Here is a 72,089-nt window from a genome sequence, read left to right as displayed (position 1 = left end):
CTGCACACAGCATATACTCAGCGATTGATGGTCCTTATACTGAGACAGAAACTTTACCCCACTACTTTTGCCGGCAGGTTGCCAGCTTGAACAGGGCAATGACGATCCGCTTTCGGGTCAGAACATGCGCAAACCTGCGATATGCACAACTTCAGGACCAATTTTACAGTCCCATCAGAAGGGCAACTGCTCCTCTTCTGATTGCTTTTATTTGTGACATTAAAATGACTAAGCTGACTAATTTCAATGAATTGTCTCAATAATTTCCCCATTAAATTAATTAAACACACATTTCTGAATGGAAACAAGGGCAGATTTATTTTGCGCTAAACCAAAACCTATGCAACAAACCAAAACCTATGCGACAAAGTGTTTTTTTAGGCATGACTTCATCACGCACACCATTTTTATCAATAAAAGGCCATTTGAATGGAAACGGGCAAAAGGCGGCAAATGCTGCAATTTCTTTTTTCACGTTTTCACTTTGTCGATAACAAAAGTGCGCGAAAGGTGGATGGAAACTAGGCTAATGACAGCATCTGTCAAATTTGGGATGACATTTTTGACAGTAGTTTGGTTGATTATGCAATTGACAGTTAATAAAACACTTTAATAATATATGTAATAAATATAATAATAAATATCATTAATATATTAATCATATATGCCTTTGTTAAAGCCATCGGTCCACTTTATTTCAACCTCATTGTTTAAAAAGCGGGTTTAATAGCGGAATTAGTGTGAACAACTACACTACCCATGGTCCCGCAGAGAGATCCACCAATCAGACAACCACGGCCAACAAAGCCAGACAAACAAGTCCAGCAGTGACCGCCCACATCCGAGACGCAATTGAGTCGGCCTTTCTACACCCTCAAACTGCATATATATTTATCCTAATACTTTGCAATAAACGTAAAATATATTGTTTCTATACATTACAATCAACAACCATAAATCCAAAGCGTTAAACATTTCTATTGTTTTTTTTTGTTGTTTTTATTAAATTACGTCATTTGCAATAAAACAATTTTAAATTCACTACATACAGTTGAAGTCAGAAGTTTATATACACTTAGGTTTAAGTCATTAAAACTCATTTTTTAACCATTCCACAGACTTCATATTAGCAAACTATAGTTTTGGCAAGTCGTTTAGGCCATCTACTTTGTGCATGACATGAGTAATCTTTCATACAATTGTTACAAACAGATTGTTTCACTTTTTATTGACTATATCACAATTCCAGTGGGACAGAAATGTACATACACTACATTTACTGCGCCTTTAAGAAAATTCAAGAAAATTATGTCAAGCCTTTAGGCAATTAGCTTCTGATAGGCTAATTGGAGTCAATTGGAGGTTTACCTATGGATGTATTTTAAGGCCTACCTTCAAACTCAGTGCAGCATGGGGGTGGCAGATCTTGTTGTGGGGTTGCTTTGCTGCAGGAGGGACTGATGCACTTCACAAAATAGATGGCATCATGAGGAAGGAACATTATGTGGATATATTGAAGCAACATCTCAAGACATCAGCCCAGAAGTTAAAGCTTGGCCTTCCAAATGGACAATGACCCCAAGCATACCTCCAAAGTTGTGGCAAAATGGCCTAAGGACAACAAAGTCAAGGTATTGGAGTGGCCATCACAAATCCCTGACCTCAATTCAACAGAAAATGTGTGGCCAGAACTGAAAAAGCGTGTGCGAGCAAGGAGGCCTTCAAACCTGACACAGTTACACCAGTTATGTCAGGAGGAATGGGCCAAAATTCCAGCAACTTATTATGAGAAGCTTGTGGAAGGCTCCCCAAAATGTTTGACCCAAGTTAAACCATTTAAAGACAATGCTACTGAATATTAACAAAGTGTATGTAAACTTCTGACCCACCAGGAATGTGATGAAAGAAATAAAAGCTGAAATAAATAATTCTCTCTACTATTATTCTGACATTTCCCAAAATAAAGTAGTGATCCTAACTGACCTAAGGCAGGGAATGTTTTCTATGATTAAATGTCAGGAATTGTGAAAAACTGAGTTTTCAATGAATTTTGCAAAGGTGTATATAGTTTTCTGACAAACTGTATATGAACAATAAGTTTATCAATGTTTAATAAACTGATAAATCAGTTAACTCAATGTTTTACTACAACCCAATTCCAAAAAAGTTTGGACAGTATGAAAAATGCTAATAAAAACAAAAAGGAGTGATTTGTAAATTATATTCACCCTTCGCTATATTGAAAGCACTAAAGCAGCTAAACATTATAAGATGTTTTTTTCTTGAAAATTATTTTATTTTATTTTTTTATGTACAGTAATTTGAAATCTGATGATTGCAACACACTCCAAAAAAGTTGGGACAGTCGAGTGTTTACCACTGTGAAACATCACCATTTTTTCTAATAACACTTATTAAGCATTTAGGCACTGAAGACAAGTTTGTTAAGTTGGTGGAATTTTCCCCCATTCATCCATTATCCAGGTCTTTAGCTGCACAATTGTACATGGTCTTTGTTGGCATATTGTGTGCTTCATAATACACCACACATTCTCAATTGGAGATGGTCAGGACTGCAGACAGGCCAATCTAGCACCCGCACTCTGCTTATTCGGGCAGTATGTGGTTTGACATTGGCCAGCTGAAAATGCAGGGACGTCCTTGGAAAAGACGGTGCTGGATGGCAGTATATGCTGCTCCAAAATTTGTACATATCTGTCTGCATTAATGGTGCCCTCTCAGATGTGCGAGTTACCCACGGCATGGGCACTGACACACCCCTGGCCCATACAGACACTGGCTTTTGGACCCGACGCTGATAACAGCTTGGATGGTCTTTTTCCTCTACGTACCAGAGAACACGACAGCTGTGTTTTTCAAAAACGATTTGAAATGTGGACTCATAAAACACAGTTCCACTGTTCTGCTTTCCATCTAAGATGAGACTGAGCACAGAGACGACGGCAGCACTTCTGGACAGTGTTGATGTAGGGCTTCTGCTTTGCATAGTAAAGTCTTAACTTGCATCTGTTGATGCAGTGGCGAATGGTGTTGACTAACAAATGTTTACTAAAGTTATCCCAAGCCCATGTTCATGAAATCCATATCAGATGAATGATGTTTTTTAAGACAGTGATGTCTGAGGGATCAGAGATCATGCACATTCAGAAGTGGTTTTCGAGATTTGACCAGATTCTTTTATCTATATTGTGCACTGTAGAGGATGAAATGCCCCAAATCCTTCCAATTTGTCTTTGGGGAACATTGTTCTGAAAGTGCTGGATTATTTGCTGCAGCATCTTTTGGCAAATTGACAAGTCTTGAATGATCCTTGCTCTTGAAGTACAAGGCTGTTTATATACTTTGACACAATTGCCTCACCTGTTTTACATCTTCTGTTTCACATCACCTTGTTATTTTAACTCAACAAATTGTTATTAGTCTTAAATTGCCCCTGTCTCAACTTTGAGCACGTTGCAATCATCTGATTTTCGAAATGACTGTGCATAAAAACATTTTAAATTCACAGAGTAAAACATCATATAATGTTTAGTTGTAGTGCTTTCAATATAGCAAAGGGTGAATATAGCATATTTCATACTGTACCAACTTTTTCGGAATTGGGGTTGTATTTATTGTAAAATTCCCATTTTTCCAGCATTGAATATAAATTGTTTTTTTTTTTTTTGGCTTTGATTTCCATTTCTGGTTATCAACTGTATATCCAAGCATTACAATGACTTTCTGGTCAATGCATTTCCATGACTTTTTTAGACATTCGTGATTACTGTATTAAATCATATTAGCGGAATTGCATTCAAAAAGAGCAATTTCTATACAATTAAATATTTAGGAGCTGAAAAGAATAATATTATAAACGTTACTGTATTCACAATAGAAATATCCTTACTTTTCAAATGTTATTACTTTCCCTGATATTTCCAGGCTGTCCATGACCATGGACACACATGACCTGCTACAATTTACCTTTATACACCAACTTATACATTTCTCAATTACTGGTAATTCATGTATTGATTATTAATTCATCAACTAATCCAGGTAAAGTCTAGTGAGAGTGGCATGCAACATTCATCCACTGTTTTTATTGTGTTAATTTGGAGTCCAAGAGAAACCCTATACCTACAGTGCCCTTTTAGGAATAGTTCACCCAAAAATGAAATTTCTCTTAACATTTATTCACCTTGATGCCAACCCAGATGTGTGAGTTTGTTTCTTTTGCAGAACACAAACGGAGATTACAAGAAGAATATTTCAGCTCTGTAAGTCCTTACAATGCAAGTGAATGGTGACCAAAACTTTGAAGCTCTGAAAAGCACATAAAGGCAGCATAAAAAGAACCCTTATGTTTCCAGTGGTTTAATCAATGTCTTCTGTAGCGATCCAATCGGTTTTGGGTGAGAAAAGACCAAAATATAACCTGTTTTTACTGCACATCTCGTCATTCCAGTTTCAGGGCATGATCATGTTTTCAAGCTTGATTACACTTGACTTGATTACACTACACTTTGACGCATGCGCAGAGCGCTAGGAAGTTTAATCAAGCTTAAAATCATGATCACCAAGGAGACTGCCAATGACAAGATTTCTAATGAAAAATGCGTTACATTTTGTTCTGTTCTCACCCAAAATTAATCAGATCACTTTAGAAGACATGGATTAAACCACTAGAGTCATATGGATTACTTTTATGCTGCCTTTATGTGCTTTTTGGAGCTTCAATGTTTTAGTCACCATTCACTTGCATTGTAAGGACCTACACAGCTGAGATATTCATCTAAAAATCTTTGTGTTCTGCAAAAGAAAGAAAATCATTCACATCGATGCCACGAGGGTGAGTAAATAATGATAGAACTACATTTTTGGGTTAACTATTCCATTCAGTAGCACCAAAAGCAACTCTAACAAGACTTCACCAAATCGATGGTTCCTTTTTAAGCAGCGACCCAAACGAAACACCTAACTATAAGTTAATAAAAGGAATACCCTCCGATGATATATCTGCACAGCCTCTTAGAAATATAGTCTTCAGATGCCGACAGTTAATCTGTTGAAGCGCGGAGTCTGACACTGTACAGTTCTGCAGGTCCAATTTGTGAGTTCCGGAGTGCACGAGCTAAAATACCCAAAGCAAAAGACACACAGACCTAGTGTGAGGCATAGTATTGATTTATTGCGTAAACAATAATATCCCCACAAATAATATAGTCAGAGAACACCTTACCTGGCTGATGTTGGAATCGGTGACTGTGCCATAAAACGACATTATTCGTAATAATCTGTCTTTAACGCCAACAGGCAAGATCCTGATGTCGTCATCATACTTCTCAGCGCGCCGAGCAACGCTTTCAGCACACCTAAGCATATATGAAAAGAGAATATGAACGCAAGCTTTAAAAGAAACCAAATCAATGCTGCCAATAATGTCACTACTTTACATACTAATCTGGTAGCTGTATACTGTACATTACTTACAGGCTCACTAGCGAATCTACAGTTGCCATTATTTGGTCGCATTCAGCAGTTCTTGTACACCTTTTTATATCTAACAACTGGAAATCACATTAGATAAACATGGTGCTAGTTAGTTTGATTTCTAATTTGATCAACGTCTCTGTAGTCACGTTGTTTTGTTTTGGTTTTCTTAGTGTGTCGCATTTAAGCGATTACGTAATTCACAAGCGACAAACATGAGCAGAACCCAGAAGGGAGAGACTCAAGAGAAATACATAGCAAAAGTATTATGTTTGTCTTAGTATTTGTTGTTTACTTTATTCATTTTTATGTATTAAATGATACCCCCCCCCCCTTCATTTTTTTTTCCTCCTTTATTTCTCCAATACAGCGATATCTGTTCTTTATGTACCGGTATTATGAAAATAAAACAAAGTTGAGGAGCTAGAGCTCTAGAGGAACTGTTACTATAGTAACAGTGACTTTAAAAAGAGTGTTCCACATTCTGTGCAGAGTATAAACAATGCGTTTAACCCTCAGAGACTATGGGATATTTTCAATATTAATATTAATTTGTTAATTAATAATAGAAATAAAAGTATTAATAAGTATTATATAAGTTAGAGACTGATGCAGTGAGATCCAGCAGATGGAAATGGCTTCAATAAATTAGATGATTTGTAGAAGGAATAACAATATTTAATTTGTAAACATTAATAGATGAATAAAATATGAAATAATAAGAATTAATTTAATAATACTGAAGAAATTAACTAAGTAAATTGAAAAAAAGTTTAAAGTACGGATAGTTAAGATGAGGCCTCAAAGTTGGAGATCAGATGCGGAGAGCTAGAGAGCTGAGATGTCAGTCTGACAATCAAAGATCTGTTAAGGTCTTTTATACCCAGCCAACACACAATGTACCAGAAAAACTTCCTTTTCTGGTACAACGAGTACTGTACAAGTCGAAGTTGTAACTCAAAGTGTCAGGTCATATTGTTATTGTGTTCACAAAGTTAATTTTCTCAATTTAAATGCGAGCACAGATGTCTAAGAGACATCCTGTGTTCACAGATCTGCATCTGTAAACTGATTAAAACATAACTATAAATGTAGCTCTCTCTGCATCCAGCTTTGATCCCTCATCAGGTTCAAATTACAACAAGCTCATATATTAAAAGTAAAACGTATATACTTGGTCTCACGCAATGTTCCAGTTTCTCACGGGAACATTTGAACACACAAGGCATAAACCATATACAAAGGCAGAGAATGAAAGCACGAGTTGAATACATAAATGTGGATACATGAATATGCTTGTATAATATCAATAAGCAAGAGTAAGCATAAGTATAAAAATATAGGAAGGACTCTAGCCTCTTGCATCAAAGACTTGTACATGTGACATGTTATGAGAAAAGCACATGTGTGGAACATGCTCAGCCAACATACAGAGCAAAAATAGACACTTATGATGAACAGTAGTCATTAGGCAAGATGATTAATATGGTTAATGACAAAAAGACTCATTATTTTATTATTACATTATTTTGTTTGTTTAGAATGTACACTTTACAGAATATACTTTTTAAAAATGATATAGGATAGCTATAATTCCACAATTAGAAAGAAGTCAGATGACCTAAGAAATAATTGTGGCAAGCATAAATTATGTAAAATGCAAGGTTGAAGATAACCAGGTTGAGCGAGTTATAGACTGAAGGGTGAGGGTCAAAATCCCTTGGCTCTTCAGATATATCAATATATATATATATATATATATATATATATATATATATATATATATATATATATATATATATATATATATATATATATATATATATATATATATATCCTTTTATATCAATATCTATCTGTATTCTGTTGCTCAACTTCTTTAATAAAGTGATGAATTATCTATATACATGATCACATAATCAATTCTATTTTCTTATGCATAATTGAAATATACTTTGAATCATATGTGTGTTGAATGTTAGTGAGTCTCTTTTAGGAACATTCCAGAGTCTCTCTGTCCTGCACGTCGGCTGAAGGTCTTTTGGGGGATAAGCTTATTTGTGACGCTCTCCAGCCTCTCAGGGGAGGGGTCAGGGGGAATGCGTTAAACATGTGTTCCAGATGTATTCTGTGTTTGATTGTTACCTTTCCATGACTAATTATATGGTTTAAAGTCCTATGTAATAACACCTGAATAGTAGAAGTGTGATTTTCTCTTATTATTTCTTTAGGGAAGAAATGTATGTTATTTCAACCCTCTCCTCTGCCCGAGGAGTGAATATTTTATCTCTCTGTTTTGGTTCAAATGGCCTGATAATATGTGCTCTGGCTCTCTTGTGCCCAGAGAAGAACTGTCGTTCGATCAGTGTTTTGTGTGTGCGTTTGACCTTCTACCCAGTTTTTGGACCCAGGGATGCACACCAGGCCGACTCGAAGACGCCCCGCGACCATCTGCGAGGTCACTTCAGATGTAAATCTCGGGCTCGGACGACAAGTGCGCTGATTAATGTTGATAGGCCGCATAGCTGTCTATATGTTGTGACTGTATGTTCTTTTAGCCAATCAGGAGTAAAATAATGGAATGTACGTCCTTGCAAATGGTATAATTGATGTAAGATTTTGTGTAAGGTACGAGTTGGCTTTCAATCTCCTCGTGAGACTTTGCCGCTGGCTCTACCAATTTCACTGCAGACTATACTTCAGTAAATTTTTGATTCTTTAATTGAATTTCTCGACTCCTGGTTTTCTTTCTCCATATCTGGTCCGGGTCAAAACTGTTATACCCCTAACAGTTTGGTGGAGGATTCGGCGGGCAATCACTCCGTGGTGACATCTCTGGCAAATCAGCTAACAAGGTAGGAAGCTTTTATTAATTGTTAGGGCTGTCTGACTGGAAGAGATTTTGAAGGGGAGCGGGAGAGCTTCACTCCGACGAGGCGTGTGAAGAGTAATTTAATTATACTATTGAGAGTATAAGAAGTCAGCTGAGAGAGCTGTTAAGGGTTAAAACAGCAAACAGCGCAAGTGAAGCGTGCTCTGTGGGGTGCCCAGGTGGGCATTGGTGTAGCACCACCCCGGCAGAGTGCGTCCCTGGACAGGAGGTCCAGTGGCACCATAAACCTGCTCAATCTCTTCCACCTCAGATAGGGGTACCCCGAGCTTAGTGAATCAGGCAGTTAGGGATTCAGATATTAGGTATAAAATAAAATAAAATACAATAGGGATTGTTTTGCCAGGGATGCATCAGGAGCGGTCCCAAGTAAATAAATAAATTGTGACCCGAATTGGTATGGATCAGTATATGTGACCAGGATGTTTGTGAAGAATACTTTGTGGTGTATTGTGTAGAAATCCAGTATTGTTGCTGCTATAGTTAATTTATCCACGTAAAATATTTGCTGCTAAAATCTTTTCGGTAGTGATTTTCAACTGTGACCAAGAAAAATGTCTGATAAAGGGAATTTTCTGAGTAGTTCTGACCAAAACGAGGAGGGCACACGCTGTAAACAGCTCTGCTCTGACGAGCTCAAATCAAAGAAATGTGCACAGCTCATTAAGAAAATGGTCAGTCAGGGGTTTGATTCTGATTGGAAAGTCATGCAGCAGATTGACTGGCTGCAGAACAAAAAAGACGCTGATAGGGCCAAATATCTATCCGTGTTTGCCTATTCATGGATTTGTAAACTGGGTGGTATACCGTTAAACCATGAAAAGGCAATTCCAAATATGATGGACGGATGGTCTAGTTTGATTGCCCAGCGTGACAGAGTGGCAAAAATTATTGGGCAGGAAGTCGGCTGTGATCTGTGTAGTTTGAGTAAGGGTTTCGAGGCTGTTTTGTGGAAAAAAAAAAAAATGCTGTGAAAAATGAGACTGTGAAATTTGATAAGATTTTCTGGGAAAAAGTGTGTGTGTATGCTCTCAGCTTGCCTGACAGAAAAACAAATGCAGTTCTATTTTGATAGCAGGGAACACTGAGACACTTTATCAGTGATCAAGGCCAAAGAGCATTCAGTCTCAGTCACCATTCACTTTCATTGAAAAAAAAAACACAATGAAGATGAATGTGGTCTGAGGTGATCAGTTTCTAGCAATCTTCTTAACATTTCATTTTGTATTCCAGCTAGCCGATGATGAGTGTGAAGGATGCCTTATTTTGATTGACACGGGTGCGACTGTATCAATTACAGATCTCAATCTTGAGATCACTTCTGAAACTTTGTATATAGAAGGTCTAAATGGCACAAATGTATATCATAAATCTGTTCCTGTCCCTCTAACCATTTCTAACTCTGAAAAAGTATATTGGACTGAATTTTGGGTAGGGAAAAATACTGTAGGGACTCTAATCGGTGTTGACATTCTGAAAGAACTCGAAGCTGATGTTTTGCTTTCTCAAGATAAGCTAGTGCTTGGCTGCAATGAAACAATTCGCTTATCTCAGAGTGGCCCCCACCATGAGCAGAGATGTGCAGTGGCTGAACCTGCTAGTCTAACTGAAACTCGCCCTGAGTGGAAGTTTATAATTTCCAAATTTCCTGATGTATGGGCAAAAGATAAATATGATTGTGGTTTAGCACAGATTCAGCCACTGAGCATCCCAGGTCCTTTGCATGAAGCCAGAAGACAATATCCTTTGAAAAATTAGGCTCGAGATGGAGCTGACACTGTTGTAGATGAACTATGCAAACGGGGGATTGTGATTCCCTGTTCCTCTCCCACTAACTCTCCCATGTGGCCTGTCAAAAAGCCAGATGGGAGCTGGCGTTTGACCATTGATTACACTTCTCTGAATTCAGTGTCTGAGAAAATGCACCCTCTGGTGGCCAACCCCGCAACTATCCTACACGAGATAGGATCTGAACATTGTCTTTTTACTGCTTTAGACATTTCTAACGGTTTTTGGACATGTCCCCTAGCCAAGGAGGACCAAGGCAGATTTTCTTTCACCAGCAGGGGTCGCCAATGGACATGGAGTCATTTGCCACAAGGTTTCTGCAACTCACCCACACTGTTTCATCAGGTACTAGCATCCTTCATCAATCCGGTAATAAAACAAATTGAATATGACGGATCTGTTGTCCTGCAATATGTGGATGACATTTTAATTGCTTGTCCAACCAAGTTCAAACATTTGACTGCTATACAGACTGTTTTGAATGCCCTCCAAAACAGGGGATTCAAAGTGAACTTGAAGAAAGCACAGCTAGCAATGCCTGAAGTGACTTATTTGGGGCAAATTGTGGGTGTGCACGGCAGACGCATCACTCCTGAACGAGTTAAAGCTATCATTGAACTTCCAAAACCAAACACGGTCACTGGTCTAAGGCAAGTAATGGGTCTTTTGAATTATTGCCGCCAGTATGTTTCTGAATACACTGAACTTTCTAAACCACTCACAGAGGCGCTGAAAGGAGGAAAACCTGGATCGGAGCTGATCGACTGAACTGAGGAGATGAAGGAGGCGTTTGTGAGTATCAAAGAAACTCTTGCTTCCTCCCCAGCATTACGTCATGCCGATGCCAGCAGGCCGTTCCATCTATGGACATGGGTGGGAACTCGATCCTATTCAGCGGCCCTGGGTCAAAGGGTTCCAGGAATAAACTCCTATGGGATGGTAGGATATTATTCTGCTCCTATTCCTGTTTCAATGGCAGGACAGCATCCGTGCCTGTTGATATGCGACTGTGCAGAGTGGGCTGTAAAGATTACCGAGGACATTGTGACTCATCAGAAGGTGATACTGCACACTAGACACCAGATTCTGAAATTGTTAACAAACACTCGTTTAGGCTCTATCTCTAATCAAAGACGAGCTAAATGGGAGGCCACTCTCTTGAGTAAAAATGTGGATATAAATATTGACATTGAAACTGCTATCAACCCTGCCTCCTTACTTCCAGAAGAAGGAACTGCACACAACTGTGCCCGACTGATCGAGACGGACAGCCAGAGCCCTCTTCAATCTGAACCACTTTCTGATGCCATGAAGTTGTTCGTGGATGGTTCCAGCTTTCATGAACAGGGAAAACGCTTCACTGGCTGGGCTGTTGTAAATGAACATGGTGAAACTGTTGACTGTGGTTCTCTTTCAGGAGGAGGGGCTCAAGTGGCCGAGCTGGTCGCATTGACACGAGCATTGCAGTATGGCCAGGAGAAACGAGTCAATGTTTACACTGACAGCCGTTATGCATATGGTGCTGTTCATGACTTCGGCCCTCTGTGGAGACGCAGAGGATTTCTAACCACTGCCGGTCTGCCGATCTCTCATCAACAGCAGGTAAAAGAACTTATAAATGCCTGTGATCTTCCTGCAACAGGAGCAGTTATCAAAGTCACTGGACATGCAACGGACAATTCTCCTGAGGCCACAGGAAACCGAGCTGCTGACACAGCTGCCAGAGAGGCTGCAACACGGACTGAGTCTTGCGTGAGTGTTATGGCTCTTGCGCCTCAGGAGAGTGAGACCCCCAGAGACCTTTTTAAACTCTATGATGAGGATGACCCTGAAGAGATAGAACAATGGACAAAATTAGGAGCTCAGAAAAATGCAGAAGGACTGTGGAAATTTAATGAGCGTTTTGTTTGTCCTGTTTCTGCTAGAACTGAACTAATGTCTTTGTATCATGGTTTGGCACATGCAGGTCCTGAAAAACTACATGCAATGATTTCCAAAACCTGGTGGTGGCCCCGACTGGGGGCTTCTTGCAATGATTTTTGTAAGAGATGTCTAGTATGCCTTAAGGTTAATTCTTCTTCTAAGCTGAAAATTCCCTTAGGACATGCCCCTCGACCTCAAGGGCCGTGGACCCACCTCCAAATTGATTTCATAGGTCCACTGCCCCCTAGTGGAGGTTTTACATACATTCTAATGATTGTTGATCTGTTTTCCAGATGGGTTGAGGCATTTCCACTGAGAAACTGCACCGCAGATGCATCCGCCAAGATTATGTTGAATGAAGTTTTCCCAAGATGGGGTTTGCCCTTACAAATTGATTCAGATCAGGGTACACATTTTACTGGGAAGGTGATGAAAAATGTCATGAAATTGATGGGGGTGAGGCAACACTTTCACATTCCATTTAGGCCCCAATCTAGCGGATCTATTGAACACACTAATCGTGCGCTTAAAACTTCATTGAGAAAGAGATTGTTGGAGTGGGGGAAAGGGTGGCATGCGGCTGTCCCAGCGATTTTGTTAAGCATGAGAGCCAGCCCTAACAAGACTACACAGCTCAGCCCTTTTGAGGTAATGACAGGTCGCTACATGCGGCTGCCCTGGGATGCCCCTTGCAACATGAGGGACCATCCGGGCCTTTGAAAGACGCTTTACAAAATTATCTGAAAGCTTTGGATGACAGTCTGCGAGACACACGGGTTAGTGTTAGCACACGACAAGCAGATCGAGATAATGTTGAGCAAAAAGACATGCCTGCTTTGCCTGAAATAGGTGACAATGTAATGTTACAGCGGGAGATAGTTTCCCCCTTAGGTCCGAAATTTGATGGGCCTTATCAGGTGGTATCGACCACTAACACCTCTGTTCTACTGGACAGGGGGGTTTTGGGTACCATATGGAGACATTGGTCACAGGTGAAACCACTTGAAAAGTGTAACAACTTACTACCTCGGGATCATTAAATGTCTGTCGTGTATGTTAAAATTCTAAAATTCTAGAACAAATGTTTTATCATTACAGATGGCTGAATCCGACGACATACTGAAGCTGCTAATTCTTCAAGAAGAAGTGCGTAGTGAGAGACGACTGAAAGTGAAACGAGCTTTCATCCGATTGGTACTTCCGCTCTCGTTGGTATTTTTAATTCTGATCGCTTTATCATTTTTGATGTGGATTCAAATTTCAATTTGGACAGGGAGATTCCATGCGTTTTCAACTCATTGGGATTGCGAGGAGATCGATAACCGTCCATCATGGGTACAATACCCATGTCTAAATTCAACTGAGGGTCTAAATTTAATTCCGACCATGTACCAAAAGGTAAATGATCGTTGTTATCGTCTGGACGGAAATGAGACAGTGACCTATTGGCTTGGTCACTCCCCAAATTATCCCGATACTACCCTCATTATGCAAAAAGGTCGGTGGATGAGGAGTGGAGGCGTTGACCTGTTTGAAGGAGATTTCAGTTCAATGAGCTGGATCCCTGACCACATAGCTCGTGAAAACATGAGTGCATGCTCTATATGAATGGATATGGTTAATCGATATTTGTTAAAATCTAGAAAAGGTGAGAGTAGAGCAGAACGAAGGAGGCGTCTGGTAGCAGATGTGAATGACTCCCACATGAGCTGTTAAATATGTGTTATATGCTTTTGGAGCTCTTTTGGGAGTGGGTGTCCTCTGTGTGTGTGGATGTGTGTTCGTTTCTGTTTTTCTTATGTATGCAGGTCTGCTTGCAGTAACTTGAAACCTTCTGAGGAGGAGAACCGACTGAGAAAACTGACGACACGCTTGGAAGAGAAACTTAAGAAGGATAACATCCATGCCCTGTTGTGAGTGGAAGGTGGGAGAGCCTTCGTGTGGGGACTGGGAATTTTTAGTATCCAGCATGTCCGCAATGAGGCGAAGAGACAAGTGTGACCCGTCAGGGAAGCATGCGTTACCACTCCACCTTCCGTAGTGACCTCACTTGGTAGACCAGACGTGGCGGTATTGGACCCCACATTGGTCTAAAACGGAGGACTGAAGGGTGAGGGTCAAAATCCCTTGGCTCTTCAGATATATCAATACATACATATATATATATATATATATATATATATATATATATATATATATATATATATATATATATATATATATATATATCCTTTTATATCAATATCTATCTGTATTCTGTTGCTTAACTTCTTTAATAAAGTGATGAATTAACTATATGCATGATCACATAATCAATTCTATTTTCTTATGAATCATATGTGTGTTGAATGTTAATTAGTCTATTTTAGGAACATTCCAGAGTCTCTCTGTCCTGCACGTTGGCTGAAGGTCTTTTGGGGGATAAGCTTATTTGTGACGCTCTCCAGCCTCTCAGGGGAGGGGGTCAGGGGGAATGCGTTAAACGTGTTCCAGATGTATTCTGTGTTTGATTGTTACCTTTCCATGACTAATTATATGGTTTAAAGTCCTATGTAATAACACCTGAATAGTAGAAGTGTAATTTTCTCTTATTATTTCTTTAGGGAAGAAATGTATGTTATTTCAACCCTCTCCTCTGCCCGAGGAGTGAATATTTTATCTCTCTGTTTTGGTTCAAATGGCCTGATAATGTGTGCTCTGGCTCTCTTGTGCCCAGAGAAGAACTGTCGTTCGTCAGTGTTTTGTGTGTGCGTTTGACCTTCTACCCAGTTTTTGGACCCAGGGATGCACACCAGGCCGACTCGAAGACGCCCCGCGACCATCTGCGAGGTCACTTCAGATGTAAATCTCGGGCTCGGACAACAAGTGCGCTGATTAATGTTGATAGGCCGCATAGCTGTCTATATGTTGTGACTGTATGTTCTTTTAGCCAATCAGGAGTAAAATAATGGAATGTACGTCCTTGCAAATGGTATAATTGATGTAAGATTTTGTGTAAGGTACGAGTTGGCTTTCGATCTCCTCGTGAGACTTTGCCGCTGGCTCTACCAATTTCACTGCAGACTATACTTCAGTAAATTTTTGATTCTTTAATTGAATTTCTCGACTCCTGGTTTTCTTTCTCCATATCTGGTCCGGGTCAAAACTGTTATACCCCTAACAAGACTAAGAAGAGATAACACAAATGTATAAAGCTGGGAGTTTGAATTTGTGAAGGCAGAACAGACAGTTGGCCTTTTCAGGTTTATTGGTTGCTCGATAAACTTTTACAAAAACTAGTTAGTTCTATGAAAAGTTTCATCCAGCTCTCTTGATGTGGTACCAACTGCTCTGTTCAATATGAGAATAGGCCCCAAAACTATAGGCCTATTTCTAAGTTACCCTTTATGGCTAAGGTTTTGGAAAAAGTAGTTGCTGTTTTGGATGCCTATAATGTATTTGACAAATTTCAGTCTGGCTTCCGTCGGTTGCACTCTACTGAAACTTAGAGTTTCAAATGATTTGTTAATGCAAGGTGATGCAGCTAAATGCTCTGTACTGATTCTTTTAGATCTTACAGCTGCTTTTGACACTGTCGATCACTGTATATTAGTGGAAAGGCTTAGAAAAGGTGTTGGTATCTCTGGAACAGCCTTGAGGTGGTTCTCGTCTGTTTGATAATTTTGTCATTCAATGTATTTCATTTATTTTCTTGATCTGCAATCCCCGTCTCGATGCGGCTCAGCTGAGGGAAGAAAGAAATGACACAGAGACCCAATGCTATCAAATCCCTCTTCAAAATGTATTGTTCAGCACTTCGTTATATGGTCCAGAAAAACCACATTCCATTGGTTCCCCACCAATGAAATAGTTCTTTACCTTATATGGGGGTGACATACATGACTGAGCTACATGTGAAATGTGAGAGTATAGACAGGAAACACATTCCTATAGAAACATCCTTTGAACAAGGAGCAGCTGCAGCTACACCAACAAAAGAAGTTTAAAAGAGGCCTTCATTATTCCACATCGTCAGATTTATCAGATAGGTCTTTTTCAGTCAGAGTTCAAAATGATGTCTCATCAACAGCATCTTTGTCCTGTGGTGTTCCCCAGGGCTCTGTTTTGGCCCCATTGCATTTTTGCTGTTTTTGCATTATATTTGTTGCCTTTAGGACAATTTACAAGTACATTTCAGGGTGTATGTTATCACTATTATGCAGATGATATTCAACTATATATTTATTTTAAGCCTTATGAAATTCATAAATTGTCTATTCTTTTAAATTGCATAAACTCTATAAAAGATTGGATGGCAGAAAACTATTGCAGTTAAATGCAGAAGAAAACAGTTTTTATTTCTGCTCCTTCTGGTGTTCTCCCAAAGGTGATGGAAACTCTTGGTCCTTTATCTCATTTTGTTAAGCCTACCCTTCGAAATTTGGGTGTTTATATGGGGCAGACCTTGAGCCTTAATCAGTATGTAAATTGTCTTGCGCGTACTTAATTTTATCAGTTGAGAAATATTGATAAACTAAGGCCAATTGTGTCCACAGTAGAAATGGACATGATTATACATGCGTTCATTTCCTCTCGTCTTGATTATTGCAATACTCTTTTTACTTGTCTTAATGCTGCATCCTTGGACCGATTACAAGTGGTTCAAAATGCTGCTGCCAAACTTTTAACTAAGTCATCAAAAAGATCACATGTAACACCAATTTTAATTTCTTTACATTGGCTCCCAGTAAAATTAAGAATTCAATTTAAAATTCTTGTGATGGTGTTTAGAGCATTGCATGGTCAAGCTCCTGCTTATATAAAAGAGATGTTGCAACCTTATAACTCCAGCAGGAATCTGAGATCTTCGGAACTGGTCTTGTTAGCTGTTCCTCGCTCTAGGCTAAAGGTGACTGCGCCATTGAGGTTGTTGCTTCCAAATTGTGGAATACTCTCCCTTTGGATTTAAGATCTGTGGACTATGTTGTAATTTTTAAACAGGAGCTAAAAACTCATTTGTTTAAAATTGCTTTTATCTAATTTGTTGTTGTTGTTTTTAAGATTCTTTGGTTTTATATTATGGACGTTAAGCACTTTGTGACGTCTGGTCTAGAAAGGTGCTATAAAAATTACTGACTTTTGCCATCTGGAACCCCTGACTGACAGATTTCTTGCAAAGAGGGAAAGAATCTTCAACATTTTCAAGACCCAAGCATAGAAATTGATGTGTTTTTAGGAAGTTACTGATTATAAAAATCTTGATTTTGAAGCATATTTTGTTTTGGGGTGAATTTTGTGTGGCTTGAATTTTTGAGCATATATTGTGTGTGTGAGCTTTGACATGCAATATATAATTTCCCCCCACCAAATTATTATTTGTTTAATTTTTGATCATAAAAAAAAACAGGTATGGTTTAATTGCTTTAAACTGATTCACCATGATATCTGCGGGTTACAATTAAGAAGTTGTGCATATTTAAACTTAACGCACATTTCCTGATTTTAAAATAATATGGCCTACTTTTTTCAATAGTCAAGCCTTTTCTGCATATCTCCATTATTACAACAATACTTTGAGCTTTCAGCTTCAGGACATTTAATGTTTATCTGAAAACTCATATAATGAATTGTGGCATATTGATGAAATACATTTAATGCATTATTTTACTTGGAGATGAGGTAAAAAAAAAAAAAAAATATATATATATATATATATATATATATATATATATATATATATATATATATATATATATATATATTAGAGTAGCAGTTTTCCTTTACAGTTTACTGGCATTAGTAAAATCTTTCTAATATGCATTTCTGCATGTATGCATTGTTTGAACTAATTTCCTGTTCCTGTCTCTGCATCGGTTACTGTAGTTGCTTCTTCCTGGGCTGAATATGTAAATACGTATGTACATATATGTAAAGTGTACTTCCTGAATTAATTTACGTTACACTCTCTTCGGTTATCAATGAGAAAATTCACTACACTTCTGTAAATTGGGCTACTATCAAAATATTCTTTACTTGTTTCATTACTTACCTCTGTGCATCATATTTTTTATCAGGCTAAGATCAATTAAAAACATCAAAGACATCACAAAAATATTTTTATTACAAATGTACAAAACCAGTGAAATAAAGCAGCAAAAATCAATTACCCCACTCAAACAATGTTTCTTTTGAAAAAGTTGTATAAGACTCCTACAGGAACACCTAGCAAGCCATTTAACTGCATCATCAATGTGCAAATGAATGCATTCAAAATTAAATATATAATCCTTCGGTTTATCAAAAAGAGCAAAGTATGGTCCCATTTGAAAACACTCGGGAGGTTGATCATATTCACAGAGCAAATAAACATGAGAATAAGACAATTTTCTTAAATTATAATAATAATTCAAGTTCTTTACTTAGAATTTAAGTTAGTAGAGGTGTTTTCCCTGTTCTTGTCATGAAATCTCTTCTTGAATTCTTGGAAGAGGCTGCCTGAGCCAGAGACATCTGTGGCTTGGTTGGAACCAGTGTGCTTCATCTTCAAGGGGGTGAAACACCAAGCACCTGCAGATAAGACAAGAAGATCAAGGCCATTTAGATGTTTAGATGGGGGGGGTTTCATGAATAAAATTCATGAGCGATGAATACAACTTATGTTTCAAATAAACAACCCCAAATCGTATGTCCAATACCTTGTGTTGCATGGCTAGTCTTCATCATTCTAGTTAGTTTATCTTCTGGGTGTGACATCTCTTAAGAAAAGGGGACAATCATTTAAATGCATACATTAGTTACATACAACACAGCAGACACAAATACATTCACATACCATAAATAAAAGAAGTATAAATAAACAAAGTTACCATTTTTTGAATTTGGGGACTTGTCCACTTGACCGCCACGGAGTTCATTTCCTACCGTAAAGTTGAAAGACTTGGGCAATACTTTAAATTCCAAACCAAGACCCTCCTCCAATGGCATCAAAGCAGGGTTCCCCATTTCGTATTTACTTTTCATTACAGTCAGTGGTGACTGCAAAGAAGATTTGGATGGCATGTACTTCCCCCTTATAATACATTTATTAATAGAAATTTGTTTTGGCCTATCATTCAGTTTTCTCTTTCGTCTATTTCCATCAGCATAATGGACTTTGCTCTGGGGATTAAGACTTGGACTAACCAATTTAGTCATCGATGAAAGTGCGTTTTCTTTGAAAACTTCTGAAACTCTTTTTGGGGTTATTTCATGTGAAGGGGAAGATCTACTCGGATCAATGGTTGTAAAGGACGCTTCAATTATTTTCCGTCTCGTCTCCAAAGCATCTTCATTGTTCAGAGATTCTAACCATTTACGCTTATTTGACTTTCTTTTCTCTTCGGTCTTCTGATGAGAGCTTAAAATTACTCTAAGAGTTTCTGGTGGTTCTTGACAACTTTCTTTAACTTGATATCTTCTTGTTGGTATTACTTTATTGCTTACATCTGAAGATGACCCATACAGTGAAAGATGTATAGTTTTGTTTTTATGTCTCTTAGAATCAGGATCAAGGGGGTCTTTCTCCACCTCAAAAAGCTTCAGGGTCTCATTTGTTGCACATTTTGAAGGTGATTCCTCTTTTGTTTGCTCTGACATCACTCTCTCTACCTCAAATACCTCTTCAGAACTTGAATTGCCCTTCACAATGTTTATCTTGTCAACATAAGCATAATTTGTATGTGACATCAGTGGGTTTTTTGCCTCTGGACGAAAATGCTTCTCAAAGCACATTGTTTCAGGTGAACCATATTCCAATTCCATGGGTCCACATTCATCAGAGAAGACATCACTACCATCAGCTTTATTTTTCAGCATCTCTAAATTTGTAGCATGGGCCTCTATTTCAATCCCTTTTTCATTCAATATGGCTTTTTCCTGGCACTTGCATGATGAGCCATCTCCATATTGCAAAATTTGAAACCATTTAGCAAGACAACAGTAAGACTCCAACTCATCATGAACAGTACTTTGATTGTTGCTTTCTTTTGTCTTAACATCTTCTATGAGCACTTCTGTGTCAGAACTTGTATCCAGGAGTAGAACTTTTAGCTGGTCCTCACTGGAAGGATGTTTAGCAATGTCCTTTTCCAAGCTTTGATCTTCCAACTCACCAGTAAACCATTGTTCAGCCATTTCATGTGAAAGAACATTCATCTGAACAAAGGCTAAAGCATCCACAGCAACTCCACTAGGTTGTGGCTCAGTCTCACATATAACACTCTTATCCATTCCTGCACAGTCAGTGTTAGTTATTTTTTCATTGGGTTCAGTTTGTATTTGAGATAGCACAAATTCCTGTTGTTCTGCGACAAAAGGATTACGTTTCGGTGCGCTTGTGCAATCACTTTGATTGCTTGATTCATCAGTCAACACAAGACTTTTGGCTCCAGCACAATTCCTAAAATGGTAATCCAGCCTTGATTTTTCTGATGATCGAGTTGAGCATTGATGTTTTCTTTTCAGAACACGTTCATTTAATATTTGACGTAAATATTTTCTATTTGAAACATTCAGTCTTTCCAGTTTCTTAGTCATACAAGTCATGGCCTCCAGTGGATTTACAAATTTTGGTTGACAGTTGATTACTTCTTCAGTCACAGGTAGTGATTGCTCAAAGGAAATGGGTAAGTTTTCAGGAAGACTCTGATTTAACTTCAAGCATGTTTGTTCAACTAGTACTTTGTTCACAGTTTGTTCACGTATTTGGGGTGTATCATTAAAAGACTTGTAGATTTCATTAAGTAGATGCAACCCATATGACTTGTGGCGCATCTCTGGTGGAGCAGCACTGTCTTTTTGCAATCCATTATCTTCCATCACCTCACCTGCAAAACACTGTTTAGCTATGTAGTGTGGGAGAACATTAATCTTAAGAGATGCTAAAGAGTCCAAGCCAATGTCGTCTTCTTTTTTATAAGCTACAACTTCTGTACAATCTTTTGGCTCAGTCTCATCTCTCATACAGTTATCTGTGACAGCACAGTCCCTGTTAGACAATTTTTCATCGGATTCATTTTGTGTTAGTGATGACACCACTAAATCCTGTTGATTTATAACCGCAGGATTATGTTTTGGGGAGCTTGTGCCATCACTTTGACTTGAGGATTCACCAAGACTTTTGGCTCCAGCACAATTACTAAAACGGTCTCCTAACCTTGACCCTTCTGATGAAGGAGTTGGGTATTGATGTTTTTGGTTCAAAATATCATGTTTTCCAATTTGGCACTGAAGCCTACTTAATGAAACATCATTTTTTTCCAGTAGCCTCACTGGATTGTTCATGGCCATTAGTGAACTTGTTTGGATCCTTTGGCTGGTTAATTCGAACAATACAGGACTTTTGGCTTCAACATCATTACAAAATCTGTCATTCAGTATTGCCTTTACTGACATTTCAGTTGGTACAGTTTGTTTATCTAACACCTTCACCAGATTAGTCATGGTCTTCAAAGGATTTACAATACTTGGTTGAGAATTGGATTGTTCTGTAAGCACAACATTAAGTTTTGTTGAGCAGTTATCAGTCACAGGTTGCAATTGCTCTAAGGAAACATGCATGTTTTCACAAAGACTCTCACTGTCTGATTTAGTGTCTTTTAACTCCAAGCATTTTTGTTCTTCTACTGGAACTTTGTTCACAGCTTCAGCTTGGCATTGACAAGCTGCCACTAACTGAGCAGAGGCATCTAACAATTTGTTTGGCATTTCACAAGCAGAGTTGCTTACTTTGTGTTTATCCCTCTCCTGGGGGGTACCATGAAAAGACCTATAGAACCAAGAAAAATCACATTCCTTGTCAATGTCATCAAGTTTCTCATTAAGATTTAACCAAGATGACTTGTAGGGCATCATCTTTGGTGGAGTTTCATTGTGTTTTAAAATGTGAAAATCCTTAGCAACTTGGTTACGTTTATCACCTCTAATTTGCCTCAGTATCACAGGGTCATTTTTCTGACAGTAAAAGAAGACTTCTTCCATTATGTTTAGATATATGCCAGTTTGAGCCACATTATAAAACTCACAAAAATCCCCATTCCAATAAATCTTTAAAATCTCCTTTCCAGGATCTGTTTTGTAAACATTTTTCTGATATCCATCATCTATTTGCTGAACCATGGCTATTAATGTGTGCAATCTGTCTAATGACCATTCTATTACAGGAATAGGGGAGCACCTGTCAGTTTCTTCTGTGTCCGTCTTCTGTGAATCTGTGACTGCACGGTTATTGTTAGGCATTTTTTCATTAGCTTGTCTCAGAGTTGACAGCACAGACTCATTTTGTTCTGTAACCACTCTATGCAGCTTTGGTAAGGTTGTGCAGTTACCATCACTGGTAGACTCATCAGTCCAAACAGGATTTCTGGCTCCAACTGCATAACAAAGTCCATCATTTAGCCTTTGCTCTCCTCCTGAACTTGGCCGTGGATACTTGCTTGTCAGGTCATTTGATTCTCCTATTGCCTTCAGATTAGTGTTTGCCAGAGGATGAGGAATATTCAGATAATGGTGTATTGTTCCTTGCGCTGAGCTTGCATCAAGAACACTTATCTTTGTATTATGTATGGATTTGTTTGAAGAATCAACAGATGCAATTTCTACCATAGATAATGGTGTGACAACAGCAACAGCTTTTTGTGCAGCATTGTTCTGTTTACAAGTAGAATGTGTTTGCGGATTAGCAAGGGTAGATGGGTAAATGCATCCACCAATAGGACTACTCTGTCTATGAGGTGCAGTTTCTGTTGGGAGAGAATCTTTCATGGTGGATGATGACTTTCTTTTTCTTGCTGATTTTGGCAAATTTTGATTTGGCAGAGTTTGTTTTGGCAAATTATTAGCAGTATTTGCATGTTTCCGCCTACTATGCAGGCTTCTAGTATTCACATTTCTTTCAGATTCATTTAGACTCCAAGTGTCCATAGTTCTGTTTGCTTCAAACTGTCGTGTGCTATTTGGGACAGTTGAAATGGAGGTAGTTTTTTGTTGTGTGTAGGAACTGTTATTTGAGTTAAAGGTCTCCGAGCTTGGTCTGAGCGCACAATGTGACATATTTGGCCCATAATTGTTCGATGCAACATTAATCGCCCCCTGCATATTAATGTTGTTCACAGGCAAGAACATCTGGCAATTAGAAGACGGCATGTTCCACATAATAATGTGCGAGTTCAGTTTTCCTGTGCATTCTGAATTAAAGTTATTTTCTTGTGGTGGCATCATATTCTCAGTAGATTGAGTGCTACTAGTCAAACCTTTGTCACTGGTTGTCTGTAGGATTGTGCAAGAGAACTTTGTTAACTCATTTCCAGTTGAAATTTGATTTGGATATGGGAAGCTTGCATGATGTGGCGGCACACATTGATGGTGAAGGATGTGGCCTGGATTATTGGATGTCCAGTCTCCAGATGTGACCACATTGCCATGCAAGTTTTGCCATTGTCCTGGGGGCTGAGAATCGGCTTGCATTCTAATGAATATGAATCACATCCCTGGAAAAAAAGGGGAAATGATTAGAACAGTTATTGCTTGACATTAAAAATATTTATTTAGCCCTATACGGATGGTAATTGTTTTACATGGGGGTGTGAGGTAATTCCCGGATTTAATAGTCAGTGATTTTATTACATCCGAATCATCATTGTTTTCTCCAACGACCCGCAAGAAAATTCACAGACAAATTACCTACTGTGGGCATGTGATAATTTATTTTCTGTCTGAATCCACATCAGAGTTCACAAGGAATCAATCAAAAAGTAATTTTCGAAATACTTTTTGACCAATGCATAGTGCAATAAGGTGCACGTTTTATTTTAAAACAATGGAGGCTTGCATCACAGATAGGGCTGCAACTAACGATTATTTTCATAATTGACTAATCTAACGATAATCGGGCGATTATTATGCAAAATTCACTTTTATAATGGCGTTTATACATAAATGTGAGTTGGCAGTGTGTGTACACAACCACCCTACAATGTTAAGTCCACCCACTCCTCTTTCTTATATTTCTATTAATCAAAAACAGTGTCAAAACGAATGGTTTTTGTTTCTGCTCTAAAGAGACATCACTTTAGATCAGGCCTCGCCCACGACTGGTGATGGACTCCACCCAATTATCATAGATCCTCCCAAGTGATCTACACAGTCTGCCATTTCTTTCCACACTGGAGCAGATACAGTGAGAACAATAATGTCTCAGTTTTGTAAGTGTAATAAGTGTTTTATTGTTGGCTGTAAAAGTGAACATAAAGAGTCTTCATGCACTCCCAGAGCCACTGAAGACGCAGTGTGCCCCAAAACATACAAAAATTTGTGTTTGTGCAAATCATTTTACAACGGACTGCTTTGTGAATGAGTGTCAATATAAAGCAGGATTTTCAAAAAAATGTGATTCTCAAGCATGGATCAGTACCAACAATTGTGTTCCAGCTAAAGTTACCATTGTCTCCGATTGTATTCACGGAGACAAGAGCTATGTCATTATTTTTTGGCTTTCTGTCTGTATAATTCATAACCGCACCTTTATTATGCACAATACAGTAAGGTGATTGTCTTTTTGAAAACTATGTACATTTTCTGTGAACATAGAGTTGTACTAAAAGTGGAATGTGTACTTGCAAAGGCCAGCACATCTGCACAACATATCAGTACCACGAGGGAAGTTTGTTGACAGACTGACTCACCACAGCTGTGTAATGTCAATTAACCTTTCAGAAACGTCCTGGTTCATTCTCACACTTGTGACTTCTGCCGGAGTCTCTCCATCATTGTACGACTCTGGTTCATACAAATATGGCTGAACTACGATATTTACGCTGTCAGTCATATGGTTCTGATTTGTTGTTGCTATAGTATATGTAGTACGCTGTAGTGACAGTCATCGGCGAGCCACTTCTTTTAAAGAGGAAGTTTCTGTGAAACTTGCTAAATAAACATTAGCTAGCAATAGGGATGTTGCAATTACACTATTAAAACAGTCATGGTTATTAAACCATAAGAATTTGAAAGCTATGGTTAAAAACTGGGGAAAAAAAACCACATTTAAAAAAAAAAAGGTTACTGAAAATTAGTCTTTCGGTGTGGGTCTAAATACTTGTGCTGTGCGTGTGCCTGCCCTCTGCCTGGCTGGTCTGTGAGGCTGTTACTATGGTAACGGAGTTCACGAGGTGATTGTCTAGGTAAGGCGGGCGCGTGCAGAACGAGAACTTTCAGCGCACTTGAAACTCTCAAAATGAAAACATGGATGAACAGTTCCATCCACCGAAGCGAATTAAATCAGCTATTTGAAAAATTACACAGGAGCTGTTGAAGACGGGTATCCAGTATCCAGTACATCTAATATGTTCCAGCACCTGAGGGGTCACCATTCAGATATTTATGCCCAGAAGAAGGTAATAATTTTACAAACACAGTAAATATGACATGCAGTGTACTACATTTACATTTACATTTATGCATTTGGCAGACGCTTTTATCCAAAGCGACTTACAGTGCAATTATTACAGGGACAATTCCCCTGGAACAACCTGGAGTTAAGTGCCTTGCTCAAGGACACAATGGTGGTGGCCATGGGGTTAGAACCTCTGACCTTCTGATTAACAGCCCTGTGCTTTAACCACTACGCCACCACCACTACTTAACTTTTGGTAAAGTTAAATAGTTTTTCCTACTTGAATAAGATTTCAGTGAGCGTAAATGTGCTGTGATTATCTGGCTGATCGTTAGATTACTGAATAAAGAAAGAAGGTTCTCCTAGCCAGACAACGTTTTATTTTAAACATATGGTTTAAGTTATAGTTGTTTTTGGTTATTTGTTTTTAATTTACATTTAATTTTATTTGTATTTATTGAAAAGGTATACATACTTTTTTGTTGAAAAGGTACAATACGTTTTGGTGTCAAAGGGAAACTGCACCTACTTAAATACAAGTACTTTACCTACTTGTTTTCAACTTAGAAGTAGGAATATATATGTTAAATGCATGTCATAATGAATGCTGCAATAAAAATTAAGTGATATGTTTGTGAAGGGTTTTATTGTTGCATAATAGGTAAATTTGTAGATAATTGTAAAAATCGTGATTTCTTTATCAGACAATAATTGTACCATCAAAAATTCACATCGTGACATCCCAAGCTAGCAATACTATGTACATTTTTAACAAAATATCAATACATTTTTGTCAGTTTTGTCGCTTGTGAAAAATCCACCTGAAGTAATGTTATTTTTTATTTTTTGGTGTTGTTCACAAGCTGTAAAGACACAGCCCTCTTCCTGAAAGGGGCAGGCAGTCGGTGAGTTGAGTGCGGATGCCGTGGAGAATAGCGTGAAGCCTCCACACACGCTATGTCTCCACGGTAACGTGCTCAAGACATGTGATAAGATGTGCAGATTGATGGTCTCAGACACGGAGGCAACTGATATTCATCCACCGCCACCCAGATTGAGGCGAGTCACTACGCCACCACAAGGACTTAGAGTGCATTGGGGATTGGGCATTCCAATTTTGTGAGAAAAAGTGGAGAAAATAAATAAATACAAAGTCATCCAAAATGTAATCACATTTATAATTTGCAAGATATGATTTATGCCTTATGTAATCCCATATATGTGCTTTACATATATAAATTCATAAATACATCATATTAACCTCAGCCGTCCTGACATTTACACACGTGCTTTTAAGCCAAGAGTTCTGTGGAGGAGATGATGGGATTTCGGTCACACATTTAGTCATGCAAGTTTTGCCCATGTGTAGTGTTTTCACAAGATCAAAGATTTAGTCACCGAGTTAAAGATTTGATTATTGGCTGAGTGAACAGACTTGCTACTAAATCGGTTGTGACGTGTAATATACAATAGGTAGACATTAGGCCTAATCTGTGAATTAACAATGTAAATATAATTAAAATATAATATAAAATAAGACAACCCAAACAAGACCAACACTGACTGATATACAAAGAACAAAAAAATACCTGTATGGTCCAGAAATGAGACATGTAACAGTTGTTTTATGAGGATGATATGAAGTAGACTGTTTTAAATATTCATCTTCAACCTGCAGCTGAACAGCTCTGATAATAATAGCATAATAGCCATAGTGATCTTGCTTGTTCTTTTCATATCAAATGCCATTATCATGTCGAATTAATATATACATTTTGAAACATTACCTAATTAAATGTATACTTACATTTTGGATATTGAGCCAGGGGTTTAACAAAGTTAACATCTCATTCGGCGCTTCATCTCTAAAGGCGAATTAATGAGAGAAAATGTGTTTTTTTTTTACAGTAGGAATAAAACTAGCGCTCTGTCCCCTTTACGAGAGCACATGCATGTTAAACAGACTACGCTGCACAGAGAGAGATGATGATGATGAAACATATGCATGGAGAGACATGGATTTTCAGTCCTATAGAAAGAAACTGTTGATTTCTTGTGTTTCAATGAATGGATTACTTCTTTTCACCAACATGTAAAAATGAAAAATGAAGGGAATTTCACGCACTGTGAACATTTTTGACCTGCTATTTTCTACACATTGTTAACAGCTGCTGCTAAGACACTTGGAAAAGAGTGAGGACAGTGCTAGGAGTGCACTCTGTGTCTGCACGATCTTGTGCGTGCACACAACTGTGCCTTGGCGCGTCCAGTATAATATGCATTTACGTATCTTTGCAAGATAAATATACTCATCCTCGGTTAAGACTTCTTTCGCTCCGTGTAATTTTCGTGCTCTCTCTTGTTGTTTGCTTGCACTAATGTTATAAATGCAGCATAAAGTGACAGTTCTAGCAACTGGCCCGAATCCTTCTCACACTGGTCCCGGGCCATCTGGCAGTCCTTATTGTCGAGCCCTGATTGTATAATTGGTTAAGACTACACCCTCTCACCTTATTGTTCATTTGATTTTGATCCATCTTTAACTCACAAAAAACAAACTCTTTCTTCTTTATAGAGCTGTGTATCGCCAATTTTCTCAAGTGCGAGCTGAAGTGCTGCTCTCCCGCATCATCATTAGAAATTTCAAAAGATCTCAAATTCTGTTAAATTAAATCAGACGACTATTCGACAATGAATGTCTACTAATCTTTTCAGCCCTAATCACAGAAATGTTTAAAATTAATAGGTTGGCTTGATAAAGCCAGCATACTGATCTAATATTTAAACTCTAGGTTGGCTTGAAAAAGCAAAGCAGCCTTGTTAGAATCACCCTAGCAACTGCCTAGCAACCAAGTGGCAAAAAAACATATCTCTGCAAGAGGATATCGTAGACACTTACGGGTTTGCTCATTTGACTCAGGCTAGCAAGGAGCCTTTTTAGTATCAACCTAGATAGACTTACTCTAGCAACCGTATAGCAAAAGGCACATCTCTGCACCACAACATCGTAGAAACATCAACTTTGGCTTATTTGACTCAGACCAGCAAGGAGTCTTTAAATATCATGCTAAAAATATTTAGCCACAACCTAGCAACCAGTTAGTGCACCCTAGTAACCAAACCCCATGGACTTCCATTCAAATTAGCTTAGATGGTATTCTCCGGATCAGAATATCATAGACTTAATTGTTGGTTCGTGTGACAAGGACCAGCAAGCAGCCTTGTTAGTATTATGGAATATTTTTAATTAATATGTATGCAATATGCAATGATCTAAAAATAACAATGTGTAATCAATGTTCTATGAATAACTGCATTATGAATGTTATTCAGTATATTAGATATTCAATCATTTATTTAATGATTTAATTATCATTCACTCAGTTTAATAATCAAGTGCAAATCAATGGAAAAATACAACAACTTCTTTATGGAGAATTAAAGCCTCTCTCTCTGTATGACACTGAGAATAACCTTGAAGGAGATGTGTGGGTGTGTGTGTGTGTGTGTGTGTTGATACTAAAAGGATGATTTAATGTTTTAATAAGAAAAGGAGTCAGGCCACTTGCTTGGTATCCAAAAAGGCAGATGATTTGTGGGTGTTAATTAGTGCTAGAAATTAGATTAAATGCATGTATGCATGTGGACACACATTTCCCATTTTACAGGAATGTTTTGAGTAACCAACGACTGTAATAAGGGAAATAATTTAATATACTAATCAAATGAATGCAGAAAGTAATGATAGTAGGTCAATATAAAATATGTAACCATATGAAGCGATTACAGTGTGTTTTATGCATATAAAATGAAAAAGTCATGCTTTTGCCAAGATTGAAGCAAAGTTGGGTCAGGATGAACAGCTAGAAGGGAGACGTGATGACGAAACGAGGGAGGCATAAGATGATTTTATTGGATGAAGAGGACATCACTCAAAGAGATGAGGAGAACAGAAACTGTATAAAATATGCACGCTCTGAAGTGTAATTTTAGATGCTCCGTGGACCACCTTGGCTTAGTTATTTTATAAGTAGTCTATTTATTGAATCAGAACTTTGCATCTCCGAGAAATCTTCGACTCAACTGTGCATTGATTACTCAGTGGGATTAGAAGTACATGAGAGTCATACAAGGTGTGGAAGAAAATGAGACAAAGGTCCTGAATGAAAAGAGGCCAATCAAATGCATGCTGCGGACTCTGTGTCAGAACAACCTCCTAAATATGATATTGTCTTTTGCGCCTTAACCCCTAGTACCCCAACAACACCATGCACACTATTATATCCTGACTTAACACCATTTATAAGGCAACTCGTTCACTGCAGCCACGGCCGTATTCGATTTAATTCAAAGAAAGACACGAGCGAAGGTACAATAGCTGCATTTCCTTTTATCCAGTGCCCAGACGGAAATAAAATCATTCCACTAACAATGACAGAGGTGCTGGCTATATGCAAAGAATTAACCGACCCAATTAAATCTCCCCTGCAAGTCAATTGACAGGATGCAATTATCGATTTCTCTTGTCCAAAACATTACCTTCAGACGTAACTGAAACAGTGTTTAAGCAATTTGTGAAAAAGTGCCTTTGCTGGACTCAAAATTCGACAAGTAGAGGAATGAAAAACCAGGTCAGGAAGTGACTTTAAGGGAACAACTATAGACTTGTGCAAGGGGAGACGATGACACATTACCGATGATTTTTGTGGACCTCCTCAAATAACTGCAGCGCCGCACCCAGACGAGATATTACACGAGGCTAATACGAAACAACAAAGGGACGAAGGTCCAGTGGCATTCTTTGCTCGGTTTAAGGCTTCATGGACCGATGAATCATCTATTTCAACTGACGATGACCAAGCACTCCTATTTTAAACACCTTCTTAAACAACATACCTGATACCGCTCAATTAATTCACATAACAACTGCTGGTTTGACCGGGATGACAATTTCCGAATTTGGACGGCGACTTTGTGAGCTGTCCACCGCTGGGGCCTTCGAGGGCTGTTAGCGTACCTCCTCCAAAACAAAATGCGCATTATGAGGCAAAATGCGCCCCGAACGTATGAATCTGGCACATGCCATTATTGCGGAAAGCAAGGACATCAAGCAAGATTGTTGTAAACAAATGAGAGATCAGAGAGAACCACAGTTGCGTGACCGACATGACAGACAACAGATAGTCTGCTCTGAGAAAATGGCCCAAATGACCGCTCCACACCTTAATACCCAACAGAATGGATAACCCTAGGGAAGCCCACAGAGCACTGAGCCCTCCACTTATGCAATAGCATCAATGCTGTGTTTTGATAACTCAGCACTGCCTTTATCATTAAACGTTGACCACAAACCATATACCTTTCTCATCGATTCCGGCTCATCTAAAAGTTCATTAACAGCTCATTTCTATGAGGGCTCTATAACGGGACGGACTCTAAACTCTGTGGGAAATAATGGCATTCCCATTAAGTGTCAAATTACACCAAAATTACCCATAACATCTCCAGATAACCCAAATTGTTTTTAAATGCATGATTTTGTGATTTTGCCTGACTCTCATTTCTGCCTACTTGGTCGTGATCTGATGAATAAAATTGGGGCAAAAATTACTTTTGATTCTAACTCACTACTTTTGATTCTAACTCACTACAATTACGGTTTCCCCTCAGTATATTTTCAGTCTGTGTATACAGGACATTGCCGAGGATTTTGCAGCTCAACGTCTTTCAACACTTCTGCTGCAAAACAGGAACTGCTCAACATCAACCCAGCGCTGTGGGCCACCCACAAACATGAGGCGGACCTCACTGACATAAGACCATATGTTGCCAAACTCCGCTCTAACCTACCAGTCTACTGCAAACAGTATCCGCCATCAAAAGAAAAAGGCATTGGTCCAAAAAACAGTGCCTGTCGCAAGGTATTTTGAAACCTACTCACTCACCTTACAACACAGCAATTAATCCAGTGAAGAAAGCTAATGGTACATGGCGTTTAACACAAGACTTGAGGAAAATTAATTATTTGGTTGTCACCAGTGGTGCCGGATGTGAGCACTACCATTAACTCAATTCCAGCAGACCACACTCATTTTACGGTTACTGATTTGTGTTCTGCCTTCTTCAGTGTGCCAGTTGCACCCGTTACGCAGCCCCTGTTCGCATTCACATATGGAGGCCAACAATTTGGACCATAATGCCCCAGGGATTTAGAGACTTGTCTGCTGGGTTCTCCGCCGGTCCTGATGCGGAGTCCTGTACTACGGCATCAATGATTTTTTGCAACATGCTCGCTCATGCGAGTTTCAAGGCTTCCAAAGACAAGCTGCAATGGGTGAAACCGAAAGTTAACTATCTGGGTCATGAGCTACAAAAAAGAACAGTTTGTCTTTCCACAGAAAGAGTTAAGATGAAAACTAACTTCAAACACCCTAAAACAAAAAATGCAAAGCTTCTTGGGTGCCAAACTGCTTTATACGACAAAATCCTGAGAGTAGCTCCGCATGTCAAGGGCTGAGGAACCTATTAAGTGGACTGCTGAAATGGACATGGCTTTCAAACATCTACGAAATAGCCTCAGCTCTCCACCTGCACTAGGCTTACCGAATTATGGTGAACCCTTTCATCTGTACGTGCATGAGGCGGTAGGCTCAGCAGCAGTGATCCTCACTCAGTCCAATGGCGGAATGTATAGACCAGTGGCGTACTGGTCAAAAACTTTAGATGCAGTCGCCAAAGGCCTCCCTGCACGCGTGCAAGCAGTGGCTGCAGCCGCGTTAATGGTACAACATGCAGAATACATTGTTCCGTCACATCCATTGACATGCACACCTCTCACCAGGTAGGAGCAATCATGCAAAACAATACCACACAACACATGACAGCACAACATCGATTGGGGTATGAAGCTATTTTAATGACTACTGCTAAACTGACCATTAAACCAACCTCCGTTGTACACAGCCTGACTTTATCGTCACAGAAATTGCTAACTAAAGGTGAATTTTCCATTGATTCACATGATTGCCTCAATTGCCTGAAAACATGCACTTCCTGCAGGCCAGATGTTTCATCATCCGCCCTGGAGGAGGGGGACCATTGGTAAATTGACGGGTCCTGTTCCAAGCCAAATGATTCTGTATACTGGTGTGGTTATGCTGTAACGGAACCTCCGAATCAAATAATTGAAGCTTATTCGCTCACATATAAATCTGCACAAGCTGCTGATATGTTTGCGTTGATCAGAGCATGCCAATTGGCTAAAGGTAAATCAATTAATATATACACAGACTCAAAGTATGCTTATGGGGTGGTACATGATTTTGCTCGAATGTGGGAGGAAAGAGACTTCAAGACAGATGAAGGCAAACCCATATCACATCATCAGTTTCCATGATGCAATCAACTCTGGTACAAGACATTGACATAAAACTGTTGCAGGCAAATCCATCTGAATCTGACATTCAACATTGGGCCTCAAATAAAGTGAAACCAGACCAGACTAATTTGTTAAGGGATAAACAAGGGCATCTGGCTCTACCAAAGACCGCAATTGTAATACTCTGTCGACATTATCGCGGTATTTCGCATGTTTCAAAAGAAAAAGTTATCCAGTCAATAAAATCAAATTATTGCATAAATGGGGTATGAAATTCAGTAAAACCAATCCTGGACTCATGTCTAACGTGCGCACAGAATAACAGACAAGTCTACAAAGCACGACTCATTACCACACTCGGAACTGCCATTCCAACACCAGCAAATACATTTTACACATATGCCGCCGTGCAGGAATAACAAATTATTGCTCTTGAAGGTGGACCGGTTTTCTAAATGGACAGAAGCTTTCCCGTGTGTGAGGCAAAAGAAATAATACCAAGATTCGGCATTCCAACCGTTATTGAGAGGGACAATGGCAGTCCGTTTGCATCCAAAGTTACGTAACTACACGAATAAATTGAACATAAATTGGCATTTCAACATACCATATCACCAACAGTCGGCAGGTGTGGTTGAACGGACAAATCAAACATTAAAAGAATGCTTACACAAAGCCTGCACCGAAACCGGAAGACCATGGGTTGATGTTCTACCGGCTGTGTTGACTGAACTCAGAATGTCACCATCCTATGTTGTTAAAGCCTATCCATTTGAAATACTAATGGGTAGGCCTTTCCCAACCCCTTGGGTTAAAGGTCGTGCTGGCTTTCTCTCCACAGGTGACACGGAGATGGTGATCGAGGAATATGTGGATTCCCTGATCAAAACATTGAATCGCATAAATAGTGATCCTTCTCTCTTTACCTTTGCACACAGAAAAGCCCACTTATCCATTTATTTTGAACCGGCAGGTCCTGGTGAAATGTCTGAAACCAACCAAGTTAGGTGAGCCTAATTACCTGGGTCTGACTACTGTACTGGCGGTGACCAGAACAGGAGTGCTGACTGACCATCAACCGCAGCTGATCCACACAGGCCGCGTCCGTTCAGCGTCAACACATCAGGAGTCACAAGTGTAATTCCAATTCCTAGAAATAATGTATGATGGTTGTGGATGAACTAAACCGCTGGTGGTAAACAATGTATAGTGTCAAATACTGTTCTCAGGTGAAGGAAATCAAGGCCAACCACACATACCCAAATCAAAGAGTCGGTGTATCGGGGTGGCAGATGTGTGGCGGGTATGTTCTGGTAATGATTCAGAACTCCTTATCACACCCCCAACACCATTTGATGGTTTATGTTTTATGGTAATGTTACAGGAAGATGTTTCTGTTATGAAGATACAGGTAAACACCCGGAAACGAAGGTACCTAGAAAGTGATGTCTCAAGTGACCCTGAAGTATATCTAGACAGTGTTGGACAACCTAGAGGTATTCCAAACCAATTCAATGCCCAAAACGACATAGCTAGTGGTTTTGAATCCATCTTTTTATGGATAACCCCAAATAAAAAAAAAACACTGAGTGGATCAATTATTTATAATCAGCAATGTTTCTTTAATAAAACTAAACGGGCCTTCGATTGGTAAAAGAACACATGCCGCAAAATGGGGAAATTTTTCAGTGGTTTACGCCCTGGATGTCCTCCATTATATCGATTGCTGTATGTATTCTGATTATGTTACTATTTGGCCAATGTTTGCCACAATTACTAATGCGAAAGTCAAATGTGATGATAAACAGGCATAATATTGCCATGCTCTAATATGTACATATACCTGAAACTGAAGTTAGTTGAGAGGGCTACGTGATCCTTTCAGGATCAAAGTGGGCAATGTAAAATAATAAAGGCCTCTGAACAATTTATCTTGTTAGTAGGGTTGCAACGGTATGACAACCGTCTCAGAAAATATCACGATTTCACGGTATTACACAATTACTATTATCAGTGAAAACAGAAGGGTTATTTATTTTTGAGCAAACACTTTATAATAACTGAAACTTGAAACCATTTATTTTATTGAAGTATGTGTAAAAAAAGAAAATAAAATAAATAGAAAAAATAAGACAGCAAACAGAATTATAAGAAACAGAATTATAAACATGATAAAAAAATATCATGTAACTATAACATGTTATATAAATAAAGCATGCTAGTTTACATGTTAGCATAGCATGTTAAATGGACAACTAAATGAAAAATAACATCAGCTGTGTGAGCTTTTGTAGTAATGTCCTATGATTATTAACAGTTAACATATACTGTAGGTGCACGACAGAGCCAGACTGCTCCTGTCTGTACCTTTAACTCAGTGCTTCTCAACTGGTTTTGCTTCAGGACCAGATTTTACATTGGACATCAAGTGTTGACCTGCCATAGATTAAACATAACCTGTATTTAATGTATCCTGGGTTGCATTTCCTTTTATATTGCATAGATTTTTTCATGGTTTTCCAGTACAAGGACTATCATCAAGTGACATAATTGTTTTTATTGATGTCAACAACAAAATCAACAGGAAATTTTCTCTCCCCCCTTTTAAAAATTTAAGAGCATATTTACTTATATGAGCCCATTATTATCCCATTTGATACCTATGTGACCTGGGCAACCTAGCAGTGGTAGGTGTTGACTAATTTAACTACGCCACCCCCACTTTCCTGGGATGGGGGGACCCTAATAATGCTATTATCTAACACAGGAGGTTCAAATGAATGAACTGGAAGCCGGAGTACAAAAGTTGATAATTTATTAACAATGACAGATACGAGCCTTCTCCACAGATATGATGGTTGAGAAAATAACCTGAGTAGCAGCAATGTTAGTTAGAGGAGATTTCAAAACGAAAAAATAGAACGAACCAAAACCCCACAATTCAACTCAATTTAAGAAAACATTAAGCAAAAAGAACAAAGTAAAATGAAAACAATGCTCCAAACAAATCAGAATTGGTTCAGTAAAGAAATACAAATAATTAAAGAAAAACAAATAATGAATCTATAACTCAAATTGATCGAGCTGACAAATTATAAATTTAAATTATGTTATATAAGAAAACAACAATAGACATGACACTGAAAGTAAACCAAATCAAACTAGAATCATAAACTGGAGAACACACCACATGGGAGGAAGCAAAAATCAAAACCAGATAAAAATCAAGACCAAATCAAACCACAAGTAAAACACGCAAACCAATAAGACCTCCCATACAGTTATACCCCAATCAATAAAACAGAAAGATTTCAAACAATGAACACCACAAAGAACACAACAAAAGGATGAAATGGCGATTAGATTAACAAAAGGTAAATAAAACACAAATTTATCTAATTTTCAATGGAAAAGAAACGATGGCCACTGCCCGACGAAGGTCTTGAAACATACTCAATCCGCTATGTTCACAGGGGTGACTGAGACATAACAGTCTCACGGAAAGACAAAAATGGATCGTAACGCAGTCTGTTCCATACAAACGTCCGCAACTGCTGGCCCTCGCAACTCGGCAGAGTATAGACACAAGTGATCATCCAGCTGCCGAACCCAACCGCAGAGTTGCGCGCAAACGGCGTTCTCCAATCAACCGGTCATCAGCACAGGAAAAGTTCTAAAACAAACTTACGCATAACCGAACCCAAACGCAGAGTGACACGCACGGGCACAGCAGTAACACACAAGCAGTTCTTCCAACGCACCAGTATAGGAGAAACCACACACACACCCACGTTCATTGAGCAGAGAATGAGAACAAAACGGTTTCATTGACACCCGCGAGACCTTATCTAGCAAAGATCCTGGAGAAAACGGTCTTTATTCAACTTGAGTCCTTCCTTACTGACAATACTATTGGTGAAGTGTTCCAGTCGGGGTTCAAAAAACAACATAGTACAGAATCTGCATTATTAAAAGTATTTAACAATGTTTTTATGGCCACAGATATTGGTGACTCAACCTTACTTCTGCTATTAGATCTTACAGCAGCGTTTGACACAATCGACCATAATATTTTAATTTCACGCTTAGACAATTATGTAGGTATTCGAGGTAATGTCTTAAATTGGATTAAGTCTTATCTCCAAAATAGAAGTTTTGCAGTGCAAATGGGAGAATGTACGTCGAACACAGCGACTTTATCATGCGGTATTCCACAAGAATCTATTTTAGCACCAGTTCTTTTCTCACTCTATATGCTTCCTTTAGGTCAGATCATGAGTAAATATGAGGTTTCTTTTCACTGTTACGCAGATGACACCCAGTTGTATCTACCCTTAAAACCAACTGTCCCTGCTGCTGTTGAAAGGCTGGTAGAGTGTCTTGGGGAGATTAAAAGCTGGATGTCTGTAAATTTTTTGTGTCTAAATGAATCAAAAACAGAATTGATTTTATTTGGCCCTTCAGAGTCTGCAGATCCATCTAAAACTGAATTGGGTACACTATCCCCTTATCTGATGCGTCAAGTAAAAACCTTAGGTATAATTTGTGATAGTGCACTGAAATTTGATAAACAGATAAATCAAGTAGTTAAAATGAGTTTCTTCCAGTTAAGATTAGTCGCTAAAATTAAACCCTTTGTAACACGGAAGGACCTGGAAAAGGTAGTTCATGCGTTTATTTTCTCAAGATTGGACTATGGTAATGCATTATACTATGGTGTCCAACACAAAGGCTTAAACAGATTGCAATTAATCCAAAATGCGGCTGCTAGACTCTTGACAGGCACTCGAAAAAATGAGCATATTACTCCTATATTAAGAGAACTACATTGGTTGCCGGTTTTCTACAGGATTAATTTTAAAATACTTTTATTTGTTTTTAAAGCACTACATGGCACTGCTCCGACATATATAGCTGATCTAATCCAGGTGAATAAACCAAAGAGAGCATTGCGCCCGAATCATTAAATCTCTTGGTAGTCCCGCAGACGTACAGGAAAATGAGAGGAGACCGCTCCTTGCAGCTGCTGCTCCCAGGCTGTGGAATAATTTACCTCATTATATCAGGGAATGTTCCTCTCTTACAGAGTTTAAACGACACTTAAAAACTTATTTTTTCACTCTGGCGTTTTGATCATTCATGAGTATTGTGCTAGTGATGTAATAGTTTATTATTGACGCCGCTTAGATTTTGAGGTGTCTGTGACAATGTTTTTAATTTAATTATGATTTTATGATTGTTATTTTATACTATGTACAGCACTGTGGTCAACTTCTGTTGTATTAATATGTGCTTTATAAATAAATTGAACATTGAACATTGAACATTGAGACTTTAACCGTGGCCGGCCCTATCACATCACGTACCCACTTAAAGGCATAGCATACCTATTCTGGTTACATCAGGTTACATCCACCCCCTCTTTCAAAGGTCACCGTCCCGGTGACAACACTTATCCCCATCATACCCATCCTAATCCCAAGGTCTAAAAGGGACATAGAGGCAATGTACGGAGGCTGAATTTAGGGGAACTTGATCCTCCGAGAATCGTACCGGCCTCGGCAGATTAAATAAATTTGAATGCTGGCCAGCCCTCGTTCTAACCGACCGACGTAAACAGAGTTCTGCCCGCTCTGGCTCAAATTCCCGTTCTAAATGATCGTGAGGGCCAGGAACTGGCTCAAGGGAGTCTGGGGAATGAAGTACCTGCTCCATTGGACACTGGAAATCCGGGGGATCAATAACTTGTTCAGTTAACCACCGGTCTAACTCCCGCTCACCCGAATCTTCCCTGACTGTTGCTGGACCTCCCTCCTGGGCTACATGTAGAACCACAGTCTCCTCCTCTGACACTTCCTCTTCCTCAGCTAATTGCCTCCGATGACCATACTCTGGCAGGAATCCTGCCGGTGGATGACAATTTGCCTCAACCTCACCTTTATCCAAGGGTAAATACCCATCAGGAAGCTCTCGCAAATTCGAGCGGTGGACATTCTTCACGTGCCCCACAGTGTCTTGCTGTCTTACCTTATACACAGTGCCCACCCCATCCAAACACTCTACCACCTCATATACCTTGGAGCCCCACACATCTTGAATCTTATGCCGACCAGGAAAATGATTTTTACACAAACTGGCAAAATAGGTACAGACTCTGGATGATGACGTGCTCGCTGGGCTGCTGCCACTCCCAGCTGCTCCCTAGCCTTAACATACACAGAGGCCAAATGGTCCCGATGACTCACCACCCAATCTTGGGCAGTCACCGGCATACTCCCTTCCTCCATCCCTAAAAGTGCATCCACAGGCAGCTTTGGCTTCTGGCCAAACATTAGCTCGTAGGGGGAGTAGCCAGTGGATTGATGGGCACAGGTATTATAGGCAAAGAGTAACTGTGGTAAAGACTGAGGCCATACCCTTTTCTTTTCGATGGGCAAAGTGCGCAATAGATCATGCAGAGTGCGATTGAACCTTTTGCACTGCCCATTTCCCTCGGGATGATATGCTGTAGTCCTACTCTTCTGAACCCCATAAAGGTGGCACAGTCGCTTGAGCAATTCCCCTTCAAAATTTCGCCCCTGGTCTGAATGGATGCGTTTTGGCACGCCATACACATAGAACCACCTCTCTGTCAGGATGCGGGCCACAGTACTCGCCTTTTGATCTCGAGTTGGGTAAGCTTGAGTAAACTTAGAAAACACATCAGTAACTACAAGCACGTTCTCACATCCATTACTTGCCCGCTCTAAGAGTGTAAAATCAATCGCGAGAATTTCCAAGGGCCTTGAAGCCATCAAATGTCCCATGGTTGTACGGACTTTAGGGCGTAAAGCCTTAGAGACCACACAACGCTCGCACTTGATACACCATTGCTCTACATCATGGCACAGACTGGGCCAGAAACATCTCTCCCTCACCAAAGCAGTTGTCCTCTCTATGCCTTGATGGCCGTGATGGTCATGAAGACCCTGCAAAACTTCCTTCTTTAAAACCCCCGGCAATAAAACCTGAGGCACTCGAACCTTTCCTGGAGCCAGGAAGACCTCCCTATACAAAACTCCATCTTCCTGTCGAACACGTTTCCACTGGCGAACGAACTCCAGCACTTCCCTGGACTCCCTAGCCCTTTCATAACGAGTAGGGGCCACTCCCCTTCCCCAATACTTCAAAAATGCAGCAATATGGATGTCTGCCGCCTGAAGAGCTTGCATATCTGCCTTCCACCGGGAGGGCACAGCTGCTATTTCTGAAGCTAAAGTACAGGCAGAAACAGAACTTAAACCTTGAACTAGTGAAAGTTCCTGAGGCAGAGTTATACCAGAAGCAATTTCCCTAACCCCATTAGAAACTGAATTTACAGGCAAGCGGGAGAGTGCATCCGCATTGCGATTGGCTGTACCCGGACGATATTTCAGCTCAAAGTCAAACAAAGCCAACTGTGACACCCACCGCTGTTCTACGGCAGCCAACTTGGCAGTCTGCAGATAGCTCAAGGGATCATTATCCGTGAACACCACAAACTTGACACCCAACAAGTATTCCCGAAACTTCTCGGAGACGGCCCACTTAAGGGCCAAGAGCTCCAGGTTCATTGAACTATAGTTTGACATGTTTCTTTCTGTAGGGCGCAAGCCCCGACTGGCATAAGCGATAGGCCTCCGCTGACCCTCCTGCTCTTGAGATAATACTGCACCAAGGCCAACCTGACTAGCATCTATCTCTAACACAAATGGCTTCGAGAAATCAGCATAGCCTAAAACTGGGGCCTCTACCAATGACTTCTTCAAAGCCACAAAGGCATTCTCCACCACTTCTGTCCACCGTCCTTCCAGCAGAATATTAGTGCCTGAACCCCGCTTCCTCCCCTTGCCTTGGAGCTCCCCCACTACTCTGTGTAGAGGTGCTGCATATCGAGCAAACCCCTCTACAAACCTTCGGTAATATGATGCAAAACCCAGAAAGGAGCGTAACTCCAACAGGTTACTAGGTCGCTTCCAGTTGGCTACAGCGCTAATTTTCTCTGGGTCGGTGGACACTCCATGGGAGGAAATTATGTGACCAAGATACTTAACCTTTTTTTGGAAAAAAATGGCATTTCTGGAACTTCAATTTCAAATTATTATGTTGAAGACGACCCAAAATCTTCTCCAACCGTTGAAGATGTTGTTCGAAGGAACCAGAAAAGATGACAATGTCATCCAAGTATAAGAGCAGGGACTGGAAACGTTGATCACCAAAAATCCTCTCCATAAGCCTCTGGAAGGTACTAGGTGCATTGCACAATCCGAAAGGCATCCGATTGTATTCAAAAAGGCCAAAAGGAGTGCAGAAAGCGGTCTTCTCCTTATCCCGTTCAACCACTGGAACTTGATTGTACCCACTAGCCAAGTCAAGAGTAGAAAACCACTTAGCACCCGTTAGCGCATCAAGCGATTCCTCAATCCTTGGAAGTGGGTAAGCATCTTTCCGTGTTTTTGCATTGAGTTGGCGGTAATCAACACAAAGACGGATACTCCCATCTTTTTTTTGTACCACCACAATCGGTGAAGAGTAGGGACTACAACTAGGCCGAACTATACCCTGTTCAAGCAGTTCAAAAATATGAGTTTTTACTTGCTCATACTGGGAGGGGGGCAACCGCCGATAACGCTGACGAACAGGAGCATTATCTGACACTGGTATCTCATGTTGGACTAGGTGAGCACACCCCAAGTCCCCCTCTTTCTTACTAAACACGGAACTAAAACGGGTCAAAAGGCATTTGGCCTGTTGAGACTGGGCAGCAGATAACGAGGGCCACGATGCCTCAATGAGGTCCAAGGACGGCCCACTACTTGCCTCCATGACCTGATTACAACTCACAAACCCCCGACTATCCACACTCTCCTCTAATTCAGTGTCTAGAGCCGACTGCCGATTAACCATATACAGCTGGCCTAAAAGAGTTTTTGGCCTAAGCCATTGATCTTTCTCTCCCAGATTTACTACAGGTACATGAACTACACCCTGCTCTACTGGTAAAAGACACTTTGAAATAAGTATATTCGCAGGTAATACACCTTCCTCACCTATTGGGGCTCCAAGAACACAGAAGTAATAACACGAGCCATACCTTGACAACCAGTTGTAGGAACCCATTGAAGGGAACCCGCGGGCACTCGTATGGCTGATCCTGCTCTTACAACTGCCTTCCCCACTAACCCAGACTCAGCAGTGAGAGCCAAACTTTGGCACTCTAAGAGGGCCTGCTTCCACTCCTTCCCTGCCTGCTTAACCATGAGGGAGGAAAATAAGCGCTCTTCGTGTTGACAGAAAAGCTCTTGATAGCAACAGTTCAAAATATTCATGCCCAAAAGACCGGGGATTACAAGCTTTTGTTGCCGTATAAGAGGATCTAGTGGATCCCTCATAATTAGTACCCCCATTTTAGGGAGGGTTTTACCCAAGACCTCGACTTCTAGCTCCAAGTAGCCACAATAAGGAATGTCCAGCCCATTAGCAGCCTTCAACCGCAACCAGCTACAAGGTTTCAAACACTCCCTAATATGTAACGGAAAAGCGGACTCAAAAAAACTCTCAGTGACCATTGATACCATAGATCCAGTGTCCAGTAAGCAGGGAGTTTTCACGCCCCCAAAACAGACTTCCACTATAGGGCACTGGCCAATAAGTTGGGTCACACCTTCCTCCAATGCCCCTTGAGAGCCAAAACCCCCCCCCCCACTGATGCCAGGCTCCCAACACCAGAGGGTGCTAGTTTCCCGGCTGCACCGGGGTTTCCTGTACAACCGTTTCAACCTGCACCTGAGCTGACTGTCCCTGGCCAGTTCCTACCCCCTCCCTCAAATTCATGTGCATGCCTGCCAAGTCAGATCTGCAGAACCTTGCAATATGACCAACCTTATTGCAACGCATGCAGATTGGCTTACCATCGGCTCGAAAACGGGCAGACCCCGGACGGGAGCCAACAACACCCCCTGCAGTATCTGTGGAATTTATACTCAAGTGCTTCAAAATAGCATCTAGCTGTGCCTGTTGTTGACGGAGACAATCTTTAAGCTCGCCCAATTCCTTAGAGGATTCGGGGAAGGGGCTATTAGATCTATACGTACCCACCACCTGAACGTCTGCAGCACAAGAATGAGCTCGAAGTCTCACACTAGGGGTTTCTCCCTCGTCTGCCCACCGTATGGCCTCAAAACGAACCTCCAGGAATGACATCTCAGAGTTTAACCGCACCTGTCGCTTCAACTCCCTACGAAGGATATTATCACGCATATGTTCAATAAACTGATCACGTAAGGTGTGGTCTGGGTTGCAAATACCTGACAAGTTCTTGCGTTTCATTGCCTCCATTAGGGCCATGAGGGCATGAGAGTATTCACACAACGACTCTCCCTCCAGCTGGCGACGTAGAAAAAACTGCTTCTGCAACCCAACCAATGACTGAGAACAACCATACATATCAAGTAAGATTGCAAAGATTTTTTCAGGATCATCCCTATCACTGGACAGGTGAAACTTCACTTCAGCCTTAGCTTCTCCATCTAAAAGATCATAAACAAACAAAGCTTTCTCAGCCACAGGGACTGGACGAACTATCAAAGACCTACGTACTTCTTCTACCCAATCTTCTACAGTCAACAAATCAATAGACCTTCTACCAGAGAACCTGGGACATTTTCTTTCACGTGGAACATAAACATAACGTTCGGATGCAGGAACATTAACGAATGAGCGGGCATCAACCTCACGTCTAGGGCTAGCAGATTGTGCCCCATCACCAACAACGTTAACAGGGCCCCTGACGAGTTCTTCCCGAAGTTGCTGGTTATCTGCCTGCAATTGTTGTACCAATTCGGCCAAGACTTTAAGTTGTTCCTCCATAATGCAACCTGTAACACACACAAAAATAAAACACCCCAGAAGACAGCCAACGAAAGATGAGAATCACCAGCTAGTAACGAAAAGTATTTGGTCTATTGCAACCACCGTTTCTTTTCCCACCACACCAAATACACACTTTAGAACAATAAAACTATTTGCACTCAGGCTTCCTCATGAAGACCCTGCCAACTACGCCAAGTGTTGACTAATTTAACTACGCCACCCCCACTTTCCTGGGATGGGGGACCCTAATAATGCTATTATCTAACACAGGAGGTTCAAATGAATGAACTGGAAGCCGGAGTACAAAAGTTGATAATTTATTAACAATGACAGATACGAGCCTTCTCCACAGATATGATGGTTGAGAAAATAACCTGAGTAGCAGCAATGTTAGTTAGAGGAGATTTCAAAACGAAAAAATAGAACGAACCAAAACCCCACAATTCAACTCAATTTAAGAAAACATTAAGCAAAAAGAACAAAGTAAAATGAAAACAATGCTCCAAACAAATCAGAATTGGTTCAGTAAAGAAATACAAATAATTAAAGAAAAACAAATAATGAATCTATAACTCAAATTGATCGAGCTGACAAATTATAAATTTAAATTATGTTATATAAGAAAACAACAATAGACATGACACTGAAAGTAAACCAAATCAAACTAGAATCATAAACTGGAGAACACACCACATGGGAGGAAGCAAAAATCAAAACCAGATAAAAATCAAGACCAAATCAAACCACAAGTAAAACACGCAAACCAATAAGACCTCCCATACAGTTATACCCCAATCAATAAAACAGAAAGATTTCAAACAATGAACACCACAAAGAACACAACAAAAGGATGAAATGACGATTAGATTAACAAAAGGTAAATAAAACACAAATTTATCTAATTTTCAATGGAAAAAGAAACGATGGCCACTGCCCGACGAAGGTCTTGAAACATACTCAATCCGCTATGTTCACAGGGGTGACTGAGACATAACAGTCTCACGGAAAGACAAAAATGGATCGTAACGCAGTCTGTTCCATACAAACGTCCGCAACTGCTGGCCCTCGCAACTCGGCAGAGTATAGACACAAGTGATCATCCAGCTGCCGAACCCAACCGCAGAGTTGCGCGCAAACGGCGTTCTCCAATCAACCGGTCATCAGCACAGGAAAAGTTCTAAAACAAACTTACGCATAACCGAACCCAAACGCAGAGTGACACGCACAGCTGAATTGTCGGGCACAGCAGTAACACGCAAGCAGTTCTTCCAACGCGCCAGTATAGGAGAAACCACACACACACCCACGTTCATTGAGCAGAGAATGAGAACAAAACGGTTTCATTGACACCTGCGAGACTTTAACCGTGGCCGGCCCTATCACATCACGTACCCACTTAAAGGCATAGCATACCTATTCTGGTTACATCAGGTTACACCTAATATTACAGATTTATACACATATTGCACAGAAGGAAAGGCTCCTCATTACCATGGTTAGATCAGTGTGCTAGTCTTAAATAATAGTAATAATAATAATAAATTAATGCATTTATGAAAAATAAATACTAGCTGAAACACATCTTGAAACTTTAACTACAACTGCCACTGTTGATATAAAACGAGGTATAATAAATTCTACCTTTAGATTATTTCATATGAAACTATAACATTGTCAAAATATAGTTACTTTTACTCATGTAAAATTCTGAAACATATTTTTAAAGGTGATGGTGTGTAATTATAAATATTTTAAACTTTTTTGGTAAAGGGGCAACATCGGGCTTAAAGTAGTGCATAGGGGGCCACATTGTATTACTTTTCAGATACAATGTTCTGCATTGATTTGGTTTTTGTAACTTTTAAGCCCAGAAATAGTTTTCTGAAGTGTATCTGTGACTAGTGAGACTTTTCTGCAATTGCCTAAAGTATTATATTGCTCTACAAAAAGGTAGATACTTTTCTATCAGGCATTAAAAAAACTGAATAAATGCGGAGATTATAAATGTGTTTTTCCATCTCTACTTCCCTGTTAATTTGTTATTGAATTTAACAATCTCTACATCAGGGGTCTGTTATAATAATAAAAAAAAAAACATTTCATGTTTGTTGCAAAGCGGGTGAGTTTACATGCTTTTTTCTAAAACTTTACCTGTTTACATTCTAAAAGAGTCATGATGCAGGTCACCTCGATGGTTTCAGCACAAAACTGAATAACACAACTGCATGAATATGATTACTGCAAGAGTTAGATTAACATACAGGTGCGAAGGTACTTCAACATTTCTAAATTGCACAAATAAAAAATACAAATACATATTTGTCTCTGGCTTGCTTTTGCTCTCATGTCAATGATTACCCCTCCGTGTGTCAATGATGCCGAGATCTACTTTTATATTTAATCACTGAGATGGTTTACCTGCAAAATTAGTAGCACCAAACATCACAAGCAGCCTCAAGAAAAGGACACAGAGTAGCCATATAACACTTTTCCTTGAGCAGAATATTGCACTACAGATCGCTAAGTTTGTTCAAAGGGGAAAGCGAGATGTGCATGGTTGCCAGATTGCATAAAATAAGTATAACATTAGGCAGAATATTTCCAAATTGCTCAAGTATAAATCTCAAACTGGGGGTGTTTCGTCTCTTATCTGACAACCCTGATCATGTTAAACACTTGTGGAGATGCGTTAGGTCCCAATGCAAGTTAACTGAAATATCCAATGAAACAAAACGCTTTTACGATAAATGAGCTGTGGGCCACATTAAACCATGTGGAGGGCCTGATCCAGCCTGTGGGCTGTAAATTGCCCATGTCTGCTTTAGCTGTTTGCGAGATTATCATTAAATCTGCCTCTGCTTCCTAAATAGTAGATCACTTGGGCAGCCGCCGAAATATCTTCAATGGGAGAACCATGGCATTGCTCTTTCCCTGCTGTCTGCGACCCATTCCGAATAGACCAGTTGAGAAACACTGCTTTAACTCTCTCTCTCTCTCTCTCTCTCTCTCTCTCTCTCTCTCTCTCTCTCTCTCTCTCTCTACACACACACACACACACACACGTCAGACCCCCTCAACTCACTTCTCTCTGACATTTTCTCCGCTGCATGAGTGTGAGTGTGTGTGTGTTGCAAGTTGACGAGTCTGACAGGCAGACAAGGGGGAAAGGAGACGCGCAAGCGCATGTGAGATTCTCCGTCCAGTTGTATTTTTTTCTCAATACCGTAGATAACCAAATGTACATGGTATGATAACCGCCAATTTTCAAACCATGGTATACTGTGAAACCGGTATACAGATGCTGCTGTTTCCTGTTCTGCAAGATGATGTGTCTATAGGAATGTATTTCCTGTTTCTGTACTTTCAAGTATCAAACGTAGCTTAACACTCTGGGGAGCAGTCCAGTCCTTTTTGTCTTTAGCCCAGGCGAGACGCTTCTGATGCTGTGTCTTGTTCAAGAGTGGCTTGACACAAGGAATGCGACAGCTGAAACCCATGTCTTGCATACGTCTGTGCGTGGTGGTTCTTGAAGCACTGACTCCAGCTGCAGTCCACTCTTTGTGAATCTCCCCCACATTTTTGAATGGGTTTTGTTTCACAATCCTCTCCAGGGTGCGGTTATCCCTATTGCTTGTACACTTTTTTTCTACCACATCTTTTCCTTCCCTTCGCCTCTCTATTAATGTGCTTGGACACAGAGCTCTGTGAACAGCCAGCCTCTTTAGCAATGAACTTTTGTGTCTTGCCCTCCTTGTACAAGGTGTCAACTGTCGTCTTTTGGACAGCTGTCAAGTCAGCAGTCTTCCCCATGATTGTGTAGCCTACAGAACTAGACTGAGAGACCATTTAAAGGCCTTTGCAGGTGTTTTGAGTTAATTAGCTGATTAGAGTGTGGCACCCAGTGTCTTCAATATTGAACCTTTTCACAATATTTTAATTTTCGGAGATACTGATTTTGGGGTTTTTCATTAGTTGTCAGTTATAATCATCAAAATTTAAAGGAATGAACACTTGAAATATATCAGTCTGTGTGGAATGAATGTATACATTATCCAAGTTTCACTTTTTGAATGGAATTACTGAAATAAATCAACTTTTTTATGATATTCTAATTACATGACCAGCACCTGTATTATTGTAGCCCAGTTTGTGCTGAATACAGTGTTATCAGATTTTAGCCATTACTATGTTTTTAAGCAACTGAAAAAAATCACAAATGTCAAGACATGTCAAAACTTCTCCAGGGCCCAGAGGGTTAAACATAAATAATGATGAGCTGGACACTAAACATTGAAGAAGGATCTGATACGATCTTGTGTCTGTGTCACTTCTTTCTTCCCTCAGCTGGGACTCCTAATTGAGACGGGGACTGCAGATCAAGAATAATCAATCAAATATATTGCATGACAAAAAGTACCCAAGATTGAGTGAACCAATAAACCTGAGAAGGCTAGCTGTCTGTTCTGCTCTTCCAGTCTCAGACTCCCAGTCTTTATATATTTCTGTTATCTCTTCTGAACCCATATATAGTTAATGAAAATGAACAAACCAATGGGATTGCATCCCCAACTGTCTCTGCTCGACACCATTATTTCTTAGACCATCAGACTTCTTTCTAAAATGGTACAAATCTAGCAACCCATCAGTTTTTTTTAAAAGAACATTTTGGTCCCATCTTTTTAGAAATTGTACATTCTAAGTAAACAGATTAAGGTGATTAAACATATTGAGTATCCCATCTATTGGATTAACATGAGCTTCCTGTCTGTGCCTTATGAATGGCCTTTTCTACTCAAAGTGTGACATCATATATGCACTTTTCATAGTACAGGTTTCTGGCTCATACAGTGCTCATAATTTTTCTACATTAGTAAATTTTTTCTATATTTAATAGTGCTGGGACGATTCATTGACGTAATCAGCATCATCGATTACAGAAATACGTCGATTTGCATAACATACATCGATGCGTCAAAATAGAATAATTAAAATGGCAGCACCAGGTTTAAGTGAATCTCCAAGCCGGTCGTTTTGACATATTTTTGTGTATATTTGATCGTTTAGACGCGCACATGAAACCCAAAGTAGCCTATACTTTGCTTGTCTCTTTGCGGTCTGTTTCCGAGCGCGCGCGCCGCCTTGGGAACGGTATCTCTTGCGCTCTTTTTATTATTAAACGCGTCACGCAATTTAGCAACAGTAGCTAGACTGCATTTTACAACAATCACCGATCGTGCTGATTCTGACGTTAAGTTTGAGTTTTAGGGAGAAATGTCAGTGCACCGCTGTGAAGGGAAGGAAGTTGTGCTAGACAGAATGCGGCTTATGTATAATTATTTTTATAATCTTTGGAAGGCGAAATCTAAAATAAAACCAGGCTATGTTTGAATGTTTAATTCTGTCACTCATTAAGCAGGGCTCGAGTTGTGCTCGCTGTAGCACCGTGTGAGAGATCTCTTTGTCTCTCTCTCTGAACGCGAATAGCTAATTGCATCACAGACGAATGGTTTCCTATTATTATACATAGAAATGGCTGGCGAGATAAAATAATCTCTTTATAGCAATAATAAATGTATTTTCTTAATTTCTCCAGTACCGACAGCAGAACCTATAACGTCCGAGCTTACCAAAGCCAGTCCTTCAATAGCCTATTGTGCGTTGGTATCTTTTTTATTACTTATTTCTCTGCATTGAGTGACAACCCTCTCAAATATAAGAGACACAAACAGAACAAATAAAAGTCTCAGATTCACTGTCTGTAATTGCAAAATTCTTGCTTACTTATTGTGACATGATAGCAACCCTTCTGCTGTGATAATGCAACTTCAACTACGCTATCAATATCCAAAGTAGCCGAACGTCATGTCAACTATCGCGTTTGTCGTGTTTTTTCTTGAAGTTGGCAGTAACATATCAAAAGTTTTTAATTAAATATAAAGAAGTTATACAAATGTAATCCTTACCCTTTTCTCCAAGGAACTTAGCTCCTTCCTTAGGCACTGGATGAGGTCTGCTCACTCTGCTGGAAAATGACTCTAGGGGCAGCGTGTGTCGAACACGTGTTCCACAACAACACTAGGCTGCCCACAGATGCGCCTGCCTAATAATCGGCTTGATATACTTGGATATTGGCCGATGCCGATTATGTTAAAAAATGCTAAAGAATCGGCCGACCGATTAATCGGTCGAACTCTAATCTCAACAGCACCACTTAACATTTATTTACAGCAAGAGCAAAACAACAAAGCATACCAAATCTAAAAATGAACGTGAAGTTTGCAATGCACAACTGAAAGAGGTGAATTGCAATCTAGTTACTTTTGTTCTTAGAACCCTAATGGCCACAGTATACTTTATACTGCTAAACACATTCTTAATGCTGGTTGAGTTGATCTAATCAGTGAAACTCCAAATTTAAATTAAATGGGAAATTTACCTCGGAAAATAGGTGATTTAAAGCTATGATACAAGGTTAAATGACAGTAGTCGTGACCGGAAAACCATAAATGGTCAGCTACACTGTAACTGATTTTTGTAATTTGAACGGTATTTTACTGTAATACGTACAGCAAGATACTGTAAAATGTGTATACAGTACATTACTGTAAATAGCAAAGGATTATGGGAAAATATATGGTCATTACTGTAATTCTACAGTAATTCTTCTGTACTGTAAATCCATTTACAGTAGTGAGCCTGCCCACAAAAAAACTGACCAATGGCAAGAGAGATTTCTTCTCAAATATTTTTTTCCATGCTGTTTGGTGAAAGTGAGATAAAGGACAACTGGGAATGAGATTTTACAAAGGATTCATCAAAAAGGTTAGTATATTGTTTGTATTATTATATTTAATTATATAAAACGGAGACATTTTAAACTGTATTGATTTGTAATGTTAACAGCATACAAACGCGCGTCATCTGATTAAAGAAAGATTTATTAACTGTAACTTTTTGTCTTTTGGCGCTCGTTTTTTTTTTTTTTGATGTTGGCTAGGAGTTGTCGGGGATTGCCGACATAATGGTGATATTATCAACTGGTGAATATGTTAATATCAATTAAATTTGCGGAAGAAACCCTTAGTTAAACAGAGAAACGCAACTTTTGTGTGTTCCTCTGCCGCTTTAACGTTAGCTAACCAGGAGGAGTTTAACTCAACGCAAATAGCTCATGTGAAATACTAAATAGTGTTAGGCAACACCGATGTTCAAGCGGAGTTTATGATTATTATTTTATGAGACAGTGTTTTCAAGTGCATCTTTTTTTTTTTCAAGGTTGTGGTCTGGATCGTGTTCGAGTCCCAGGAGGTGTCTTTTGTCTTTTCTGGTGTTTCCGTCGTAACGGCAAGTTAAGCAGAGAAACAAAAGATAAAGAAACTGGTGCTTAAACCAATGTTATTTGACTTTAATATTAAAACATTGCCATTAAATCAGCAGCCTCTCATAATGTTATGTTTCGTGGTTGATATTTATCGAGCAACTAGTTAGTGGTTACTGTAAAATTGACCGCGTGATTTGTATGCAAACAATGTAATTTTATCTGTGTGAACGCTTTCCTGGTTTTACCACCATATCAAAATATGAACCTGACTAATTCTAGATTTGCCAACTTGACCTTGCAGTTTTCATCTATGATTACCACAATGCCGTACTTCAGAGAGAGGGAGGATTCACTCTATCTTTTGGCTGATGTAAGTATTAAAGATAATTTGAACAGCTGTTTCTAGAGACTATTGATTGTAATTAGGATCATAGTTTGACATTTCAAAGACTATTCCTGTTTTGTATACATGTGTCATGCATTTGAGGGTCCATTTTATTTGCATCGTTCAAAAATCAATCTTTACAGGCAATAAGCCTGATATGGAATTTAGCTGTGAATTGCAAGATAGGCAGACATACTTGAGCTGGTCAAGGGGTTGTATCACAAGATATAACACATAGTGACATAGAAGCATAACCTCTATAGAGGAGCCTATTAGAAAGTATTGTAAAGAAAGACACAAGTATGTTCTCTATATATTTAATTAATTTCTTCCTACTTTTTGTTAATTGCTGCACTTAGGTCACTGCAACTCCAGCAGATGTAGAGAGAAGCTTCACTGTTCCCAGCATCCCAAGGTGATTGCACTTGGTAAGGCTATGAAAATAATGTAATTAATTGATACTATGGCTGAGATTATGATCAGATGGTGGGTCTGTACAACACCAGCTTTAAGATCTTACGCAAAGGCTGAACATAGCCTGTGACAATACTAAAAAGCTGCTGTGATGGTGTTTGTTACAGGAGATTCTGTTCTCCAAGCAAAAACATGGATGCTAACTATGGAGGGCAGCGTCATCATCCAGCTGCAGGAGCTAACAGATTTTTCATCAGCATTAGCTGTCCTGTTTGGCTGCTACTATGTATTCAATGTGCAGTACCAGGAAGAGGCAGCCAGTACACTGGAGTTTATTCAGAGGTTCGTACATCATTAAATACTTCAAAAGCAGCATAACGCCCGTTTCACACATACTCCGTTTGCAGTGCGTATGCGGTGCGTATTTGTTTCCGTACCCATGTTAACAGGTTAGAGCTTTCAGACTGCATGCGGAAGCAGTCCGTCGATCCATTCCAGTTACAGTGTGTGCAGCAATCGATTACGCACCGAGTCTATTTTTGCTGTGCTGCACTGCACTGAATTAAAGTGGCAGCGCATTGTTCACATTAAAATAGACATAGATTGTCAAGAAACTGTAATAATTTTAATAAACTGTAAGAAAGAACATTATCCATCTGTTCGGCACTCATCCGAAAGTACTTTAGGAGCCGGTCACTGTAAAGTCGAAGTTCTGAGACAAGCACCAAACTGTCTCCTGCCTCGTTTGACTGAGTGAACCCAAATGCATCTCGTTCTTCTCCTTCTTCGCAAAAGATATAGCGCGATAGTTTTCTTCTGTCAACAACTCGAACTACATGTAAAACAAAGAATCACAATGATTAAAATTAATTTTCATACTGTTTCAATGTCTTAAATAATGTCAAAGTTAACGTTTGGATTTAAAATCAAAATTACTAATATATTTTTGATTTTGTGGCACACAGAAACTGCGGATCAGTAGCTGTAAGAAATGTTATTTTGGTATTTCTATCTCAGCTCTGTCCAAGGGAGAAATGCTGTGTGTGCAGTATCAAACATCTGTTCCATATTAGGATGGCGCTGTACAAAGCCCCCTTTCTTTCTCTGTGTATACATTGTGTCTGTGTGTAGATTGTATTAGTGTGTATGGCAAAGGTCCCAGGCTCTCAAGGATTCGAAGGAGCCTTTGCCATATGGAATTGTTATATGTGATATCTGTATGAGGTAATGTTTGCTCTGATTGGTTAGTGATGAGAACTCCCCTTCACTATTGTAGTATATCTTTGCATGCCACATATTGGAAAAGCTGAGCTGCACATTTTTGTTCGCTCCCCAACGTTGGATTCAATGCTTTGTATTGACTCATTCACGACTCAATAAAAGACGGAGAGAAAAAGGCACTGCTGTGGTTTAGAAGAACTTTGGTTTCTAACAATAGCGCACTGCAAACACAGCATATGTGAAAGCACAATAGCACGTGCTGCTTCTGTACCGTATACGCACCGCATACGCAACGCATACGCACCGCAAACGGAGTATGTGTGAAACGGGCGTAACACCAATTGTTAAATGACAGCGTGGCAACAAATTGCGCAGAATTTATATTCCTAATTTGGGTTAGGGTTAGGGTCAATCCACTTTGATATATATTTTATTGATCAAATACAAATCCTGTGTAAGCACATTGAGAGCAATGAAAATAACTGTGGTCAAATTCCTTGTATGTGTACAAATACTTGGCCATTAAAGTTGATTCTGATTCTCATTTTGATATTAATCGTTAATGTAGTAGATGAGGGATGTGAAGTGTATTGGTGGGAAAATGGACAGTGATTTTGTTGTAATGCCAACCTGTCTAGGCTGAAAAAGGGCTGCTCTGTGGTAAGAATTGTTGCCTCATAGAAGAACATCCTGCGTATGCATGTGCTGGCCAGCTAGGGCCTTTCTTTGAGTTTCCCTCCATTGCTATACTTTTTCCCACATATAGGTTAGTTTAATTAGTGAGTCTATAAATCTTTTTATATATTTTTTAAAATTGATTTTTTTTTTTTCCAAATGAGGGTTGCAGCATAAGGTAACCCAAAATATATTTTGTTGTTATGGTGATTTGAATGATTCAGTGATTTGAATGTCATGGATCATCAACTAATTATGCACTTTACCTGTAGGTATTCAGTACATATTGCTTTTATTGACCCCAAAGTGCAAACATTACGGAGTTATGACAGTTGGAGAAACACTGGTATGAGAAACAATTTATTTTTTCTTGTGCTTGCAGGTTCATTCTGAGAATCAACCCTGATGGCACCAAATAGCAATCAAAGTCACACATCAGCCAAAAATCTGGATAGAGGATGCAAAGAAAAAGCATTCGTCTGAATCTCCCTGTGGCATCTCTCATCAGAGAGATTGTTGACTTTTATTGGCAAAATTACTAAATAGTAACAACAAACTGATTTTTTTATTGCATTTTATTTTGGCTTGTATCACTTTGAAAATGTGTAAGTTTTAGCTATGTTACATTACAGATACATTGGAACTTGTTTTACTAAGTAAATGTTCAACAAAGACAATAAATGTAAAATCTGCATGAGTAATTGTGATTTTTTTGGGGGGTTTGGGGGGTTGTTGCTACAATTAGATTTTCTTACAGGTGGAAAATATTAATAAAAAATACAAATGAAATCTTAACTAAATAACATTTAAATTAATTATAAATGAAAATACAGTACATATGCTGTAAATTAAAAAACGGCACATATACTGTAAATGAAAATACAGTAATATTACTGTAAATGAAAAATACAGTAACATGAATGTAAATGTAAATACAGTAATATTACCGTAAATGTAAATACAGTAATATTACTGTAAATCATTTTACAAGTTACTGTAAAAATTACAGCAAACTTTTTACAGTGTAGCCAAAATGAGACTAGGATTTCTTGATCATAGCAATTTAGTTGGTTTTAATATTTGTAGCTTCACTGTTTAAAAAAAACAGGTGAAAAAGGAAAGAATAAAAGAAATAGAGACATAAGTTTTCATAAAAGCTATAAAATGAAGATAATGTTACAAGGAGTGAGCAAAATCTCCTTTTGTTAAGTTTAGTAGTCAATCGGGAGGCGTGCGTCATGTGTTACTCTCACAGAGAGAGCTGGGAGGGAGAGGGCTCTGAAGGCTTTTTTTGTCCAGCAATGACTTCAGGCGTAATGTAAAACAGTGGTCCTTTTAAAAATCGCATTATAAAATGGATAGCTCCAGTCCTTGATTCTAATTGCCTGAGCCGCGTTCGAAGCCATTGTAAATTACTCAACAAACATTAGGTCAAAGGTAGCCTAATCCAAAAGCAATCTGACAGCAGTCAGATTAGATAACCTAAAACGTCAATTTAAGAGATTACATAATTTATTAAAATGTTAGTAAATGTAATCACATTTAAATTCCAATGTAATCTACCCAGCATTGCTTTTACGTTGGAGATTCACTTCAACCACATTAGTGGTAAAAAACACTAATTGCCGACTGAAAACATTAAGTCAACGAGCTGTTGTGTAGTGTGTGCTTGGCTTTATAAACCATGAGATGACTGGGGGAAAAAAGATAAAAATAAATCACCGTTTAGTTTCATTGTACAAGTGCCTAACTGTAACTTCCATGTTTGCTTCTTTTTTTTAAAGGAGGGACGAAACGAAATTACATGCATGTCGTAATCAACATTACACAGATGCTGGCGATTGACCTTAACTTGTATTGCATCCAGAATATTCATGCAACAATTGTTGCATCCCGACTGCACATATCGAATCAACAAAACTAAACGTTATTCTGTAAAAGTTGCACAATCAAACACGCTGACAGACATACAGCTTAGACCGGAATTTATTAACACAGTGATTTTCAACCATTCTTTTTTTTTTATGTATTCTTTGAAAGCTATCTAGAGATGAATTTTAATGAAAACGAACTGAAACAAAGAATTTCTCTCCGTGTTCGGAAACCACAACGTCGCCATATTTTAACCAGCAACCCATTCAAACCAAGAAACCATGCTCCTCAAAAGCAAAGGCATTACCACAGGGTCATGAACAAAGCATAAACAAAAACACCATTTGAAACTTACTGATAAAGCTCTTTTCTTCGTCGTACTCAATGCAACAGCAGAAGGATTTGATCACGCTTTCATCTGCACAAGAGGTGGGCGGGAACGAAACAGCCCTGAGTTGCTACACACAAAAATGCTGGGTTAAAAATAACCATTGTTGGGTTATTTGGTAACCCAGTGCTGGGTAATATTAGACAGAACACACGCTGGGTTATTTTTGACTCAGCTTGCTGGGTTATTTATTTTAACCAGTGTGCTGGGTTGTTTCTTGACACAACGGTGGGTTAAAGCGACTACTTTTTTAAAAAGTTCTTTATTTTAGATAATCTACTACTAAAAATAGTAATAAGCATGTTATGCTTATTCAAAAAACATTTCACAACAGTATACATGTACAACATGAAAGCATTTTATTTAATTATTAAATGGCCAGCAAAAACTATAACTTTATTCTGAATCAGGCAGAAAATTAAAACACTATTAAAAAAATATATTTTTGGATGACAAAATAATAGCAAATAGTTATTTTACAGAATATCAAATTAAATAAATACTATCAGTATTTTATTTAACATTTAATTTCTTTAGTCCAGCATAAAATTATTCAAAACATTTTTTATTACATTTTTCGAACAATGCAGTGCTTTAATTATTAAGAATGTACAATAATTACTAAATTGTAGCAAATCAATTCACAAAACACCAAATAAATAAATAAAAATAGATACATACATGGATACAAAATACCTGCATTAATTAGTTTAATAAACAATTTAGTCCTCAGCAGCATAAATGGAGGCACGCAAAAAAACGAATTTTTGCATTTTTGGAACCAGGCAACTCATAAACTACCTGCTGCAAAAACTCCCAGGCAGGGGAACATTTTTTTGGAAAGTGGGTGTCAAAGCAAAAAAAGGACTTGAAACAAACATCTACTGCCTTGAGGAGAGTCTGCTCTACTAGGGCTTCCCCATTCACCATGAAAAACTGTCCACCAACTCCAAGTTCTAAGACAAATGGGAAGGCCTTCTCCTCCCTCTGTTTTAGTAGGTACTGCACCATGTTGGTTCCAGACTAAATAAGAAAATAACATCAAATTTTAAAGTGCGTGTACTCCTTACCAAAAAATTGATACAGGTGTAGTGCAATTAAATTAATTTAAAGTAAATAAATAAGCATGCTCTGGTGTTGTTTTCACATGTTCTACTTACTGGTTGTACATCAATGAAAGAGGTTCTGGCTTCCTCAATAGTTGGCCGTTACAAATGTTTTGTTGCTAATCTTGTACACTGATGGTGGAAGGATCTGAGGTAACATTTTCAGTGTCATGGTGCCTTTGGTATCTAAAAGGAGAGAAAAGTTAATTTCAGTGATTCGATCACAAGCGATCAGCACAAAATACAGGTGTAAATGGGGCCCAAAATGTTTTGTAACTGGATCACAAAAAGCATATACTGTATGGAGGTCATCAAAGACACAAGTGACCACATCACATTTTAGGTGTAAACACTAATCCATCCTCAATGCGAACTGGACAGTAGCTAAAGTACACATCTCAGCTCCTAAACAACTGCTGCACTATCAAGAGTTTTAAACGTTGCTGGTTCTGTGTGGCTTTAAAAGAATAGTTCACCAAAAATATCTAATTCTTTCATAATTTTCTCATCCTTATGCCATTTTCAAAAGTAATGCTACGTGTTAAACACCCTCTGCCGTCTCGTACACAATCCTGAATGGCTCCGCTGTGACAGATGATCACAAAACACTCAACAGTCTGTTTTAAATAGGGAGGAGTTTTGGAGAGGCGTACTCAAATCTGAAAAGCACGCAACATTGGTATATTTGATAGATTAATCTATGCCTGAATCATTTAAAAGGACTGTCAATATAAAAAATTGTTTTGTAAAATATTCAAAGATCAAAGATTTAAAATGACACTTCGAAATCTTGTTAAAAAAGCTTATCGCGACCCCACTGACTCATCACTTTAAAGTCTAGATCAAAAAATGCCTTAAAGTCTAGATCAAAAACACCTTATCGCGACAAATCCAATTAACCCCACTGACTCATGGCCTTAAAGTCTAGATCAAAAAATGACTTAAAGTCTAGATCAAAAATACCTTATCGCGATAAATCCAATTAAGCCCGCCGGCTCATCGCTTTAAAGTCTGGATAAAAAAACACCTTATCATTTTGGATAATCTCGTGAAAGGACTCTGAACTGAAAAATGCAAGACAACACTTGTTAAAGATACATCTAAAATTACGTGAAATGCTTTATCGTGTTTTAGTAATATAACTCATAAACTCATAACCGTAGTTCCCCTGCATAGTTCCTGGATGCGGAACAGAGGCGATCGACCCAGGGACCAAGACGTTAGGTCCGGAGCAGGTAAGCAGACTGCTCCGTCCTCCAGTGGAGGGCCGGGAGGAGAATCTTTTGTTGGATTTATTTCATTTGCCTTACACAGGGCTGTGGTACCCACATTCTCAATAAAAGAGCTATTTCCTTTGTCTCTGTGTCACCTGGCCCGCAAATGCCATTCTCCAAATGCCACCACACCTCAACAGTCCCGGCACGCTAGACGCAGACCTTCTGCCCTCAGCCCCACGACTGTTCCCCGGCCGGCCGGTTCTGATGAGTCCAGAGGACAAAGCTACAGGACCTCCTCCTCGATCACGAACCCGCCCCCTGCTGGGAGTGCGGAGCAAGGTAAGTGCTTTGAGTCTTTTTTCATCACTAGAGCCTCGGGAGGCGAACACGCCATACTACCAGCTGCTCCGCCCTGCCGGGTACATCAAAAATAATCGTCCCTTTGGTGCCCCTAGCACGGAGCTTGGATGCGTGGCTTTCACTTCCCAACCCGTCACGCTGGCTGGCCCAGACCATCCGACTCAGTTATGCAATTCAGTTTGACAGGCCCCCGCACCCCTTCACGGGCGTCCGCTTCTCCGCAGTACACAGTGAACATGCCAAATCCCTGCACGTGGGAATCGCTTTTCTTCTACTCAAAGACGCAATAGAGCCTGTCCCTCCAACCGAGATGAAGAAGGGTTTCTACAGCCCTTACTTCATCGTACCCAAGAAAGGTGGCGGCTTACGACTGACCCTGGACTTGAGAGTTTTCAACCGGGCCTTATACAAACTCCCGTTCAAAATGCTCACGCAAAAACACATCTTAACTTGCGTCCGGCATCTAGATTGGTTCGCAGTGGTAGACCTGATGGACGCATACTTTCCCATCTCAATTCTGCCTCGACACCGACCCTTCCTACGGTTCGAGTTTGACGGCCAGGCATATCAGTACAAAGTCTTCCCCTTCGGCATGTCTCTGTCCCCTCGCGTCTTCACGAAAGTTGCAGAGACAGCTCTTGCCCCGCTCCTAGGATCCACTCGTCTTGGGCAGAGGTGTAGTGGTAAAAAAAGAGGTGGGTAAACTATAAATTCTGGTGGACCACGACGTGGTCACCCGGTAAGGTGGGCCACTGCCTACCAGTGTATGTGTATCCTGATGACATCGCTATAGGCTATCATTTGATGATACTACCAAGGGTATCACTGGTTGTTCCCTCATAGGTCACACAATCACTATTAAATTCATACATTAATCTAAGTTCTTGTTAAAGAGACCCAAGAAGGAATAATATGGTTGAAATCTATAAAGTTTACTAAATGACAAAACAGAGAGAACAAAAATATTTAAGAGAGATAGAGAGGGAGGCTTATATCCAGGGCTTCCAATGCAATACTGTACATAATGATTAGGGATTTGGGATTATTTTCATAGTCGATTAATCTGCTGAATATTTTCTCGATTAATCAATTAGTTGTTTGGTCTATAATATGTCAGAACAATGTGGATCAGTGTTTCCCAAAAGCCCAGGAGGATGACGTCCTCAAATGTCTCGTTTTGTCCACAACTCAAAGATATTCAGTTTACTGTCACAGAGGAGAGAAGACAGAACATATTCACATTTAACAAGCTGGAATCAAAGAATTTTTGCCCGCCTCAATATCAACGCTGACCGCCACACATTGATTTTCGATTTATTTTTTATTTTTTACTAAGCCTATTTAAAATCGTATTTGATTGCAGAGAGCCGTAGCGCATTCGCGCAGCACTAGGCTACCTCTCGCTCGTCCCTCTCTCTCTCTCTCTCTCTCTCTCTCTCTCTCTCTCTCTCTCTCTCTCTCACCCGTACCTCTCGCGCTCTCTCTCCGTCATGGAACACCGCTGCATAAATCTGTCCAACACAGCACTGTCAGTTATTACTTATTAGCCAGCATGCAAGGAGCCTAGCTAATAAGGAGAGCTAAGTTATTGTTAGAATACAGCTGGATTTTTGAGGTCAGCACGCTGTATATAGCTGGTAGTAGTCAATATCGATGCATGCGCATGGGAAACACTGGCAGCAGCGCATTATGAAAGACTTCGTCTTAGGTTTAACAACCTATGAAACTAATAATGAACAATATGAAACTAAAACGACATAAGCTTAATTTAAAATGGCTTAGGAACTATCTATTTAGAGGTGGATAAACGCAATTTAGAGGTGGATAAACCCACTTTGGAGGTGGGTAAACGCTATTTCCGAATTTTGGGAGGTGCGTAAACGGCGTTTACCTGCGTTTAGCCTCCACTACATCCCTGGTCTTGGAATATTAAAGATACCGTCAGAATTGTATAAAAAACATTATTGCATTTTAGTAAAATAAACCTGTTTGCTAAAATACTGTATTGCCTAGTGAATGTTGTTAAAGTTTTTTATAATTTTTAGAGTGACATTGTTGTGTTTGCCAACTTGATACATTTTGTTTAAAACACATTTTCACCGTTTTGTTAAAGACATTTTTTAGCGCTAAAGCTATACGTTTAAATAATACTTTAAAAACACACATGCTTCCTAAGAAAAAAAGATGTGAAATAATCTTAACCGCAGGGTTAAACTCCACCCACCGGAGGGGGGCTTGTCAACTTTCTTACTCCATTATCGTTTTTGATAAGCTCGTGAAAGGACTTTAAACGGAGAAATGTAAGATTTTTGTGTTAAAGCTATAGTTAAAATGATATATTATGCTTTTACAAAACGTATCCTGTTTGCTAGGTTAATGTTAAACAGTGTCTTTCTTACTCCATTATCATTGGATGAGGTTGTGAAAGGACTTTGAACAGAAAAATGTAAGACTCTTTGTGTTACATTTTATAATTAATGTATGCCATTTCATTTAAAAGATCTTTGTTGAAATAAAAATGTTAAATACATTTTATGGTAAAGTTTTTGTTCAGCATCTTGTGCTTGTTTTACATGTCTAGAGATGTGTTAGACAACCTAATGTTTAAAAACACATTTTCTTCTCTTTGTCAAAAAGTAAAAACATCTTATACCAAGCATTATTTTAACACCCCCAGTTTTTTCACCAAGCATTACACCCCATTAATGACACATCATTTAAACACATTTTAAACGTAATACTACTTTTTATGTCTTACAATTATAATAAAAAATAAAATGACCCACACACATTACTTTATTTTATCTCAATGATTACATCGATTAAATATTTAATCAATCACAATTTTTTAGTCTGAGTTGAGAGAAAACAAGTCTTATACCATACATTATTTTGTCATCTCAGTTTTCCATTAAACAAATACACAGATGGTCTCAGCTACAGCGCTGAGATATCAGAACAGCTGACCAAACACATCCATACCACAGCCTGCACAACTGCCAGAGGGAGGGGTGGGAAGGGGAGGGAAGGGAGGGGAGGGGAGTGGAGGGGGGACAGGTATCAAAAGGTCAAATGTACACCAATTAGGTCATAAATCATAGGCCATAAATAATTTTTGTCACAACGTATATTGTATTTACTACTCGGCATATAAAAACCACAGAACCTCCAGACAGGGGAAGAGTCAGAGACTGAGAGAGCCCTGACTGAGAGAGCCCAAAGCTGTGATTTGTGAAGCAGTAAAGAGCTGAGTTAATTTGTGAAGCTGTAAAGTGCTGAGTTGACGGATTAAAAGTGTTACCTTTGTTTGCAATCTGCCTCCCGTGTACTCCCTACGTAATCCTCTACACAATCCTCCTGCAAGAAAATTCTCAGAGTCCGGGGTTCCAGATCTCAAAAGTAGAAGTTTATTGAGCAACCAATAAACCTGAGAAGGCCAGCTGTCCGTTCTCCCTATCAAATTCTGTCCCTTCAGCTTTATATATTTTTGTTATCTTTCCTGAGTCCATTAATGTTTCAATTCCACTATCTCCAGCCAATGGACTCACACTTTGCATCCTTTCAGCTCGCCACCATTATTTCCTAGGCCATCTGGCTTTTATTTAGTGGTGGAAACTTATTAACTAATCTATTTAAAAAAAAAAAAACATTCTATAGAATATACTTTCCAAGCACTATAACAACACTGTGGTTCTTCATGTAATTAGCCTTAAAGGTCACACATATGAGCATCTACTTTCTGCTCTGTATGTCGGCCAAACCCATTAGATACCTCTGTGTTTATCTCCTTACCATGGTTACATTATAATGGTTACATTACTTTATATAGGTTTTACTGAGATGGTATTGGTTAGTACTTTTGAATATATACCACACGTAACATACATATTTGACACGAGGGCTTAGGACAGACAGTACAGATACAAGAAACACATTTATAAAAATGGCAGTTTGTCAGGAAGAACAAGTTGTATTGATTAAGAAGTTGTTGAGAGGCCTTATTATTTTACATTGCCCACTTTTATCCTGAAAGTGAAATCACATAGCCCTTTCAACAGCTTCAGCAGTAGGTATACATACATACATACATACATACATACATAGTGAAGCATAGCAATGTTATGCCTGTTTATCTTTGTATTTAATTTTTGTATCAGCAATTGTAGCATACATGGGCCAAATACTATCATAACCAGAATACATACAGCGATTGATATAATGGAGGACATCCAGGGGCAAACCATCCAAACATATTAAAAAAAATTCCCCATATTCCCTGATGTCCATTTCCATTTCCTTCAACACTTTTGTGAATTCACCATCATCATCAGTGTGACCTGGGATGTATGTACAACATTTGTCCCCAAACATTTTACATACTCCTCCATCCTTAGCTAAGAGGTAATCCAGAGCTATGCGGTTCTGTTGGCTGTCGAACACTGCCTAGATATACTTCAGGCATCACTTCACTTCCATGTATTTACCCATACCTTCATAACAGAAACATGTTCCTGTAACATTACCATAAAATATAAACCATCAAATGGTGTGTGTGTGTGTGTGTGGGGGGGGGGGTTGCGATAAGGTGTTCTGAATCATTGCCAGAACATACCCACCACATATCTGCAACCCTTCTCATGTTCTGGAATATTTGTGTGGGTAAACCGACGCTTTGATGTGGGTAAGTTCCGTTGGCCTTGGTCAAGTTCACCTGAGAACAGTATTTCATCCAAAACAATTTTTTCATGGAATTATGTTTTGTTACCCATATCAGAGAATTAAAAACATTCAGTCTTCTTGAACTTGATCCAGGAAACCAGCATGGGTGGTCTGGCACCTGGCATTGGTCAGTTGGTACATTGAGAATTATCTAGCGTAGTTTCATTAACACATCCACTAGCCCTCTGAAGTAAAAAATTAAAAGAGCACATTGACTCATTATAAAGCACTGTTGTGGGATCATGGTCGGTGCAGGTCAGAGTTGTTTTGTTGGTACCGGATAGTGGCGGATTGATTGCATAGTTTAGACATGAAGGCCTCTTCTTAATCAGCTCCTCCTGATGAGTTAAGCATGTTGTTGTATTCATTGGCACGGGGATGACATAAGAAATCGATGCTGGTGATCGAGAGCACACTATACATTGTTTACCACCAGCGGTGTAGTTCATCCACAACCACCATACATTATTTCTAGGGATTGGATTTACACTTGTGACTGTTTGCTGTTGTGATGGCACTGGGCGGACAGGATTAGACATGACTGCCTGCCATAAAAGGAGCATCAGTAAGAATGTTTTCATGTTGACTGTTTCGGGTCCCTCCTCAGGTCCTCCTAATTCGCATATTCCCGGTTAGGCACTGTTCCTCCAGTGCTTTCACCGTTCACCCTTGAACCAGTCAGGCCCTCCTCAGGTGCATGTTTCACACAGCTTGCATGGATCCACTGCAGTTGAAGGTCAGTCAGCACTCCCATTCTGGTCACTGCCAGCACTGTGACCGGAACGGGCCTACCCATTAGTATTTCAAATGGGGAGAGTTTAACAACGGAGTATGGTGACATTCTGAGTTCAGTAAACACAGCTGGTAGGACATCAACCCATATTCTTCCGGTTTCAGTGCAGGCTTTGTTTAAGTGTTATTTTAATGTTCGATTTGTCTGTTCAACCACACCTGCCGACTGTGGGTGATACGGTATATTGAAATGCCAATTTTATGTCAAATTCCTTTGTGAGTAGTTGCGTAACTTTGGACGTGAATGGAGTGCCATTGTCACTTTCGATAACGGTTGAAATGCCGAATCTCTGTATTATTTCTTTTGCCAGAATTTTCCATTCTGTCCATTTGGAAAAGGGATCCACTATCAAGAGCAATAATTCGTTTTTCCTGCACAGTGACATGTGTGTAAAATCAATTTGCAGGTGTTGAAATGGCAATTCTGAATGTGGTAACGAGTCATGCTTTGTTGGCTTTTCTGTTATTCTGTGCGCACGTTAGACATGAGTCCAGGATAAAATGTACTGCATTTCGTACCCCATTTATACAATAGGTTTGATTGATTGACTGGATAACATTTTCTTTTGAAACGTGCAAGATACCTTGATAATATCAAAAAAGTACTACTATTGCGGTCTTGGGCAGAGCCAAACGACCTTGTTTATCCCTTATCAAATTAGTCTGGTCCAGTTGACCTCATTTAAGGCCTAATGTTGAAGATCAGATTCAGATGGATTTGCCTGTAACAATTTAATATCAGTGTCTTTTACCAGTGTTGATTGCATCATGGAAACAGTCTCTTCAGCTTGATTCAGATCAGGGCTTACCACAGCTTCCTTTGCAGCTCACTTTGCTACTCTATCAGATAATCTATTTCTCTTTGCCTCTTCCAGTTCCCCAGTCATGTTTCCTGCCACTTTTATTACAGCCAATTTTGCAGGCAACTGTGCTGCTCTCAATAATTCTGCAACCAGGTTATGATGTGATATGGGTTTTCCTTCATCTGTCTTGAAATCTCTTTCTTCCCACATTCGGGCAAAGTCATATACCACCCCATAAGCATACTTTGAGTCTGTGTATATGTTGATTGATTTGACTTTAGCCAATTGGCATGCTCTGATCAACGCAAACAACTCAGCTGCTTTTGCAGATTTATATGGGAGCGAATAAGCTTCGATAATTCGATTCGGGAGTCACAGTAACAGCAGAACCACACCAGTATACGGAATCATTTGGCTTGGAACAGGACCGGTCAATTTACCAATGGTCCCCCTCCTCCAGGGTGGATGATGAAACATCGGTTAACATGTGTTAAGGCGATCGAGACAGTCATGTGAATCATTAGAAAATTCCCCTTTGGTTAGCAATTTGTGTAACGATAACGTTGGACCGTGTACAACGGAAGTTTGTTTAATGGTCAGATTAGCAGTAGCCAAAAATATAGCTTCATACCCCGATCAACGTTGTGCTGTCATGTTTTGTATAGTAATGTTATGCATAATGGCTCCTACCTGGTGAGAGGTGTGCATGACCAATGGATGTGAGAGAACAATACATTCTGCATCTTGTACCATCAACATCGCAGCAGCAACTGCTCGCAAACATGCAGGGAGGCCTTTGGCGACTGCATCTAGGGTTTTTGACAAGTACGCCACTGGTCTGTATGTTCCACCATGGGACTGAGCGAGGATCGCTGCTGTTGTGCCTGCTGCCTCGTGCACGTACAGATGAAAGGGTTCACCATAATTCGGTAAGCCTAGGGCTGGTGGAGAGCTGAGGCTGTTACGTAGATGTTTGAAAACCATGTCCATTTCAGTAGTCCACTTTATAGGTTCCTCGGCCCCTGAGAGTTTGGCTTCTCTCAGGATTTTGTTGTATAATGAGCAGTTGGCACCCATGCTCGACAATAATTTACTAAACCCAGAAAACTTTGCATTTGAGTCTTTGTTTTCGGGTGTTGAAATGTGGTAAATGTCTTCACTCTGTCTGTGGAGAGACAAACTGTTACTTTCTGCAGCTAATGACCCAGATAGTCAACTTTCAGTTTCACCCATTGCAGCTTTTCTTTGGATGCCTTGAAACCAGCCTTTGCTAACACATTGCACACAATGTTTGAAGCGGCTATGCATGACTTGACATCCAGGCTGGAAACCAGGATGTCATCAGCATATTGCAATAGACAGATTTGTGGTGGCAGCTTGGTGTCCTTCAGAGTAGCGTGCACTTCTGCAGAAAACACAGCAGGTGAGTCTCTATATCCCCTGGTATCTGTTTTCAAGGCATGAAAAGACAAGCTGCAATGGGTGAAACAGAGAGTTGGCTATCTGGGTTATGAGCTGCAGAAAGGAACAGTTCGTATCTCCACAATAACCACCATTCAGCATCCGACAATAAAGACCCAAATGCAAGGTTTTCTGGGTCTAATTAATTATTGTCAAGCCTTGGTCTTGAACTGCTCATTGTACGACAAGATATTGAGAGAGGCCGCACTCTCAGGGGCCGAAGAGGCCATAAAATGGACTGCTGAAATGGACATGGCTTTCAAGCACTTGTGTAGCATTCTAAGTTCCCCACCAGCTCTAGATCTGCCAAACTATGGTGAACCATTCCATCTGTTTGTGCATGAGGCTGGAGGCACAGCAGCAGCGATCCTCACCAAGTCCCATTTTGGAACATATAGACCAGTGGCATACTTGTCAAAGACATTAGATGAAGTTGCCAAAGGCCTCCCTGCATGTCTGCGGGCGGTTGCTGCTGCAGCATTGTTCTTTCACACCCTATAACTGTACACATCGTGCATAAGGTAGGAGCAATAATCACATGACAGCACAATGTCGATCAGGGTATGAGGCTATTTTGTTGGCTACTGCTAATATAACTATTAAATCAACCTCCATTGTACATGGTACAACTTTGTCATTGCATAATTTGTTAACCAGTGACCAGTTTTCTGATTACTCACATGATTTCTTTGATCATCTGCATGCATCCACCTCTTGCAGCCGGACGTATGATACTGTATACTGGTGTGGTTATGCCTTAACTTAACTTCCAAATTGTATTATCGAAGCATATTCACTTCCATACAGATCCGCACAAGCAGCTGAGCTGTTTGGATTGATTAATTACAATCCATTTGCTGTTGGCTGGAGTTATTGATACTATTAACATTTCAACAGGGATGTCAAGAGATTTAATCATGGAAGCAAACCTCAAAATTCAAGTGTGATGGATCGGTAAATTCACGGCCTAGTGATTAGGCTGGGGAGGAATACGCCCACCAGTCCAGTCAAACTCAACTCTCCCTTCAAGGAAGACATGATGAAATGGATTGGCCTCCATGAGATCAGAGATTGGCTCAATAATACAATCGAAATGAAAGCGGTGCTAATGGAGGACATCGACTTTCTTAAAATGACTTACAGAAAATGAGGTCGGAAATAGCTCATAGCACATTAGCTATGCGCACCGAACTTGAAAAAGTGAAGGCCAATATCAGAGACGTGGAGGAAGGTTTGTCGACATGGTCAGACAAATTGTAATGATGCAAACAAAGGTGACCAAACTAGAAAATCAAGTAAAATAATTGGAAGAGAAATGTGAAGATATAGAGAGAAGGATGAGGAGAAATAATGTGCGAATTATGGGAGTTGCTGAAACACTGGGTTCGAGTAGCATGATGACGGTCCTTAAATTGCTCCGAGAGGTGCTTAAAATTGAAAGAGAGCTGCGAGTTGATCGGTCACATCGAAGTCTGGCACCAAGATGACCCGGAGGGAATCCGTGAGCTATCATTGTCCGCATGCGTTATTATCAAGACCGGGAGGAGATCCTGAAGAAAGCATGATTGCTGGCATCACTACAGTTCAATGGTCAACCGATAACCATCTTCCCTGACTTCACAGCAAGTGTTGCAAAAGCAAGAGTGGCATTCATGACTTGTTCTTTATCTCCACTTTAAAATGTGACTCGAGATGACCTTATTAAAGTGCAGCAGGCAGATGATACTCTTCAAGAATTGTTCTCTTTAGCTCGTGAAGTGGGAGACAAGACTTCATCTCCCTTCTACTTCCTCCAAGATGGGTTGCTTTATAAACAACAACCTATGAGCTCTGACTTTTCACTTGATCCTAGGATCCAAATCATCGCATCTCCATCCGCAATCAGCCTTTATCCCTCTCGGAGGCTTAATTAGCCTGATAAGGGACCAGGTGTGTATAATCACGACCCGGCCCCGCCCTCTGCCTTGTCACATTTGGGAAGAAAGCAATTATAAAACTTCAGATGGAAAACCAGTATCACATCATAATGTGGTAGCTGATTTGATTAAAACAGCACAGCTGCCTTCCAGATTAGCAGTAATCAAAGTGGCAGGCCATGTCACTGGTGACTCAGAAGAAGCAAAGGGGAACAGGCTTGCAGATGAAGTAGCAAAGTGGGCAGCTAAAGAAGTAATTCATAGCCAACACACATGGTCTAGACATAACAATTTTGTAAGCAAACCCAACAGCACATGAGCATTTGCCAATGAGGTATCAGATGATAGGGGAATGCTAAAAGGCAAAACAAAAATTATTGACACTGCCAACATCAGCAATAGTGAGTAATTGTATTATTCAGCTCACATTTTCTTTTGTAAATCGGAAACCAAGGAATAAAAACCGGAATAAAAATCTTTTATTTCAACAACGTTTCTGAAGTGGATTTATTGAACTGTGTAGCTGAGCTTACAATGGACACTGCAAATGGAACTAATTGCTTGGAATAATGTTAGATAGTTATTAGTGTAAGCCATTGCACTGCTCAATATTTCAAACATTTACATTAGTAAGAAAACCCGCTTGACAGTGGACTACGAGCCTTTGGAGAGGTTTGTGAAAAGTGGAACATGAATGAAAGTTCAACGAGGGACTGACTTTCTCAACTAGACTGATCACGCGCTGTGCTCGAGGCTGGTGAGTGCTAAATGGATCGCTAACGGCCTCAATGAGTTCGACGTTGTTGTTGCGTGACTGTTGCAAGTGAAATCTGTAAAAAACGGACCGATTATAAAAGCAATCACGATGGAGACAGGAACAGAAGCCATGGTAAGCTTAACTGAAGAAAAGCGAGTGGTTAAACCGACACTTAAAGCATTGGAATATAGTCTGCAGGCAAAAATAAGTTCCAGAAGAGCTATACTAGGACAACTTACTGTGAAAAAGAATGAACTGTATGCTTTAATGGACGATGATGCAAATGTGGAAATCATAGCAAAGGAATTGTTGGTCAAGTATGAAACACTGATAAAGGAATTCAGTAAAATAAATGCTGACGTCAAGGACATATTCTGCCAGCTTGAACGCACAGACAATTTGAACACAGATCAAACGGATTGTTTTGAGCCAAGAAATAATGAGCACAGAGAATATGTGCAAGAAGTGAATGCATGGATACAGAATGCAATACTACACAGAGAAGAGGCTAACAAGGTTAGTGATCAGATACATCCTGAAGATAGTGTGTCAGTCACATCCAGTAAGTCTAGAAAATCTAAGTCTGTTTCTGTTACTTCTGTAACATCGTCTGCTCGTGCTGAGCGCTTAAAGGTTGAATTGGAGAGAGCTGCTCTGTTAGCCAAGTCAGCTACATTGAGAAAAAGACAGACTTTAGAGGAGCAAGAACTACAGCTCAAGGTTGAAAAAGAAGAGTTGGAGCTGCAAGCAGAGCTCGCTGCAACCGATGCACGATTAGCCGTGTTAAGAAACTATGAAAGTTCAGATGTGTCAAGTAGAACCAAAAGCAGTAAGGTGGAAATATTGTCGTCTGCGTCAAGGAAATGTGATGTCGGCCACAGTAAGAGAAGTGTATCTAGCTGTGGAACTTTGCATAACCACACTAGTGAAAGAGGCGCAGATGCGATGCGAGCTCCTGTCACTTCAGATAATTTGGTTACCGTCATGCAACGGCAAAACGATATCACTGAAAGCTTAATAAAGCAGCAAAGGCTATCTACATTGCCATCACCGAACATTCCAGTTTTCAAGGGAGACCCATTAGAATATAGTCTCTTCATGAGAGCTTTTGAGCACCGCATAGAAAGCAAAACTGAAAATAGCAAAGATTGGCTTTACTATCTAGAGCAGCACACAAATGGGCAGCCTAATGACTTAGTGCATAGCTGTTTTCATATGGATCCAGATCAGGGTTACCCTGAAGCCAAGAAACTGCTAAAGGAACGCTTTGGTGATAAATATAAGATATCTATGGCATACCTTGATAAAGCTTTAAACTGGCCTGCCATTAAATCAGATGACAACAAGGCACTTGAAGCATACGCCCTCTTTATGACAAACTGCAATAATGCAATGTCGGATCTGGAGTACTTAGAAGAGATGGAAAATGCTGCTAACATGCGCACGATTATCTCAAAGCTCCCATACAGGCTCAGAGAGAAATTCAGGAGTGTCGCCATAGACATTCAGAAAAAACAAGATCGGCGGATAAAGTTCAAAGACGTTGTGTCATTTGTCACCACTCAGGCTGAACTGGCAACACACCCTGTGTTTGGGGAAATCTCAGGACAAACAAAGTGCCAGACTGAAAAGTCAAGTGGAAAGAAAAACATCACAACGCTAGCAACTGAAGTAAAGGAACAGAAACTTGAGAAAGATGCTGCTGGTGCTGGAAACAAGAAAGCTCATGAGAAGGGAACAAGTATGGACAAAGCCTTCAAGAAACCTTGTATCTTCTGTCAGGGAGATCATACCATGGAACAGTGCAAGAAACTCCAAAGAAAGTTGCACAAAGAAAAGCTTGAATTTCTTAAGAGCAAAGGACTTTGTTTCAGTTGTTTTATAGGAGGTCACATGAGTAATGCCTGTGAAGAAAAGAAGAGCTGTCAGATATGTTCAGCTACACACCCTACGCTCTTACACATAAAGCAGAAATTTAAAGATTTATCAAAGGAAGAGGCTTCAAAAGAGGAGCAAAAAGAGGAGTGTCCAAAGGAAGAGCATCTGGTGGCCGGACGGCGACACCTCAAAAGAGTTGCAAGAGTACAGAATGGAGGTACACTTGTTTGGAGCCACCTCCTCACCAAGTTGCGCGAGTTATGCGTTGAGAAGGTGTGCTGAGGACAACAAAAACATGTTTGATGCAGCAGTAGTGGATACAGTCTTAAATAACTTCTATGTAGACGATTGTTTGAGATCAGTTGCTACTGAACAAGAAGCAGTCAGACTATTCCAAGACTTGAAGGCCATCTGTCAAACAAGAGGTTTTAGATTGACAAAATGGACGACGAACAATCGAAATGTGTTGTTAAGCATTCCACTTGAGGACCGGGCAACAGAAGTCAAAGATTTCGATCTTGACCAGGATTCACTCGCCATCAAGAGAGCTTTAGGAGTACAGTGGTGTATCCGGTCAGATCAGTTCAAGTTCCATGTGCACATAGAGCAGAAGCCTCTCACCAGGAGAGGTATCCTGTCTACGATGAGTTCAGTTTACAACTCACTGGGAATGCTGTCGCCAGTTATACTGCCTGCTAGAAACATCTTGCAAGAACTGTGTAGACTAAGATCAGGCTGGGATGACACTGTGCCAGAACACTTCGCACAAAAATGGACAGAGTGGACTGAAGAACTTCAACAGCTCACTGACTTTGGAGTGGATCGGTGCTTTAAGTAACCTGAGTTTGGGAAAACAGTGCAAGCTCAGCTGCATCACTTTTGTGACGCGTGCGAAACAGGCTACGGTACTGTTACTTACTTAGTCCAGAAGAACAGTAGCAATCAAATACTCTGCTCATTTGTTTTGGGAAAGGCAAGGGTTGCCCTCCTCAAACCAACAACTATCGCGCGGATGGAGCTGACGGCGGCTGCCT

At 39.7% G+C, this 72,089-nt stretch overlaps 2 protein-coding genes across 2 annotated transcripts in view; both read right to left on the bottom strand.

Moving 5' to 3' along the window:
* The window catches only part of amn1 (antagonist of mitotic exit network 1 homolog (S. cerevisiae)), an 8,657-nt gene extending 2,973 nt beyond the window's left edge, over nucleotides 1-5,684 (bottom strand). The window contains exons 1-3 of the mRNA XM_052119477.1: nucleotides 5,497-5,684; nucleotides 5,246-5,378; nucleotides 5,008-5,137 (exon numbers count right to left, since the gene is read on the bottom strand). Of these exons, the coding sequence (XP_051975437.1) occupies nucleotides 5,008-5,137; nucleotides 5,246-5,378; nucleotides 5,497-5,525 (292 nt within the window). The 5' untranslated portion in view covers nucleotides 5,526-5,684. The remainder of the gene's footprint in view (nucleotides 1-5,007; nucleotides 5,138-5,245; nucleotides 5,379-5,496) is intronic.
* Nucleotides 5,685-18,232: 12,548 nt separating this feature from the next.
* Nucleotides 18,233-56,092, bottom strand: si:ch211-106e7.2 (uncharacterized). The gene is made up of 4 exons (XM_052119447.1): nucleotides 56,014-56,092; nucleotides 18,943-23,601; nucleotides 18,772-18,831; nucleotides 18,233-18,643 (listed from the first exon to the last, which is right to left on the bottom strand). The coding sequence occupies exons 2-4, from the start codon at nucleotides 23,576-23,578 to the stop codon at nucleotides 18,492-18,494; spliced, it is 4,848 nt and encodes a 1,615-aa protein (XP_051975407.1). The 5' UTR covers nucleotides 23,579-23,601; nucleotides 56,014-56,092; the 3' UTR covers nucleotides 18,233-18,491.
* Nucleotides 56,093-72,089: the final 15,997 nt, after the last annotated feature.

Source organism: Xyrauchen texanus, chromosome 46, assembly GCF_025860055.1.
Source record: "Xyrauchen texanus isolate HMW12.3.18 chromosome 46, RBS_HiC_50CHRs, whole genome shotgun sequence".
Taxonomy (NCBI): domain Eukaryota; kingdom Metazoa; phylum Chordata; class Actinopteri; order Cypriniformes; family Catostomidae; genus Xyrauchen; species Xyrauchen texanus.
This window is presented reverse-complemented; position numbering and strand designations above follow the sequence as displayed.

Coding starts and splice junctions, on each gene's coding strand:
- si:ch211-106e7.2 (XM_052119447.1), bottom strand. CDS start 23,578: ATGCAAGCCGATTCTCAGCCCCCAGGACAATGGCAAAACTTGCATGGC. Junction 18,832..18,942: donor GTCCCCAAATTCAAAAAATG/GTAACTTTGTTT, acceptor CCTTTTCTTAAG/AGATGTCACACCCAGAAGAT. Junction 18,644..18,771: donor GACTAGCCATGCAACACAAG/GTATTGGACATA, acceptor TCTTATCTGCAG/GTGCTTGGTGTTTCACCCCC.